Source organism: Pituophis catenifer, unplaced genomic scaffold, assembly GCF_029215685.1.
Source record: "Pituophis catenifer annectens isolate HBS135680 unplaced genomic scaffold, rPitCat1.0.hap2 SCAF_1, whole genome shotgun sequence".
NCBI classification, from domain to species: Eukaryota; Metazoa; Chordata; class Lepidosauria; order Squamata; family Colubridae; genus Pituophis; species Pituophis catenifer.
Window position 1 is genome coordinate 131593372 of NW_027256881.1, and position 72089 is coordinate 131665460.

At 36.8% G+C, this 72089-nt stretch overlaps 1 protein-coding gene across 1 annotated transcript; it reads left to right on the plus strand.

Moving 5' to 3' along the window:
* Positions 1–14333: 14333 nt before the first annotated feature.
* DCDC2C (doublecortin domain containing 2C) lies at positions 14334–56946 on the plus strand. Its single transcript, XM_070955191.1, has 13 exons — positions 14334–14632; positions 22089–22140; positions 23813–23889; positions 25870–26001; positions 28523–28660; positions 33549–33597; positions 36470–36623; positions 41220–41320; positions 42763–42825; positions 43985–44041; positions 45619–45642; positions 48601–48661; positions 56834–56946. The coding sequence occupies exons 1-13, from the start codon at positions 14334–14336 to the stop codon at positions 56926–56928; spliced, it is 1302 nt and encodes a 433-aa protein (XP_070811292.1). The 3' UTR covers positions 56929–56946.
* Positions 56947–72089: the final 15143 nt, after the last annotated feature.

Here is a 72089-nt window from a genome sequence, read left to right on the forward strand (position 1 = left end):
AGTATGGGCCCCTGGCTGAGGGAGACTATCCGGGGGAATCCTCCAGGATTCCCACCAGGTTGGTGAACCAGTCTCCTGGGCCAATGGGGGGGGCCACTAACAGCAACTCTGCCTTCTCCAACAACACCTTTTGAATGACAGCTGGGATGAGGGATAGGGGAGGGAAGGCATATAAAAGCCCCCTGGGCCACGGGGTCCGCAAAGCATCCACCCCCTCCCCTCCCAGGGCAGGAAACCGGGACAGGAACCTGGGAAAGTGAGTGCTCGTTTGGAGAGGCAAAGAGATTGTTCACCAATCAGCTGAACTGGTCTGCGAGTTCTACAAACAGGCTGGGATGGAGCCACCACTCCGATGGATCCACGGTGGCTCGACTCAGCCAATAGGCTCAGAAGTTGGCCGTCCCAGCAATGTGATCTACTGTCAGGGACAAAAGATGGGTCTCTGCCCACCGGCTTAGGGCCTCCAACTCCTTCATAAGGGACCTTGACCAAGTCCCCTTTTGCCGGTTGATATGGGCCATCGTTGTGATATTGTTTGTGAGGAGGAGAACATGGCACTCCCTCACCTGTGGTAGGAAAGTCTGAAGGGTCAGATGAGTTGTCCTGAGCTCCAACCAGTTGATCCGCTGATTGAACTCCAGCTGTGTCCAGCATCCCTGGGCAACCTGAGATCCGCAATGGCTTCCCCAGCCGAACAGGTTGGCGTCTGATGTCACAGTCACTCAGCAAGGCTCCCTGAAAAAAACACCCCTCCTGATGGCTACCAACAGATGCCTGGATGAGCAGATCGTCCAGGTAACATTGGATCCTGATAGGGATCGTCCTGAGGTATGCTGCTAGCACTGCCAGAATCTTTGTGAACGTTCGGGGGCTGAAGCCAGACTGAACAGTAAAGCCACATATTGAAAGTGGCGGCCGGCATAGCAAAACCTCAGGTACTGTTGATGGTCTGGACAATAGGGACATGGAGGTATGCCTCTGTGAGATCTATAGAGGCTAAAAAGTCCCCCTCCCTAATCCCCACCAAGATGGAATGCACATCTTGAACCTCCTGTATACAACGTAGTTGTTGAATCCCTTTAAATCTAGAATTGCCCTCCACCACCACCGCCCCCCCGAGGCCTTTGGGAAGATGAACAAGTTTGAATAGAACCCTCGCCCCCGTTGTTCCAGTGGAACTGGCTGAATGGCCCGAATATCCAGCAAATGCTGGATAGCCGTTTCCATGAGTCCCCGCTTGACTGGGTCTCCAGAAATTGGACAACGGAAGAAAAGCCTCGGAGGAGGGGAAAGAAATTCGAGGGAGAGCCCTGCTCTTATCTTTTCCTGACCCAGACATCCATAGTCAATTCGTCCCAGCGGTCTGCAAACAGACCCAACCTGCCCCCAATGGGAACCTGTGGCCTGCCGTCACTTGGTGTGTCGGGCAACCCTGCCACCTTGACCCCGGAAAGGCCTCCCAGACTGTGGCAGTCTACTCCTGCCCCCAATGCTGGAAGTAGACAAGCCTTGTTAGAGGCCCCCGCCGAGGCCTTGGCAAACTCCTTGTCCAGGGCCTTCTGCCTCACTTGCGCAGTCTTTTCCTCTGCCTTGGAGGAACTGCTGCATGCCCTGGCCTTGGCCCTTATCTTGACCGCTGCAGCCAAACTGGGTGTCCTGGACTTGGTTGGTGCCTTGCCAACCCTGTCAGGTGGTGGGGACCAAGAGCCCTTGGCTGAAAAGGACCCCTGCCAGCCTGTGCCCTCCATATCTAGCCAATTGATAGGCCCTGAAGCCTAAGGAATGCCAATCCTGAGAAACAGTCCTGGAAACCTCTCACCGGGAGTAAAAGGTTCAGTGTTTGCTACTTGAGTTAGTCACTAAGGCAAGTCGGGCCCCACTCCCATGGAAAGAAAAAATAGGGCACAAATACAATGCTTACCTGAGTCCAGTGATGAAAGGCAGATGACAAAATGGCAGACTCCAATTGGTGGTAAGGCAATCTGCCCTCAGGAGCAGGCCCACAGGCCCTGCCATATTAGGCTGCAAAGCGAACCCATAGGCATGGCTGGCCGATGTCCTGGGCTCCGATCCGCAGCCATGGAGAGCCCAAACCAGCCACGTAGCAGTCCAGAAATGATAGCCACTAAAGAAACAGGCCGCTGTTCAAAATGGCCTCCCGATGGGACCACGCCAGGAATGCAAGGCTAGTGCGGTCTGACTGCTCTGCCTCAAGCTCCGCGCCACAGCGCTCCACCCATCCACCAACAAAAGCAGCCCCCCCACAGGCTATAGAAGGCTGGCGCGGCCGTAGAAGCTCCAGAAGCCGCCTGCAGCAAGAGGGCAAATCCGCTGTACAGCTGCCAGGCGGCGATCAAAGGCGGAGCAGGGAAAAGCCACACCAAGGCTGTAAAAGGCTGGCGTGGCTCCTGTGGCTGCAATCCGGCAATCCAGGCAGCCCAGAAACTTGCAGCAGCCCTATCAGATACACTCCCAAACTCAGCGACGAGAGTTGTGGGGAATGGGGAGGGTGGGGATCACCATGCAGGCCACCCCCCAGCTCAAATCTGTTGCCACGGAGAGCCCTCCCCAGCTGCAAGGCAAACAAAGCAAAACAGAAAGCAAAGAAATACCAAGGGAAAGAAAGCAAAACAAAAAAGTAAAAATTTAGGGAATTATTCCAAGCTCAGCTCCTAAACTATGGCACAAAAGAAAATGCATCCATAAATTGAGATTGAGTTAAAAAAACTGAGGAACATCACTAGGGAGGCGGAACCTCAAAAGATTCAATTCAGTCCATAGAGCTAGAGCCTAGAATAACCCAGCCTGGCACCTCCCATTGCCACACTATGGAGAATAGATTATTTTTTGGTAAAGTTTAAATTGGGCTGATACATCAGCAGTAAATCTAGATTTACTTGGAATTTTATTTATTCTTTTAATGTGTCTATTGAATTTGGAGTCAGAGAAAAATAGCAGATTTTCATAGACTATAGTTTTTCCAGTTTCTACCTATCTTTTTCTAGAAAATATCAGCATGGTGATCCATATACAATCACTGAGCTGAGAAAACTATTCCAAATTTTTATTCTCAAAATATAATTTAATTTCTTCATAACACTCCACAAAACATTTGAGAACTTTTCCTTAGCTCAATCACCTCACATTGTTGTACAGCAGCAGTCTGCTGTAAATTGATTCAACTTCCTGCAATAATGCAAAAAATTCTATCTTGTGAGAGGGTTGAGCAGCTATTATAAATTCACTGGTTTTGTTACAATTGTCATTTCATCTTTGTCATTCTGCAAATCCTGCCTTGGGAAACAACCCCCACCCCGGTGGATAATGCAATGAAGTGGCACAACTGGATATCCAAATAGCTTCCAGAAACAATTTCACAAATCTGACCTCCCCCCTCATTGTACTTCTGAAGTAATACACAACGTGTAAAATTGCCCAGTTTTTAAAACATGCTATGAAAAGCGTGGCTTTGCAGTCATTTTAAGTATTCTCTTAATTCTATGTTTAAAAACATCCACACAGCCATCAAAAGTTATAATAGAAACACGCTTAAAAAGAAAGGATAATAGCATAGATGCATAATGCTACCCATTTTTCCCCATAGGATTGCACAAAAGTTCAGTGGCAGAAAACCGAACATTGTTCCACAGACTTTTTTTCCCTATGAAAACCTAGCTCCTAATGAAGAGGTTTTAAGAATGATTGCTGAATTATGGTCACATCTTCAAAGGTATATTTACTTCACTTGGCTCAGCTTTTCTTTTTATTATTTTCCCCATCTGTCCTCCCAAAAGCTGTTTTTATTTTTAGCCATAATTTGGTTATGATGTAAAGAACTTACGTTAATAGGATTTTTCAAACTATGTTTAGCAGCACCCTTGCAAATTATTTCCAGTAATCAATTTCATGATCTACCTGGATGGAAAGATAGATTCAGACATTCCCTCAAGAAGCAAAATGTCTTTGATTGGTAAAGTAAGCCCATATTGCTTTCTCACATTGTCCATGTGGGGTAATTAGTCTTGTTTTGAGTCATTAGAAAAAAGTACAGTAGCAAGAAAAAATTAGCTCAAATACATAGACTGCTGTTGGAATGCCTTAGGCTTAGGGCATTTCTGAAGTTAATGTAGAGTTGGGATGTTACACTTGTTATCTTTGGCACTACTGTATTTGGAAAAACAATTTTTTTTTTGGAAGATATGGATTGGTATACCGTTTTGCTAAAACAGAAGCAGAAGAGGCAGATCTGTAGATGTGCACAAAGTGAAGAGCAAAAGTCTTTAGGGATATCAGGAGGGCATTCCTAATAGAGATTTTGGTCTGGGGATAGTGTTGTTCCTGGACATATGCTGTACGTGGCTCTTTCAAGGCATAATGACTTGTCTTAGGTGCTTCTTTTTAAAAAAAAATCATTTCTGCCAACACTTCTAAAATGTTTATCTAGAGTGGAATTATAATCTATTGGCTGTCCCATATGACCTTGAGCAAGTCAGGTGGTAAAACTGTGCAAAGAGCATGGAAATTAGAGACAAGTGCATTAATCTTTAATGCATTAATTGGTTGGAACATCTATCAAGCCTACTAATTAAATTTCAAACTGCATTTGCTTTTGGCGTTTTATCTATTAGAAGGATGGCAATTTAATTAATGTCTTCTGGTGCTTGATCAAATTCCACTCATAAAAGAATCAGATGGGTATACATATAACCCAGGCCCTCTGGTGAGCAGATGGATGCATGGTTCCATTAGTTTTTGTGACAACATACGTCAGTGGTTGACCAATGTTTCCTTTCAGATGTTTTTTGTCTCCCTAACTCAGCCCAAAGTCCTAGCATTCCCTGGCGATTCCCATCCAAACAGAAATGCAACCACCTACATTGCATTGTCCAAGAGCAGCTGAGAGAGCCTGAAAATGGTTTTAAGTGCTGGAAAGTGATTTTTATTCCCCCTCCTCTTACCCCAGCTCAAGACTTCCTGTTCAGACAATTCATGGCAATTGGAGGAAAAGGCGTTTGGCAACATGGTTGGGGACAATAACCTGCCTGGCTCTAGTTGGTCAGACAGGTATATTATGGATCTATCCCTTCTGTCTGGTCCTGAGGGTTGGCACATGTTCTGCAAGACATGTTGGCTACAACCATCTTGTTCTTTTTAACTATGTTGTTTGATTCCTTCACAGGTGACCTAGAAATGGACTAGCCCATCCCTGATTTAGAAATTGTAATGAAAAAGCAATTGAAAGGAGTCAGCTCTTGCATTTTCATGCATAGTGGGCAATTCTCTTCACAATGGCCCTGACCCCTCATTTCCTTTCCTCAGGTAAGGTTCTTAGGATGGTTAAAACTTCCACATAAATCCCCATAGCACAATGCTTTCTCTAGCTCTAACTCTTCAACAACACTATTTTCTGCAGCTGTATTTTATCTGCAAATATCCAAACGAACACTAGTTGGTAGCCAAGAGATACAAACATCCTTACTGTTAACTACTGTCTACTATGGTCTTCTCTAATTCAGAGCAATCAGACACTGATTGGCAGCCTCAGGATTAGTAAACAATCAACCATCTGAGGGTGACTTAGCTCCTTCCTCTTCAGGTTTGTGAAGTACAAGTCCCAGCATCCCTTACCATTAGCCAGGCTGATGAGCCGTTTGGTGGTCTACTTAAGCAATTTCTAAAAGGCGCAGGTTCCTCACTCCTGAAAGAAAAGAGGTACAATTGTGTTTTGTAAGATAAGTATTTTTTACAATCTACTAAATTACAGAACTGATTGCAAAGAGAGTGAACATCAAGAATTCTACCAATAGTCACAGCTGCTAGAGAGAAATTCCCTGAATTTCTCCAGCAGGAATCCGAAAGCTTGGAAGACAAAACCTCTGGTCCCAGTGACCGACCCAGATTGGATCCTGCAACATTATCCTGAGACACAGATATTCACCTTCATTGGTGAGTCACAGTTGTCTTTGGAATGGTATGCTAGCTACAGCTTATATTCCAAAGAGTGTACCTTAATGTAATTTAATACAATTAGTATGATTATTTCCCATCTACTGTAGTTAACATATTTCTCTGTCTGCCACATTAAAAAAATGCAGTTGAACAGCAATATTTGGAAAGCTTTGGACAATCACAAAATCTGTAGAAAAGTGTTTTTTAAACTTGGCAACTTTAAGATGTGATTGAGGAATTCTGGGAGCTGAAATCCACCCATCTTAAAGTTGCCAAGTTTGAAAAACACTGTTGTAGAGTGTTGTCAGATGTGCACATTCCAGCATTATGCATAAGGCACAATAGCACAGTGCCCAGGACCTACAAAACCTTGGGGGAGGGGGTGTCTATGAAAATGTTTTAAATTAAAAAATGGAAAAGTAAAATCAGGTTTTGAATTCTATAACAATATTTTAAGATATTACTGCTTCTCTTTTTTATCTAATTTTTATGCCGCCCAACTCCCCTACAAGGCAACTCTGGCTTGCATAAATTATTATGTATGATAGAGGATCTACAAGTGATACAGCTGTGGATGTGAAACCCAGGTCTATGTGTTTAAACCATGTTTAGACCTTTGGGAAAATAAAACTAGTAATGAGTGACTGAAGAATGATGTATTTTTGGTGGATTAAAAGCAGCAATGAGGATTTTCTGGGGCCATCATCTACTTTACAAGTAATAACTTTCCCCCCTTCATATCAGAACCTTTAATACCTTATAAAGCAACATATTTGTATGTCTGTGCGCGCGCGCATGCACATGCACATGTATGCCTGTCTTATTGCCTGGACTAGTTCCTGCAGTTTTCATGGCAAGATTTTTGGAAGTAGTTTGTGGTTGCTCTGGGAGTAGCCCAGGGTTACACAATTGGCTTTGTGACAAGGGTAAGAGTAAAATTCAGCATGTCTTGGTTTGTAGCCTGATGCCCTTAATCACTAGACCAAATATATATCACTATAGTAGGAGTAGAACAGTAGAGAGAGAGGGGGAGGAAGAGAGGGGGTGGGGAAGCAAACCAAAGTCAGAAGGAATAGAAAGAAATGTGCATTTTCACATACTTTTTCTAATTACACCTCCAAAGTTTTTCTTTTTGTAGTCTTTTGGCACTGGGGTCAAAGCAAGCGAACTCAAGTTTCACACAAAGTATTCTAGACATAGAAGGCCAATTGGTTTATGCAACTAGTCCATGTGATGGGGTCATTAATAACAGTGTCTCAAATACCAATTGGCCAATTATCTGGAGAAGATCAGTGGCTCAAAATTCAGAAGAGGTTTATCCTTGGCTCATTTTAATTAATGCTTTAACAACAACAGTGTTAAAACAGAACTACAAGAAAATCTATTTTGCCAAACCATGGTGTTCCTATGAAGCAAGCTCAAGAAAACAATTCATGTTTTGTTATGCAGTCAGTTCTATAGGAACATACCGTTGCAGTTGATTTCCCTTTTCCTCTCAAAATTCTCAGGATATTCTCACTTATTTTATCTACATTACCTATTAGACAATAAAGACAATTTGGTGTCCTTAAGTGCCTGTTAAGTTTTGTTATGCAGTGTATAACTTCATTGAATATAACGAAATATAACACATAGAACATCCCAGTGCACATATTCTGGAGAGAGAGAAGTTCCCTAGTAATGGGCTCCAGCACAAGCCCAAAAGTTTGGAACAATAAACCTTTGGTCCTGGTGACCAGTTCAGATTGGATCCTGCAACAATATCCTGGGACATGTATATTTGCCTTCAGTTGCAAGTGTGAATTAATTTATTAATCTATTATGAATTAATTAATCTATTATGAATCTTAATGGTTATGCAAAGCTTAGCTATGGAGGGTTTTTTTTTTTTTTTTTTTTTTACTATAACCATAATACAGTTTAGTTTATCTCAGGATATATGACAATCTAAGCAAGTTTCAAACAAGTTTATTTAAAGATATATTTAATTTCTATAATTACAGAACATTCAGTGTACCTGTCTTGCCACTGCATCCCTGAATTGTAAGAGGAACATGTTAGAAAAAGAAACAAAACTCTTTCTGTCTTTCTAACTATATACCGGAAGGAAATAGAAGAAGATGATGATGATGATGATGATGACCAGCAGCAATGTGGATGGGTTCAGGTACAATGGCTATGAGAGTGCTGTTGGAAGATCTAAAAGGTCAGTTTAAGGACAGACAGCCATGGAGAAAATCTATCAGTTGTGATCACTAGGAGTAAAAAATAATTTGTTGACAAATTATTAATCAAGTGCTAGAATAAACCATTTACTGAAGATTCAACAATCACACAATGTAACTAACTAGTTTCACACACTATACTTATCCAAATGCAAATAATATAATTTAGGGTAATGTGTCAAAAGCAGCCATTCTGTAAAAGAGCTAGGCCAAAATCTTACTATTAATGGCAGGTCTACTCTGCTCCAATTGCTTCTTCTTCGCTCCAGGAACTTACACAACTGGAGTATAAACAAAGAAAAATTAATTTACATGAAGATCTCTAAGCATTATGTATATTTATTTTCCCTTCTTTTTTATGTTGTTTTAAGATCACATTCTGTTGCAAAGCCAATGGGGAAGCTGGATTCATTTAACAACCATGTTACTAATTTAACAACTAGAATGATTCACTTACAACTGTCTTGCTTAGCAATAGAAATTTTGGGCTTAATTGTAGTTGTAAGCTGAGGACTACTTTGGAATTAATCAAATCAGATTCAGACACTGAATCTCTTAATAGGTAAACAGTCTCCAAAATCATATGCACTGTAGTCTTACTTTGCATATTAAGAACATCAATCAATCCATGTCTACTCAAATTTCCCTAATGGGAAACAGATTTTTAAATCAATGCATTTACAAAATTATGCCATTCTTTTTCTGAATGCTCGACTCTTTCACAAAAATTCATCATAAACTAGAGCAATAGATCAAGGAAATACATTCTATTCTATGTGCAACCAGCCAAAAACTAAGTAAGATCAGAACAAAGGTTAAATTTTTGATTTAATTTGAATTAAACTTAGTGAGGTTAATATAACTTCCAACAGGTTTTAATACTTTGTACTGATCTCGTCAGAGGGTATAATGGCTCAGTGGTTAAAGACTCTGAACTTGACAGCCTGGTTTCGACACCTGAGTACTGCACGACGGGATGGACTCCTGTTACTTGTCCCAGCTCCTGCTCAGCTAGCAGTTCAAAAGCATTCAAGTGTGAGTAGATAAATAGGCACTTCAATGGGAAGGTAACAGTGCTCCATGCGTCTCGGCATATAGTCATGCTGGCCATATGACCACCTAAATATTTTTGGACAAAGGTGGCTCCCTTGGCTAAGTAATAGAGATGAGCACCGCCCCTAGAGGTGGACTCAACTGGAAAGGAGAAACTTACTTTTACTGATCTCATATTAAAAATTATAGTTCATGATACACCAGGTTTTATGGATTTTCAGGCTGAATAGTAGTTTATCACTCTATGTAAAATGTAATTTTTAATTTTTAATTATATTAGTGCGGAAGTGGCAATGAAGCAAAGCACAAATTCTTCAATTTTATCACTAACTAACAGAAACCATATGCATATATATGAACACAGCATATATTGTGACTATTAAAATCACTTGCCTAGTTCTAAAGTGAATAATGTGAATAATATAATAATGTGAATAATGTGAATGGTATAGGGTCAGCTATATGAACACTGGAGGACCCTCTTTATTCACATTATTATAAAGAAAGAAATGTGCTTGTTCAGAGACTACACTGTCAGCTAAATTCCATTCTTGGCAACATATCTTTTGAGGGGCCTATCTGTCAAAGATGCAAGGACCATATATAATATATGGTCCTCTGAGGAAGATATCTGTCAAGGATGCAGAGACATCCATCTGAAACAAAAAGTTACTTATTAATCCAAGGCCAGCCATGGATCTATGCATCAGTGATTACAGAAGAGGAGGATGTTTAGCTGAGATTATCTCATGTACTATAAATTAATGTAGGAATTTGGTAATTAAAAAAGTGTCAATTATCATGTAACGGATGTATGTTAACCATATATGGAAAACTGCTGTGCCAGCAAAGTCCTTTGTCTTGGATATGTATAAAAGCAGTTGTATCAGAACTCTTCCTTTGTTCAGAATTGCAGATACAAATCTGGTTCTGAAACTGCGCAATAAACTGACTCTGGCTGACCAAGGAATGTTGTTTGGTCCCATCATTCCACAACAGTTCAGTTCCCTGGGCCCTGACATTGTATATGTATTACTGCATCCTGATTCATCTAAGCGAGGACCTTTTGATTCCATGGGCTACATCTGTTGTGAGATTAGGAGACAGAATGTGTATACAAATGCAAATATTCACATGCTACATAATATGTATGTTAACCTCTCAAGGTGACACACTGGGAGGAAAGAAGGAATGGAATGAGTGATGAATCCAACCTTCCCACCCTATCCAATTCTGCCTCCAGACTTCAGATTTCCCATGGTGGGTGATCCTGATATTGTCATGCCAAGAACAAGCTTCACAGGCAGATGTTTGTAGATCAGTCCTTTCTGGAGGATATAAAATGGAAAGTGGCCAATGAGCAATTACTCGGCCAATGCATATAATGTTCAGGAAAGTAATGACTACTGAAATATAAAGCTACTAGCTGGACGCCTGTGCTTTGCTACGAAACTATGTGCTTGGGCTTGATAAATTGACACTTACATCCTGAAACTTAATGTAGAATGTGTAATTCCGTAGCATCAGTGTGTTAATATAATGCAACTGGCAATTGGAACAGAGGGGGAGGGGGAGTAGAACTCCTTAGCATCAGAGGGCTCCTTGGAAAGTGAAACTATTTGCTGTGTGAGCAAGAAGGAGACAGGAAGGAGGCTGGGCGTGGCTTAGCTTAAGTGTTCTGTATTAAAGCTGCTTCCTGCTGTGAAAGTAAAACTGAAACTCCTCTGCTTGTGTTTTGCATTTGGAACAGATTTCTTTGCGGGTGGGGAGGGGGAGTAGAACTTCTTGGCATCAAGAGCGTGTTAATAATAATATAGGTCATTTTGAAAAATCCTTTCTTAGTGAGCACTACGTGACAAATTTCAAGTTTGTAGGCTTTACGGTTCTGGAGATTTCGTGATTAATGCGTGAGTGGTTTTTGCTTTTATATATATAGATAAGACTTGAACAGCTATAACTATTTGTTTTTATAGGAAAAATAAAAAATTCAGATTATCTCAAGAACTGTTTGTTAGATGAGCTCAGGAACGCAAAACCTAGGTCACATCATTAATAATAGCAAATCTGTAGATACCGTAATAGGTCATTGATATACTGTATAACGGAACAGTGATTATTTATTTTACCTTCTGGGATAGAGTGGATTGTTTACCACCACATTCAATATAAATGCACATATTCAAGTACTTTTTTTTTTCTAGATCTGAATTTATTATTTTGTTTAGCTTCACATGTGCCACTCCAAGAATTATCTCATCCCAACAATTATCTCCTACATAAAAGAACATTTGGAAGTCTGAGGAAAAAATAGCACAAGTCTGCCACCTGGAGTGAGTCTTTTATAAAACCAATATATAACCTTGATTAATGATTTTATATACTGTAATACAATTGATGTACATCATACTTTGCCAAATATAAAAATCCTATGTATGTCCTACAGGCAAAACACAGAAAGACCACTGGATCTTTTCATAGTCCTCGATTTACAACAGTTTGTTTAGTGACTGTTCAAAATTACAACAGCACTGAAAAAAGTTAGTTATAACATTTACAACAGTTGCGGCATCTGCAAGGTCATGTGATCAAAATTCGGATGCTTGGCAACTGGTTCATATTTATGATGGTTGCAGTGTCCTGGGGCCATGTGATCACCTTTTGCAACCTTCTGACAAACAGTCAATGGGGAAGCCAGATTCATTTCACAACCAGGTTATTAACTTAACAACTGCAATTATTCACTTAACAACTCTGACAAAAGTCATAAAATGGAGCAAAACCTATTTAACAAATGTCTCACTTAGCAACATCCTACATTTTGAAAGAAACAACAGAAAGGATGGGAAAAATGAGCGTAACAAGAAAACAGCTATTTTAGTCTTTGTTACATTTTTAGAGGAGGACCTGTTCACCTTACCACTGTATTTGGCATTAATTCTGTTCATCTACTCTAAGAATGCAAAGAGGATTCTGCTTTGATGTTGTCAAAGGGTCTCTCTGTTAACAGAGAATGGTATTCTCTGTTTTTTCCTGTACAAGAACCCAGAGAAAATTTGGGAGGTGTGAGATGAAGAGGCATTCCTTTCTGTGCAAAACAGCCTGTTCTGTATATCCTGGAAAAACAAAGTGCTGCTAGTTTTCCCAAAACTCACATGAGCTTCATAGCATCCTGGCAATGCACTGACAGATTTCAAGTCAGCTCTGGAATTTGCATGAGTTCAGGGCAGCCCAACAAATTAATACAAGGACAGATGGCTTCAGAGATATCTAAATTATAAGGAATATAACACTTCCTTTCCACAGTGACTATAAGAAGCACACTAGTACATGGAGAATGAGGGCAGAGAGATACCAGCTAATGGCTGTTTTTTGCAGGCTCATCTCAGTCTCAGAGTTCTAATCCTGCTTTAGGCATGAAAGCCAGCTGGGTGGCTATGGACCAAGCACTCTCTCTCAGCCCAATCCACCTCACAGGGTAATTAATTGTGGGAAAATAGGAGTAAACTTCATTGAGTATTAGGTATGTTCACCACCTTGAGTTATTATAGAAATAATAAAGATAGGATCCAAATAAATAAATCTTCAATAAACACTGCCTGGAAAAATTCTTGAAGTTACAATGGCTGTCCTTTCTAAAATCATGTTTTCAAATCAAGAACTTCAAAATATTGTACCACTACCTATTCCCTTGGTTTTCTGTAGAGCAAATAGTTTTCATTTTTACATAATCATAACAAACAAAGACATAGTAAAGTATGTAATATAAACCAAAGCTTGATGATGGCTTAGCATACCAAACGTTGAAAATTACTCTGACGCCCTTTAGTTAAGGCAATTCATATTATGAGGAAGTCAAATAATATTTAGCGGTATAAATTCTAAATTGAAGCACAACAGACTCTTTAAAAATATTCAGGAAGATATTTTTGGATATGAACTGAAATATTCTCTTCGAAGTTTTCTGAGACATAGAATTTGTTTTAAATCTATTTTAGCAAGTCATCATTACAGTAGCTGATGGCCGTACACTAAAACTAAGTTTTAACCTAACTAAGGTTACCCATGTAACCTAAGTTTTCTGGATTGTGTAGAATTGAAAAGGATGATCTAAGAATCTGTTGAAATTTCTGTTGTTTTAAATATCTATTTCTTATCTGCTAAGGCATGCAAGCAAAACACATAAAGATTTTTTGTTAAAAAAAAATAACCAAAACCAAAAGGGGTTTTGCAAAATAATAAAAAATATATTCTGGCAGCCCTCCCCCGCTTTTTCCTCCAAGTTACTAACTGTTACTTGCATATTTTTATACTAGTTTGAACATTTTCATCTCCTACCTGCTTGGATAACTTTAATCATCATTACAAGTAAAAGTTTCTTCTGTTCCATTGGGAGTTTCTCTTTTTTTTTTTCTCTAAACAATCCCCCATACTCTAAGCTTGCCTTGCAAGGGTGACCCGCTGTACTTATATAAGGGAACCCTTCCTATCCGAATTTAGCTCAACCTCTGCCGTGTTTATCGATCGTCACTTTCCCTTTGCTGCAAATCCTTTAATTCTCTCTCGTCTCCCCATCCTGGATTGAGGACAAAGTTTCTCTTTTCCAAGGCTGTGCCTGAACAAGGGAAGAACCAACCATTCCCGACACAGCAACGTTTCAAAATCTTTCTTGGAAACTTTCCCGCGGGCCACACACACACACACACACCCCACTTCCCCCAACCTAATAAGGTTTCGAGGCAACCGCAACGCCTTCTCCCTCGCCGGGACACTTGGTGTAATCTGTGAGTCACAATCCTCCCCCTTAGCGTGACGTTCAGCCCGGTGGGTTGAGGTGAAAGGGGGCGAGACAAAGCTGCCCATCTGAGGAGTTGTCGGGGAGGGGGGGGGAGCTTGGGGTGGGGGGGATCAGTGTTGGTGACACTATGAGGTAGGAGGTTGCTGAAGCAGGATCTTTTAAACGGGAGGCTAGACAGACTCTGAAGCTCTTTTTTTGCCCCACATACTTTGTTTTTTTTTTTGGGGGGGGGATGTAGATAGGAATCTTATAGTTGTTTTTGTTTAGATGTATTTTCTACCTTCCCCAACCCTCGATCTAGTAGATTCAGCATGATTGGGACAGCCCGACCTAGGGCGATGTACAGTTTAACAGATTCTACCCCTGCCCGGACAATTTGGGTCTACCGTAACGGGGATCCGTTCTACATGGGGAGGAAATTTATAATCAATCCTCGATACGTGCCCACCTTTGAAGCCTTCATGATCCAGCTGAATGAAAGTGTGCCAACACCCTTTGGGGTGCGGAAGCTCTATACACCCGGACAAGGGCATACTATTACAGACCTCCCGGAATTGCAGCAGGGAGGTAGATATGTGGTTGCTGGCAGGGAGAAGTTTAGGAAACTAAAGTAAGTATGAAGACCGGACTATTGCAGTCCTTTGGATCTTAAAAGTTTTGTTCAAGTTTATCACAATGTGCAAAGTTTCTTCTCTCCTTCCTCCTCGCTTTTATTAGATAACAATCCAGGTAGTATAAATTCCAAAGAAAATCTGCACGCTGCTAATTTTAAACCTTTATTCAGTATTGCCAAAAGAAAAAAAAAGATGCTGATAGCGGAGTTTAGCAAAACACTGAAAATGTTAGTGGGAAATTCAAGTCCTTGTGGCAAAGATTTTTTTTTCTGCATCTTTGTGGTAGGTGAACTACATTTGCCTTTGCAGTATTCATAATCTGCGTTGGAAACTGATTAAATCAGTGGATTTATAGCTTGCTTGATATATATTAGGGATTAAATGCTCTGAATAATGGTTTTAAAATCCCACAAAATAGAAAATGCCTCAAATAGTTAATCTAGAATTTGTATGTAAGAAATATTAACTTCTTTATATTTTTATTTTGCACTGTGTTCTATCTTTCCATAGGCAGTCCATCTTTGGGAGTATATAACTGATCTGCTCCAACACAACCCTATTTGCTAATTTGATATTCCTTATTCCTTCCTCTGCCTTGGATTTATCTAATTATTTAAGGCTTAAGTGCAATATGAAAGTCAGTCTGTTCTCTTTTACTTGCCATTGTCTAACTGGGTAGGGAAGGAGTTGCAAAGAGATAAGAAAAGATGGCTGTATTCATGCAACATCTAGATCCATTACACATTTAGTAGCCACATAAACGTGCTTAATTTTATCTTTAACACTAGCACTAATGATGTTACCTAGTTTGGGTAATGAAACATTTGCAAGAAAACAATCAAGCTCAGAGAGTACCAAGGACCTCTCAGTTTTATTTTTGGCCTGACTTTTTACCATTGATTGTTGTGTGATCCCAAGCCAGATTTGTCAAGCCCAAAGCCCAGGGGCCGGATCTGGCCCAGGGGTGCTCAGATCTGGCCTGCGGGGCTGCCCTGGAAACAGCGAAGAAGTGGCCCATGGTGTCTCTGCCAGCGAAAATGGAGCTTGGGAGCCTGTTTTCACTGGCAGAGTGCATGGGCCATCATAGGTGCCCCTGACACGAGTGATGATCAGCTGGCCATGCTCCTCCTGGCCACGCCCACTCCAGCCCCCCCAAGATCAAACATAACCCTCATGCAGCCTTCAATGAAATCCGAGTTTGACACCCCTGTCCCAAGCTATTGATTTGTTCAGAGAAAAATGGGTAATTCGCTAACCAAGCTGTATGTTTTATGAATATAGCCAATGAGTAGAGTGCTTTACCTACTTCTTTTTGCTGGAGCAAGGAAATAAAGAACAGAGGTATTACAGTATAGGCCAGGGGTGTCAAATTGGTGGCCCATGGGCCGGATGAGTCACGCGCAGGCCACATCCACCCCAGCTCTGTGAAGGGGAAAAACGTCAGCAACATGCGGCGAGTTTGACACCCCTGGTATAGGCCAATAATTAGATCTTTAACTTGATACTTTCTGTTTTTCCTTAAGAAACTGGAGAATGATAAAAATTTTGATTTGGCTTAAATAATAGCTAATTTTGGGGGAGTTGTAGTGATTGGCTTGCCTATAAATTAGTGGCCAGCTGGTAAAATCATTTGCTTACCAGGAATCTATCCATTTAACAATTGCCTATACTGGATTGAAAGGACTAGGAATTATTTTTATGATAATGTTTCATTGTTCAGTTGGTTAAAATATGTTGTTACTATTAAACTGGAAATGACTTCCAATATGCTCTATAATATAAACTTGTACTCAAAGTCTTTTGTTTATATGCAAAATTATTCATAATTCTCACTAGGATAATTGAGACTCACACCTCAATTTACAACAGTTCATTTAGTGACCGTTCAAAGTTACAACAGCATTGAAAAAAGTGACATGACCGTTTTTCACAGTTACCACTTTTGCAGTATCCCCATGATCACGTGATCAAAATTCAGACCCTTGGCAACTGGGTCATATTTATGACAGTTGCAATGTCCTGGGGTCATGTGATTATTTTTTGTGACCTTCAGACAAAGTCAATGGGGAAGCCAGATTCACTTAACTGGGTTACTAACTAATCAACTGCAGTGATTTATTTAACAACTGTGGCAAGAAAAGTTGTAAAATGGAGCAAAACTCACTTAACAAATGTCTCAACATTTGTGGTCGTAAGTCGAGGACTATCTATAAATGAAAACTGGACTGCAGATTTGTTGAACTGTAACTTATTACTGAATTTGCTGAAACTTGGTACCTCTTGGCTGCTTAGTTGATGAGAGCTGGTATTCATATTAAATGAAATAGGCTGCTGCCTGCAATTCCCACTGTAAGATAATGATTTGTTTTGTTTTGTTTTGTTTTGTTTTGTTTTGTTTTGTTTTGTTTTGTTTTGTTTTGTTTTGTTTTGTAGTGACGTACTTACTGTGTGATACCTGGCCAGTCTATTTACAGAGCACAGAAGACATAATTTTAGCCTCTGTTCCTTTATCTTGCAAAAGGAAATAGAATTGTCAAAATGCATTACTATTTTTACTTTAATTTAAAGTTAAAAAAAAATAGAATTAATTCCTGGAGTATTGTAGATTTTGTTGTATGAATTGTGCTGCTTAATGTTTACATAAACTATTGGAGAAAGCTGTGGTTAGGATTTAGTATATGATGTCCTTAATAATGATACCCAATTATAATTCTTTTTATTTTGAAGCCCAAAATGGCATTAGATGCTTAATTTTTTTCCTAGAATCATAATGAACTCAATTATAATAAAATGAAGGTCAGTGTAGATACAGCTAATTTTTAATGAATAGTATGGTTCATCTTGTGGTGTTTGTTCTTTCTTGATGTAGCCTTGTTTTCCATAGAAACAGAGAAGTTTTGAGTAGAGCTATTAGACAAGATGAGAAGATAATGGGTCTAAAAATTAAAAATGAGACCTTTAAATTGGGAACTTTTGATGATGATTTGGTTTTGATTTTACAAGACCCTCTGGAAGGGATTGGATTTTTGATAAAATTTTGATAAAAAGATTTTGGCATTAGCATTTTTAAGATTAATTAACAAAAAACAATCTTGGTAAAAATATGACTACACAAGGTCAAAATGATCTGATGAAAAATATCTGGTTTTAAAATTGAGAAAAAGATGAAATATTTTAGTTTTGTCTTTTTTTTTTTTTTTTTTTTTTTTTAATTTTAATTTGATTTATATGCCGCCCTTCTCCAGAGACTCAGGGCGGCTTACAATGTGCTCAGCAATAGCCTTCATCCTTTTGTATATTTATACAAAGTCAGCTTATTGCCCCCACAAACTGGGTCCTCATTTAACCTACCTTAGAAAGGATGGAAGGCTGAGTCAACCTTGAGCCTTGGAGAGATTCGAACCAGCAGTAAATTGCAGGCAGCTGTGTTAATAACAGGGTGCTTTAAACCACTGTAGTACCAAGGCTCTTGACTAATATGAACTGTATGTTGTCAAAATAACTATGTCAAAGTTTTGAATGAAGTTAGAATATGTTGAGTTGGAAAAAATGCAGTTGGGAAGAATATCTGTGATTAAGATAAATATTTTATCTAGAATGTTATTTTTATTCCAGACTACATTGACGACTGATATAACATTTAAGCAGTGGCAAAAAGATATTTCCAAATTTGTTTGGCAAGGCAAAAAGCCTAGAATTAAATACAAAGTACTGCTGAATACTAAGGAAAGAATAGGATTAGGACTATCAGATTTGAAGCTGTATTTTGCAGCTTGTTTTTTAATATGGATGAAAGAGTGGGTGACTCTAGGAAATAGGCAGGGGTGAAATCTAAATTTTTTTGCTACCGGTTCTGTGGGCGTGGCTTAATTAGTGGGCATGGCTTGGTGGTAAGGTGACTGGGTGGGCGTGGCCAAGACAATGTCACTTCTTTGCCCTTTTTTAACCTACAAAACACAACACAACACAACTGGCTCACCCACAATGTAAAAGCAGCTGTGCTAGACTCAAAATGGCCCCACAACAAGCAGGAACCTCACACAGCCACAAAAAGCCCAAAAAAACAACTTTCACACTTTACACACACACAACACAACCAACACAACACAACACAACTGGCTCACCCACAATGTAAAAGCAGCTGTGCTAGACCCAAAATGGCCCCTGCAACAAGCAGGAACCTCACACAGCCACAAAAAGCCCAAAAAACCAACTTTCACACTTTACACACAAAAAATTCCACATATAGCTTTGTGAGATTTTGTGTGCTTCTGTAGTTAGAGTGAAACACTACAGAAACACACTAAATCTCAGAAAGCTGCACAAATATTATTTTATTTTAATTTATTTTTATATAAAAGCAGCTAAATTTAAAACTTCCTAAACTTTAAATGGCTAGGTCTAAAAAAAGAACAACTAAAAAAAACCCCAATTAACTATTTTTTTTAAAGCTCCCAAAGGGGAAAAAAAACTTACCCAATAGAACAGGGGTCTCCAACCTTGGCAACTTTAAGACTTGTGGACTTCAACTCTCAGAATTCCTCAGCCAGCTTTGCTGGGAGTTGAAGTCCACAAGTCTAGGCAGGAAGGCAGGCAGGCAGAAAGAGCTGCTCACCGATGAGCTTGATTGCAGGCAGGGAGATTCAGTTGCATGCTGATGCATGGATTGCGATCGTCATCATCGTCAGCAGCTAAGGTAAGCAAGCTGGAGGCTGGGGGGGGGAGAAAAAAAGAATTTTTTTTTCTTTTACATGGCTCTGGCGATCCAAGCTGAGTTGCCTGATTAGCAGGCAACTCACCTGGGATGTCAGAGCTTGGCTGGTCAGAGCCATTTAAAAGGAAAAAAAGGCTCTGATGATCGCGGGGCTCAGCTGGGCATGGGGGGCAGGGGCAGGGATTTTTGCTACCGGTTCTCCGAACTGCCCGCCACCATCGCTACCTACTCGCCCGAGCCGGTCCGAACCGGGAGCATTTCACCCCTGGAAATAGGCCAGTGGTGGGTTGCTACCGGTTTGCCCCGGTTTGGGCAAACTGGTAGCAGCAGCAGCGAGAGGCTCTGCCCACTCGCCTGGACATCATCAAATATGATCTGAGCATGCGCAGAAGTGGCGCGTGCGTGAGTGAAGTGTGCGTGCGCGCGTAAGCGAACCAGTAGCAAAGGTAAGTGAAACCCATCCCTGAAATAGGCAGTTTTTGGAATTGGAAAGACATAATTTAAGATTTGGTTGATACAGCTATTTGTGGTACAATAAAGTTAAGGTTAATATAGATAGATGTGCCATATTGAGAATTTAGAATAGATATAAGGCAAAATGTCTCCTAAAATCCATTTATGTTTGTCACACCAAGATCTTTTGAGAAGGGAAATGGTATTTAAACAAAAATGGTTAACATGTTGATCTGCTGATCTGTTGGAAGGTTTTACATGTCATTGGTTTCCCTATGCTTAGTTAAGAAGAAGATTTAAGCTTGATAAGAATTATGAATTTGAACATGGTAAGACTAAATTTGATGTGGAGTTGTGTATAAATGATGATCATTTTATTGCTAAGATGTATAAACTTTTATTGAAAAAGAAACAGGATGAACAAATTAAAATCTGTGTGATAAAACGGGCAATTTTTAAAAATATAATATACATTTGCATCAATGGAAGAGTATGTGGAAGAGGGGGTTGAATTTAAGATTATAATTCAGTATAAAATTATTCAAGAGAATTTTTATAAAATGATGTACTGCTGGTATATGACACCAGATAAGCTACCATAAATATACAGGGATTTTCTAATATTCATTGAAAATGTAATCAAACTGAGGGTACACTTTTTCATCTTTGATGGACATGCAAGAAAGCTAGGAAATATTGGGATCAAGCATAAATTCTGATGCAGAAGATTTTAAAAGTTAATGTGCTTTGAAACCAGAGATTTTTCTTTTGGGTTTAATGGAAACGCAAATGGAAATCATCTTATGGAACATCACTTTTATATATGATAACAGCAGTGAGATTTTTATATGCTACAAAGGTGGAAAGACTTACAAATATCTATAATGGAAGAATGGATAGTGAAGCTGATGGAACTGATGGAGATGATGAAATTGACTGCTTTGACTAAAGAAAACACTGACTTAATTTAATTCTACTTGGAAACCACTTTTGGAACTTTGTGAGACATTGAAAGAAATGAAATGTTAATTTTGGGATCTGCTGATTAGAATTATACAGTATTATAAGAATAATATGGATGGGTGGGTGGGTGGATGGATGGGAAGGGAAGGGAAGAAGGAAAGGAAGAACCTCAGACCTCTTGCAAATTTTCAGAATTTGCTGGTGAATTCCCAGATACCAAATGATCAGAGTTCCTTTTCCATTGTAATTAATTATGTCTGCTGTGTCTATTTCAGCAAAAAGAGATTAATCTCCATTGCACTATGCAATTCCCATGTCATGTTTTTAACTTGATAAGCGAGTGAAGGTTTCATGTGTCCTGAGAATAACAAAGAGTCTGTTGACGAGTGTCCTTAAGGAAGTTGGATTTAGCACAGAATTGACCCAGGTGAAAAGGAAACAGGATGAACAAATTAAAATCTGTATGATAAAATGGGCAATTTTTAAAAATACAATTATATTTGCATCAATGGGAGAGTATGTGGAAGAGGGGGTTGAATTTTGAAGTTTGATTTAAGCACAAAATTGACCCAGGTGTAATTCCCCATAGATATCTAACTCCCTTCAAGTCATGCAGACTATTTATCTGAGAGTTAATTTCAGAGTTTCTGCTGGGACCTCAATTCTTGGGTTGTATGTTCCTCTGTGTACCTCCTGTCTCCTCCGCAGAGGGTCACCAAAAATAGAAAGCTTTGTTAGAGACATATGTAAAGAGTGATCAATAATAAAAACTGATCCTGTAAAATAGACATAAGTGAGAGTTTATTATCTGTTTAGCTCTTAGATCAAATACATTTCTCCTGCTTATACTGTTCATCATTTTGGGGGGTAATTAAATAATATTGAAATTCTGTGGGTTATACATTTTTAAATGTATGTAAAGATATGAGCAGTGATATTGTTTTTGTTGAACTAACATTTGTAAATGATGACATTTAAAGTAAACCAACACTTCAGCACAAGTTGCTTACTGATGTGATATTGTTGCTTTAGCTTTTTTTTTTTTTTTGCTGCAGAGGTATTTTCTATGAAATATCTATTGTGAGAACTCCAGTAGTATCTCCCTATTAAACCTATTCTTCTAATGTTCATCATTACATACATTTTCTCCCTAGTAATGACATAATTTACTGTAGTTTTGCCATTTGATTGAAGAGAAACTGGGTACATTAAGCTTCTACATAAGACAAGACTGCTCTATTGGACCAGATTTCTCCTTTGGACCCTATTTTCAAATTGGTTGACAAATTAATGACAATGTGATATATTATACTTTTCCGCAGTTACTCTGATATAGGGGCAAAGAAACCTGAAAGAAAGAAGAGAGATGAGGTGGTGAGTATCTCATCAATGCATATTCAATAATTTTCTGAAGAAAACAGTTACTCCATTTTATCAATTTATCATGTACTAACTTAATTTAATTCAGTATGTTATGGTTTAGTAAAATATAGAAATCCTTTGCCATAGAGAGTTCATATATTTATCCTACATTTGATTACCACACAGCCTATTAAAAAGCTATAATTGGTTGATAACCCATAATATATGAAATACACACACACACATATATGTTTATCAACCAATTGTAGCATTTTACTGGGCTGCGTTGTAATCAAATGTAGATTAAGTATATGATACCCCCCCTCTCTCTCTCTCTCTGATATATATATCAGTGGTGAAATGTAAAATTTGTTACTACTGGTTCTGTGGGCATGCTGGGTGGGGTGGGGGTGGGGGTAATGTGACTGGGTTGGCGTGGCCAACTTTTTTTAAAAAAAATTTTAAAACCATTTTTTCTACAACCTCAGCCAAAGAGGTTGTAAAAAAAATGCTTTTAAAAGCCTCTGACGATCAGGCAACTCAGCTGGGATCGTCAGAGGCTTTTTAAAGGATTTTTTCTACAACCTCTTCGGCCGAAGAGTTTGTAGAAAAAATGCTTTTAAATTTTTTTTAAAAAGCCTCTGATGATTGTGTGGCTCAGCTGGGCATGGGCAGGGCGCAGGGATGTTTGCTACCGGTTCTCCGAACCACCCACCGCCATTGCTACCGGATCGAATGATCCGGTCCGAACCGGGAGCACTTCATCCCTGATATATAGATAGAAAGAGAGAGAGAAGTGGAAGGAAAAAGTAAACATATCAAAAGTCGCAGTCATTGGAAGAAGCAAATAATTTGATCCTTTAACTACAAAGCCAATGTATACAATTGATTGATTTGTAAAATTATGAAAAACATGCTTCACAGTAATTGTAGGCCTATTAATAGTTTATATATTCCATGCTATATAATGGAAAACCTCCTCCTCCTCCTCCATTATCATCTCTGAAGGCCAAAGAAAGAATATGACAGTAACATTCTAGAGGTGCACATTAGACTGTCATGTGACAAAGTCTATTGTAAGATCCTAAACATTGCATTTTACTGAATAATTCAAGAATATTCAATCTGTGGCTTAGGGTAATGTACAAAATCAATCATACAATTGTGGAATTGGAAATATCCATATCAGCATCTTACATGAAGCTGGTGAATGTACAAAACTTATTCAGAAGTTTCCAGTGAAGCAAACATTGCAATGAATTCAACATTCCCTGTGGAATACAATTCAAAATATTTCTAACCTTTTAAAATAAAAATAGTAGGGGGGAAAACATATCCCTTGCTTGCTCCCTTGTTTTTCACAAGGGAGCAAGAATGGAACTCTGGTTTCTGATGGAAAAGAATGTTTTAAAAATTGAAAGTAATTGCAATTTATAAAACAACAAGTTGTGGGACTTTATGTGTAAGAACTATGAGTGCCGTTCAGTCTGTACAATCAAAGCAAAATCTTGGATAAGATTTCTTAAATTCTAAAGGAATTTTTTTTTGCAATACATTCTGGTCAGAATTTGAATAATTAAAAAGGTACTTGGATTTCAAATCTGGTGTTGTCTACAGCTGTGCAGATATGTGGGGCAAACATGATCTGACCTTTAAGATTCTGGAGTCTTTCTGTTTCTTGCAGATTCGACCAGTAGTCCATAGTAATATAAAAGTTCCTTCCAAATGGCAATCAATTTATAATAAACCAAGAAATATTAAGTGAGTATTTATTTTTAAATTTGTTAAGACTGTAAGTTTGTAAGAGTTCTTACATTGCCATTTATGTCCAACTGAAAAAGTATATATGAAGATGGCTTGAGGGTTGGGCTAGAATTCAGATCCCTGGTTCAATATAGAATAATAAGATGGATAAAAATGCCAAATTCATTATAAACATCTGGATGACTATATGACCAATCATAATACCTTTATTAATTTTTTGGGCAATCCAACTCTAAAGTGACTCTGGGTGGCTCACAACAGTCAAAAAAGTAAGTTTGGGCCTAATTATGCTTCTTTCTTACTTGCCTCACAGGGCTTTTCTGGGGATAGGGGAAGACAATTTTGCATGCTGCTCTGGACTCTGGAGTAGATGTGGGATCAAACAAAAAAATAAAAAATAAAATCATAAACCAAGTTTCTCCAATCTGGTATCTTCCAGGCATATTTGTTTATCTGATGGGCAAAGGCTTGCAAGCAAATAAAAGAGGTCAGTTTGGTTTATGTAGGAGCATCCAGATTCCAGACATTAGTTTTACTTGTTTTTTGTTGCAACAAGACTCCAATTGGAGCACTTTAGCAAACAGCAAATTCTTTTTTATATAGAAGATCCTGAGAAATTCATATATTATGTTTTTAGTACTGACCTCTGAGTAATTTATCCATCTCATTTCCTTGAAATTACAAGGATGAAGCTACATTGATAAAGTTAGCACTAATATCAATCTTAGTTTTTCAAACTTTTGGGATATATAAAAAGGAAAAAGAAGGGACAATGTTTTACAATGTTTACAAATGGCTTGACTATGCCTTTATTTTGATCAGATAATGAATCTTTCCTTAAATGTATTTAAGTGCCACTAAAATTTATTTCAACAAAGAAACTTTAATATGTGTATAATGACAGTTCCACTAGATGGCCCCAAATATCTTATAAATGCAACTTCCATTGCTTTAGAATCCTGTTTTAAAGAATCAGTCAGACATAAATATTTGGCCTGAAACCAGATTTACATAATTGATTTAGATGGTTAGTGAATACATTGTGATTTTGGTATGTTGCTGTACTAAGAACGATATTGGAATGTTTTTCCTAGATAATATGCAACAGTTTTAATAATACTTAGAGCAACAATCTACAGTTGCTGCAAATAGTTTCAATGATATATTGCTATAGATAAAGAAGTAGGATGTGAAACTAAAAAGTAGATTAATTTTCCAGAACTATATTGTACATTGGTATCACAGTATTCTTCAACCCTTGAGGTTGAGTTATATTTTATACTTTTTCATGTAATGGAACAGATACACACTTAAGTAAAATGCTTACACACATGTATGATTTTTAAAAGAAAAAGTGGAAGAATGGAAACATATATATATATATATATATATATATATATATATGTATGTATGTATGTATATTCCCATCTGTCTGTCTGTCTGTCTGTCTACCTATCTATCTGATAAATTATCCAAATTCACTCTTTTTAAACAAAGATTTTTGTATCCACATCTCAATCATAGTTTCTTAGGAGCATAAGTCTCATTGATTTCATTTTAACCATATCTGGATTAGCATGCTTAAGTCCCATAATAATTCCATATGTAGTTATAGGTTGAGGAAGAAACATTCTCTAATACAGGCCTCAGTAGAAAAACCAATTGATTTTATTAGCTTTTTAAAAGAATTGCACTTTATTTCCTCTGGGAATTGTTGAGGGCATCTTCAGTTGCTATAGAGAGAAAATAATTAAAATTTCAAAAGCCAAACCTTGAGTTCTTCAACTAGACATATTTATATTTTTGAAATATGAACATTTACAACCTAAGGAGTTTAGAATTCATTCAATAAATTAAGATTTAAAATGTATTGCTGGATGTGGCTGGATCCTTAATGAAACATCATCAAAATGATTTGCTTACGTATTTTCAATAATTCCTATTAAAATTAGGTTTATATATTTTTGTTTTTGACAGTGTTTTCACAAATGGAGATCTCTTGATACCGCCCATGAAAATCCTTATACCTAGATTTACACTAAATTATTGGAATAGTGTCCTTGCACTTGTAAATGAAAAAGTAATTCCTCGCTCTGGGGGTATTCGTAGGTAAGTTAGTCTTATAGTAACCTTCTATTAGAAGAATGAAAAATGCGATTAAGATAGGTGACTTTTAATAACCACAACCAAACAGATCACACAGATCCAACAAAACCACTTCCAGGAATGCAATTGCCTCCCCGCCCCCCGGCAACCCGCAACACCCCCCCCCCAAATATGGAGCCACCTGAATACAATCAGGACAGGCCATGCCATGCCATGCCAGAACTAAAGCAAAGCTCTTTAAGTGGGGAACAAACTATAACACATATAGTTCAAAAATGCCTCGTCAGGAAATTTCAAAGCACGTGGGATGATCTCATTGCAACCACACCAGAAGCAGTTAGATGATTAGCTTCCTTAGATATTGAATTATAACATCTATCCTATTGGAATTCTATGGCTCCATATTATGGTAATGTTATTATGGTTTTACCTTAATTTAACATTTTATCTCCTATATTGTATTGTCCACATATCGTTTATGTGCATATGTATGTGTATGTATATGCTGATGCTTTACTTAAACTAAATCTGTATATCGGTGATAGCATGACCTCTGATGCCATATGCTAAATAATAATAAATAGTAACCTCCTTATAAGAATGGACTTAATATATTATTTTTGGCCCTTCCTAAAAGTACAGTTAAATTAGAACTTTTAAGGAAACTATAATAATCAAAATAATAGATTTTGCAGGAATTTAAGACAGGGTTGACAGTCTGTTATTTATTAAAGTGAGCTGCTTTTTGCAGGCTTCCATGTGAGCTTAAAAAGAAAGATAAAGTAACATGATTAATGAAACTCTTAAAACAGAATTATCTTTGTCTCAGGCTTACACACAATCCGTGCTTGTGCTTACACAAGTTCTGAAGTAGTTTTAAATTGTTTTTGAAGCCCTAATCTCTACCACCAAAGGTACTAATACTTTAGAAGAACATTGCTGCTGAATCAAATGTAATAAAATGCTTTGCGAGTGGCTAAATACTAAACACTCTATCAAGATATGAGGACAATAATTCTCACATCCTGTTGTTGGTACTAGTGGTGGTAAATATCATATTTCTTAAATTTTCATCCTTTGCCCAGATTACTACCAAATTGACATCCACTGCTGGGAATCCTCTCTCTCCCTAAACTATACTTTAATTTAGGACTTACAAAGTAAACATGATTTATAGTGAAACATGTATGCTTGAGTTAAAAGTTCAAACTGTTGTTATTGTTGACAAAGGAAGAAAGAAAAAGTAAGGTTCTACATTTAGGCAAGAAAAATCAAATGTACAGATAGGTGGTACGTGGCTCAATAGTAGTACTTGTGAGAGGGCTCTTGGAGTCCTAGTGGACAATCATTTAAATATGAGCCAGCAGTTTGCTGCAGCTGCCAAAAAAGCCAACACAGTCCTAGACTGCATTAATGGAGGGATAGAATCAAGATCACGTGAAGTGTTAATACCACAATGTAAAAAAGATGTTGAGACTCAAGAAAGAATACAGAGAAGAGCAACAAAGATGATTAGGGGACTAGAGGCTAAAACATACAAAGAATGGTTGCTGGAATTGGGTATGTCTAGTGTAATGAAAAGAAGGACTAGGGGGTTACATGATAGCAGTGTTCCAATATCTCAGGGTTGCCGTAAAGAAGTGGGAGTCTACAAAGCACCTAAGATAGGACAAGAAGGTATGGATGGAAATTAATCAAGGAGAGAAGCAACCTAAAACTAAGGAGAAATGTCCTGATAGAACAATTAATTATTGGAATGGCTTGTGGATGCTACAACACTGGATGTTTTTAACAAGAGATTGGACAGCGATTTGTCTGAAGTGGTATAGGGTTTCCTGCCTGAGCAGGGAGTTAGACTTGAAGACTTCTAAGCTTCATTCCAACTCTGTTATTCTGAGGATCTTTTTGGTTTTGTAAACCATCGTTTGGAAGAATCCATTGTCTAATTTGTTTTTGCTCTTGAATATTTAAAACTCTTGTCAGTTTGCATGCAAGTTGAAGGAACATGAGATTTCTACATGCATCTGGGGTGCATGATTTGGCTTACAACTTAAGTAACCACATTTCTTTGCAGCATTGCCAATGGATAGCACTGCAAGCTTCAGGTAAGCTGTTTTTTTCTGTACTTGCCTTTAACTTGCAGTAAAGATCTAATCTTGATTTACACTGAAAGGTATTTTAATGCGTATTGCTTTTTTCCACCCAGCCTAAAATTTGGAGTTGAATGCAATGTTTACCAATTTTCTCAATATTAGAACCAGAAAATTATCTCTCCACTTTGGTCATTGTTTCTATATATTTTTATAGTTATTGTTTCTTAATTCTCTTTTTATAATAATTCCATTCTGTTCCTTCTTGGATCTGGAGGTCCCTCAAGTTTACAGTACTTCTCTCTGTTTTGGTTTTACATAATTGAAGACCAAAGATAGAATTCAAAATATAAAAACAAACATTTCATGGTGAGTAAAGTTTATAATGTCACTTAGGTATACTTATACCCATATTAATTTCCTCTTCTTTGTAGATTGTTTACTTTAAATGGTCAGCCTATACATGGACCTGATAAATTAGAAGATAACCAATTTTATGTTGCATGTGGCAAAGAAAGATTTCAGCGTTTGCCATACTGGCAACATCCTAAGGTTCCAGAAAATATTCGTCGGTAAGCTGGGACTTATCTAAACTGATCTTTTGTAGCTAGTTGCTGAAAACCAGCTCTAGCTGAGCCAAAAACCTTATTTTTCCTAGAGTTAAGATAAAGATTTATGATTACTTGGATTGCATGTATTTTGCAGGAGTTATTTTTTTAAAAATTTTTTTGGCTGAAATGAAAAATATGAAGTTGATCTGCAGATTTAACTGTTTAAATCTTCCTTTAACCCAAAGCTTTTTAAATACACTCATTTGTCTCTATTACTTCTAAATTGTTTAATATTAGTTTGCTGGAATAATAAAGTACTTGTTTAATATATATAATATGATAGCTTAATTGTTAATATGTCAATAATATTGAGTTAAAACATTCAAAGTTTTTTTAAAACAATGGTATCTATCTCATTGTTGCTGTTCCTTTATTTTTTAATTATTGAAGGCATGCTTCTAATTAATATATTAGTCACTGATTTTATTATTTTGTTCCATATATGCGATATGTAAAATATTATAAAGCAAGCTCTAATTCCCCTGCCATTCCATAATGTACAGATACCATTTTTTAAAATTTAATACATTCCATAATGTATAGATTTGGAGATGATTCCTATAGGGAATTCAAAAAACACCACTCTTGTATTCTAAATAATATATTTCTTTTAAGTGGATAGCAGGGAGTTCTTCTATTGTCTTTAAGACGTTCTTTGTCTTCCATGAAAAACCTAGATTGAATCTACTAGCTAACAATAGAGACAGTACTCTAAATAGAGTTGAACAGCCTTTAAAAATGTGGAAATCCAAACTAAGTTAGGTTTATTTTAATCAATTTTTTTTTTTGTAATATTTCTAATGGTGTCTCTTTTTTTTAACCTTCTGTTTTATCTCATGGAATTGAACCATCTCTGCTGGATTCTTCCTTTCTAGGATCAAGATCAAGTCATGTTGATTTGATAAGCTGTAGTAAACTTCAGATCTAGTGAGGGGGAAAAAAAACACTTTGTAATCCACTCAAAATTATCCAGAGATTCACAGCTAGCTATTTTCAGTGCATTCAGTTCAGTTCATTGCTGGAGATTCAGCTTCAAAAACATCTATTCTTTATCATGATTTTTATGATTCACAGAGCTGCATTAGGAACTTTCCAGAGCTTGGTGAGGGCATGTTAGTCCTTGATCTCTTTGTTTTGTTAACAGTTATTATATAGTTTATTGCCATACAGAACCTGTTTTGCTAAGTGTCAACATTGCAAAAGTAAACTTAGGAAAAATAAAACACAAACTGAGTTTCTTTTTTTTTTTTAATTTGATTTATATGCCGCCCTTCTCCAGGGACTCAGGGCGGCTTACAAAGCGTTAAGCTATAATGCATTGTAAGCTGCTTCACTGAAGCAAATAACTTTGCTTCAGTGAAGATCATGCAGTACAATCTTGTAATTATTCTTCACACTTGTTTTTATTTATTTTATTTATTTTGTCACACATGTACGAGATAACAGGTATAAGTATAAACATGGACAAGAACATAGGAAACGAGTATAAATAAATGGGGACAGTAAGACAGGGACAGTAGGCATGCTGGTGTGCTTATGCACGCCCCCTTTACGGACCTCTTAGGAATGGGGTGAGGTCCACAGTAGACAGTTTAAGGTTGAAGCTGTGGAGGTTTGAGGATGTAACAACGGAGTCAGGTAGAGCAGTCCAGACGTTGACCACTCTGTTGCTGAATTCTTATTTTCTGCAATCGAGTTTGGAGCAGTTTACCTAGAGTTTGTATCTATTGTTTGCCCATGTATTATTGAGGTTGAAGCTGAAGTAGTCATTGACAGGCAGGACACTGTAGCAGACAATTTTGGGTACTATGCTTAGATCAGACCATAGGCGAGGTAATTCCAGATTGTCCAGGCCAAAAATTTCGAGCCTGGTGGCATAAGGGATTCTATTGTGAGCAGAGGAATGGAGTATAAAATAAAATAAATAAAATAAAATAAAATAAAATAAAATAAAATAAATAAAATAAAATAAAATAAAATAAAATAAAATAAAATAAAATAAAATAAAATAAAATAAAATAAAATAAAATAAAATAAAATAAAATAATAAAATAAAATAAAATAAAATAAAATAAAATAAATAAAATAAATAAACTTAGGATGAGCACAAACTGAGTTTCTTTGCTTCAGTGAAGATCATGCAGTGCAGTCTTGTAGTTATTCTTCCCGCTTGTTTCTCCCACTTTGGCCATTTTGGGTAGTAAATTCAAAAGCAATAGACTCGAAAACCATTGTAGTGCTCTGATTTAACCACCAATGAATGCCCCCCCACACACACACACACTTCAGTACATAATCTTTGATGTTTGCAGCAAACTAAAAATCACCCAAATTGTTCCATACTACATACCATATTCAGTATGCACTTTCAAATGGAAGGAGAGCCCCATCTATTAAGTTTTGAAAGAGCAAGTAATAAGAAGCAGAAGAGATTACATAACAGGCAACAATCTAGTTTTTTTTTAAAAAAACAACAACAATGCACCAAAGTTTATTATTTTTTGTGGGGAAAAAATTCACAGATTTGTCATTTGCAATTCTGCTGCAGTTGGTAAAACATACCTGCAATAGGAAACCACCATAAAATATGGAGTTGTATAAGATGATCCTTATGAGGTAAAAGCCCATGAAATGTAAGTTTATGGTTTTTATGGAGTTGTATAAGATGATCCTTATGAGGTAAAAGCCCATGAAATGTAAGTTTATGGTTTTTATAATGTTACAAGATTCTTTGTTGTTTAGCTACTACCTAATGTCTCCCTAAAATTTATTTTCTTCAGATGAAGAATATTTGCCCACTAAAAAAAACACAGCATAAAAAGTATGCAAGCATGTTTTCTTCTAGGGGGCCTCCTTAACATCACTATATAGATAACATTATGAAATAGTGGAAATTGTTTAAGAAATTAGCAGCCTATATAAGTGACTGTTTGAATATCAAGTGACATTTGTAACTTGAGGAAAGAATATGGGAAGTGGGTATTTCTTTATAAGCTGGTGATTACACAAATATTTTCATGCTTCTCAGTATCATCATATTTTTCCTAGAAGAATGAAGTTGATAAAAGTAGCCAAACAAATACAAAGTTTAAGTGTTAGTTTATAGTCTAGAAATGTGTGCACATTGATGGATTGAAATCAAGAGGGTTGGAGATAAGGCTATAGTTACTTAATGAGGTAGTTAGAAAGCTGTTAGGAAGACTAAATTACAAGTATATCCAGCCTAAAATATTTTAATTGGTTTGACTCAGCATTTTTCAAGTATAGACTAGGATGCACAAACATAAAATATCAATAAGATGAACTAATTTCACAAGATATTTTCTGCATTCTCACTGAAACTTTTATGGGGCTGAAATACATAGCTGTAAATTAACATGAGATCAGTAAATGATATTTTTACTCCACACCATGCCAATTTGTTTATTTATTAAAAGAAACTTTTTAAAAAATCAGACAAAGACAATGAAGGGCAACAAAGAAAGTATCTAGCGAAAATTGTGCCTATAGGCCATATGAAGACAAATTCCAAAAATAAAGTTATGGATGTACTGTAATAATAATACTGGGGCGTGTTAAATTTAGTAATTCAGCAATGAATGGCTTCAGAACATACCAGAATGTTCCATTCTGTTCCAGACATTACCAGAGTTCTCTAGAACATGGTGTTTTGTGGGTGACTTGGCAATTTCTCAAAGTAATTGCCAAACTATTATCTGGAGCTTATTTGCAAAGTCCTGAGAGTGGTCTAGCTCTGAAACATGCCTGTTTCATTCAGAACTTTGTGGGATCTGAAATGTTCCATTCCCTTATCTCTATGTACTGCCCATCCTGAACAGTTTAGGTTGCAAGCAGTCTGAATTGTTTCACATCAGAAAGGAAAAACAGGAATGAAGTGCTTTCAGGACAGTATCTAGCAGTAAATAAATTTCATTTACCTGAAAGATAAAATCTAGGAAGAAATGTTAGGTACGAAAACTAGATCATGCCCTTAAATTAGGAGTGAACAATGTCTAGTATTGAAATGTTTAGGGTACAGCTCTAGAATTCTGCCAAAAGATGTCAGCATATTAAAAGTTTTAGTGTGACCTACTGATAAATGTCTAGGGAATATGTGATGAATAATTATACTATATTAATTAAATTAAATTAAATTAAATTAAACTAAATTTGAACACATTTAGTTTTTATCCAGGGTGCCGTCGGTCAGGCAATGTCGGCTGGTGGCCCCCAGGGGGAGATCCTTCTCTGTGGGGGCACCCGCCCTGTGGAATGAGCTGCCTCCTGGAATACGATTGATCCCGGACCTCTGGACCTTCCGTAAAGCCCTGAAGACGTTTTTATTCCACCAAGCCGGCCTAGCCTAAATGGTTTTTAATTGGGATTTTAAATTTTATGGATTTGGGGGTTTTAAATTGGGAAGCTAATGATTTAATTCTTTTTTAATTATCTTAACTTTTGTATTTGTATGTTTTTTAATTTTGGCTGTTCACCGCCCTGTCCCCTCTGGGAGAAGGGTGGTATACAAATTAAATTAATAAATAATAAATAAATAAATAAATCCTAGCTTGATTTGATTTTTTTCCCTTTAGCCCAGGCTCATAAAAGATTGTATACAACTGCAAATTCTTAAATCCCAAGATGTCTGTGAAAAGTTTTCTATTCTATCACCTTTCTACTTCTTTAAAAAATTGTTCTCATGCTTACTACTGAGATTATAGTAGTTTGTGATCAACTAATCTGAAAGTTATTTATGAATCTGAATGGTAGTTCTTAACTCTATTAAATAATATGATTTACAGCTACATTTATAAATAATTATTTAGGTAAATTGTCCTTTGCATTTTAGGAATTTTTTGAATTCACCAGAACCTTCAGAAAAACTCCCTCTGAAAAAGGTAAGAATTTGTTTTAAAATACTATGAAATATGCAGTGCATATATAACATTAACTCTGAATACTGCTTGAGCTCCATTAAGTCTTGCCGTTGAGCTAAATTTATATGGACAAACACTCAGTCTAAATGATTTTTAGTTACTACTTTACTATTTTTGCATATCATTTATTACAAAATATAATACCTTAGCATCACAGCACAAATGTTATTCTTGCCTTGTGGCAATGCAAAAAGCAAAATCTTGGTAAACCCAAAAATATAATAGTCAAATACATCAGCTCACTAGCAACCAGTTTGTTATAAGTGCAGTTTATACAAGAAAGAGGATCATTCTTGAATTTGGCTGTTTGTCCAAATCTAATGGCACTAATTCTTCAGCATCATATAACCAATTGACTACGATGGGTAATAGGGTGTAAATATGGAGTTAAGGATTTACTCTGTGTCCACTCTTAGTTTGCTGATGTAACATCCTACCTTTCTTCCTTATCATACATACAGAATACAGGATTTGGGGCTCTCCTGCTCATCACCGTATTAAGCTAGGTGCTGGCAGATGCAGGATAGCAGGGGCTGCAGAGTGCAAGGAAACAGAACAGAATAACCAAGTTGGAAGAGAAAAGGGACCTTGGAGGTCTTCTAGTCCAGAGGTCACCAACTGGTGGTCCGCAGTGCACCCGGGTGAATCAGGTGTTTCGGGATGACCAATGGGCCAGTCCTGTGACTAGAGCTCTGGAATATGGGACCAGCCAGGCAGCTTGTGGTGGGGCTAGAAATCTCTGCCATAGAGGGTAGTATGTGCAACTTGTAACTTTGCTGGTGGTGCAACATGCAAGGAGTAGTGCAGCCCTCGCCGACCGGAACGAGGTAAAGATGCTGTTGCGGCAAGGGGTGGTGGTGGCAGTGCAGGCGGGCTGAAGCAGCAGGTGTCGGCAACCTGCAGCTCTTTCATCCCCCTGCTGTGGATCTCTTTTGGCTGAACCCACCTGTGGCTGGCCCCGCCCCTCGCCCTCCCCTCCCAATCACTCCTCGCCTGGCCTGAGAAGGTAAGGGTGTTGGCGGCGGATGGAGACTTGTTCAATATTCCAGAGTGGGAGTGAAGCGCCCCTGTAGTTTCTTCATCTCTTGCTGGGTCTTGCGGGCGCTTCTTCCGGCCCTTTTTGGTGCTGCATGCACCTCAGTTGCTCGGGGAGACACATGACTTCCTCTCAGCCTTGAGACACTGGCTCGGCCCAGCCGTTTCTCTCTGCCATTGCTGTTGGTTCCTCCATTGCCTGCCCACTGCTCTTGCAGCACCTTGCACAGCACAGTTAAATGTAGCACACTTCACAATGGGGGCGATGGCATCCCCTACTCCTCCTGGAGCCCATTACGATGCAGAGCATCGCCTGCAGCCTGGTCGGGTGAGTGTCTTAGGGCGGAGAGCAGGTCATGCGTCTCCCCGAGCGACCGAGGTGCGTCCAGCATCAACAAAGGTTGAAGAAGCACCTTTGAGACCGAGAGAGTGCCGGAGAATCAGAATGAGAGAGAGAGATGCGAGAGAGAGAGAGACATGAGAGAGACATGAGAGAGACAGAGAGACAGATAAGAGACAGACAGACAGACAGAGACAGAGAGACAGAGAGATGAGAGAGAGAGACAAGAGAAAGACAGAGAGAGATGACAGAGAAAGACAGAAAAAGACAAAAAGCGATACAGAGAGAAAGAGACAGACAGATAGAGAGACAGAGTACGAAAGAGAGACAGAGAGAGATGAGAAGAGAGATACCTGTGTCCCGTAGAAAAGAAGGCATCAGGAGCCACAAAACCTGGGTAGACATGGCTGGGAGGGAGGGTCATGTAACTGGGTGGGAGTTGAGTTGGCCATGCCCACCCAGGTTTTGTAGCTTCTGGTGTATTGTTTTCTGTGGGAAATGGGTCAAATGCGCTGGATTCATATTAGTGGTCCACGGGATTTAAAATTATGAATTTAGTGATCTCTGAAGTCCAAAAGGTTGGTGACCCCTGTTCTAGTCCAAACCCTTGCTCAAGCAGGAAACCCTGTACAATTTCAGACAAATGGTTGGTCCAATCTCTTCTTGTAAATTTTCAGTATTGGAATATTCACAACTTCTGGAGCAAGTTGTTCCACTGATTAATTGTTCTAACTGTCAGTAAATTTCTCCTTAGTTCTATGTTGATTCTCTCCTTGATTAGTTTCCATCCATTTCTTCTTGTCCTGCCTTCGGGTGCTTTGAAGAATAAATTGACCCCTCTTCTTTGTGGCAGCACCTTAGAAGGGGTTGGAGGTCATGTTAACTCTGCGCTACAATAACAGCCCAAAGTTTGAGGACAGGTTATAAAAATCATTGAGCCCCTTGTACCTTTGAACAATTGCTGAAGAAATGGTCATTAAAAATGGATATTTTCTAACAAAGGAAAGAAGTGTGCCATATGTTCTCATTCTCCAGTCCATTTCTCTTTGTTATCACTGGACCGTGAGTTGATGTAGTATATGGCTGTACTTTTTTTCCTTTTTACTCTTCTTTTTACTTATTTTATTTTTTATTTTACTTATTTTGCCTTCAAGTCAGTATTGACTCTTGGTGATTGCCTTGACTAGTCCCTGCATTTTCTTGGCAAGGTTTTGGAAGTGGTTTGCCCTTGTCTCCTTTGTAGGGCGAGAGTGATTGGCCCAATGTCACCCAGTTTACTTCGTACCCAAGGCAGGACCCCTGTGCCTAAGAGAGAACTAATGTTGGGTCTTCCCACTTGCAATCCAACACCATAACCTCTATGCCACACTGGCACTCCAGAGCAGAGAGAGGGAGAGAGAGAGAGTTCTGAACCCCAAAGAAATAAATCCATCATTTTGGGATTTGTATTTGTTGCAGCCTCCTATAGAAGGACCTAAGCAAAGAGATCGCATTGTGACTCCCATAGAAGTATCACGACAAGGAGGAGGAGATAGGATCTCCGTTTATTATGCCAAATCTGACAAAGCAAGGCAAGAAAGACAGGCTCCTAGACCTGTGTCTCCCAATGATGGTAACATGACATAATGTAGCTGGTGCCTAAGATTTCAGAATGACATTGGGTCTTTTCCTACTTGCACTTAATTATGGCACAGATTTGATTTGGGAGTTAAGTCATCCTTCACTATACTAGCATTAAAGTCATGTTTTTCCCTTACTCCAGCTTCAAGATGTATAAAATCTATTAAGCTTTGTCACCTTTACTTTGGAGCAGTGTTTGTCAACCACAGTAGCTTTAAACTGTGTGGATTTCAACTCCCAGAATCCTTCAGCCAGCATGGTTGGCTGAAGAATTCTGGGTATTGGTCCAGAGAGATCCATCCCTCGGCTGCTATTTTGTGATGTGCTGCAGAGCTCAATATTTTCTCCACTCCTTTTCAACATCTGTATGAAATCACTGGGCAACATCATCCGTCACCAAAGGTTGAGGTATTTACAGTATGCCTCTACTCTTGGTGATCCAAGTGATGCTATGGCTGCTCTCTCACGGTGCCTGGAGGCTGTGGGAGCCTGGATGGAGGAAAAACAGGCTTTGGCTGAATATCTTTGGGTACCCGGAGCTCCAGGATCTGGGACTTTGTCATCTTTGACTCTGGATGGGGTGGCACTGCCTCAATCAGTTCTGGACTGCAACTTGGGGGTTCTCTTGGACTTGTGACGCCTGCTCGAGGAGCAGGTAGCTATCACAGCTAGGAGAGCCTTTGTACAACTTTGTGTTGTGCACTAGTTGTGGCCTTTCCTGGATCAGGATTCCCTGCGCTCAGTTCCTAGTCATCTCATGGTTGAACTATTGTAATGAGCTCTACATAGGGCTACCCTTGAAGAGCATTCAGAGACAACAGCCGGTGCAGAGTGCACTGGTAAAGGCAGTTTTGGGGGCCCCAAGAATAGCCTCTATAACACCACTGCTCCACAAACTGCATTGGTTGCTGGTCTGCTTCTGGGTGTAATTCAAGATGTTAGTGATGACCTTTAAAGCCCTTCATGACATGGGTCCAGTTTGCTTGAGGGAGCATCTCACCACACTGGGATTGACCCATCCCACTCATGCTGGCAGAGGAGGTATGCTGTGGGTCCCTTCAGCCCGATTATTCTGGCTGGCAGGGTCTGGGATGAGGGCCTTCTCTGCTGTTCCTTTTGCCCTCTGAAATATCTTGTTCCTCTCCTAAGTGAGGTTGGCCCCAACCCTCCTATCCTTTCCTAAGGGCCTTTCGTAAGGGCCTAAAGACCTGGCCCTGCCAGTTGGCTTGGAGCCCCAATGTGGGAACAGCATAGTTGATTGATTAGTGATTGATCGAGTAACAACAGATTCCACCTTTCCCCATTCCACCCCTGTCCTTCCCACCTGTCCTTGATTTTAAACTTGATTTTAATTTATTCTTGTTTTAAGGTAGATATATTTTTTATTATTCTTACAGTAAGAGTTATCTTATGGTAAGAGAGGTGGCCAATAAAATTTATAAATAAATAAATAAACTATAAATAAATAGAAGTCCACATACTTTAACATTGCTGAGGTTGAGAAACACTGCTTTGGAGAGAAGTAAAAGGTCGGCAATGATTAGGAACAGAGACAATAGATATAAGATAAGGACTGCCAGTGAAAACAGCAACTTTCACACAATATTCTTTCTGAAGGGATGGATGGACAGCAGTGGGAAAAGGCCCTTTGTAATTGTACTCATGTATTCTTCTTGTGCTTGAGAAATGAATATAATTGGTGCTTACATCAAACTATTTTGGTTAATTATTTGTCACAGTAATTGCAAACAATGGTCTCCAAATTCAAGTTTCGTTTTAAATACTTCATAGTTAGTTCTATAAGCTCAACAGAAGAATTTGCTCTTCAAGAATATTAATTCTTGTTCATACCTCTTTAAATTATTTGCCTTAAAATCAGTTGTGCAAAGAAAAAGCCTCAAAATTTACATTTAGCATAGGCACCTCTTGAGCTTAAGCGACTACTTAGAGCTACAAGATTGATTTACCGTAGTTATACTTTAATTCTCAAAATATGTAATATCATTGTTCTTTAAGAATTGTGTAGCAAAAAATTCTCATTATATTTTGCACAATCTTGGTAGCCCCTTCAGACCCTGCTCATTTGCCATTGAAATTTCGCCGTAAAACCCATTGCCAAATTTCACTTGTTAATGGCTTAGATCCCATATTCAGTTACTTCAAAGCTCAGGTTAGGAACTGGAAGTTGACAAATGAAAAATATTCATTTTAAGATTCAAAGATGAATTACATTAAAATTTCAGATACATTTTGGAATTGTTTGTATTTTAAAATGCTCTCATTTCTTTTCTGGGATAAACCTATCCGATGTTTATGTATTTGTGCTTAATGTACAATTATATGAAACAGTATATATTCTTTTCTGGATTTTTGCATATCTCTGCTGCTGTTTTTATCAAAATTACACATGAAAATGGAATTTGAGTGAAGAAATCACCCAAAGGTTTCAAATTTGTTTCATTTTTTTTATAAACAGAGTCATCTGACATGTAATTTGTCAGAGTGAAAAAGTTAATCCCTCTCCTAATTTGGTTGATATAGTTAAAGAGTTAATTAGGACAACAAGTACTTCAGTAAATTGTCAGCTGATTTGATCCAGCTTTATATATCTTATACAAACTTTGATTTTTCCTAGTGGCACATTGTGCCCTACTCAAAAGAAATTTCTGAAGATCTCCATAGAAATAACATTGATATCTGCCTCTCTGGAAGAAATTACAAAATCTTATATGAAGCTTTGGGATCCACCCATCTATAGTCGGAGATATGGTTTTAAAATGAAAAGATTTGGAACAATAGGGAACAGTTATCTGTCAAAATCTCTCCAAGAGCACAGCATAAAATTGTTCAGAAAGTTACAAAGGACCCCAGAACAATATCTAGAGACTTGCAGTCTTCTCTAACCTTTGTTAAAATAAGTTTATAGGACTCCAACATCAAGAAAAGAAAATAAACTGAGAAAACATGAAATTCATGGGAGAATAGCAAGACAGAAGTCATGGCTCATAAAAGAACATTAATCCTCATCTCAAGTTTGGAAGAAAAATATCTGGATGACTCTCCAGACTTGTGAAGCAATGTTCTGTGGACAGATGAATCAAAAGTACAACTTTTCAAGCTACATGAGGTTATGGCATGACAATCATACCACTTGTCAATCATAGAGATGGTAGTGTCATAGTTTAGGGACACTTTGCTGCTTCAGAATCTGGATGTGCTACTATTTAAAGGAAAAGGAATTCTGTTTGTTTTGTAACATTTCCCAGAAGAATATTAGATCTTTTGTCTCCTAAATGAAGTGGAAACCATGAGGTAGTGATCCCAAATATACAAGTAAGTCTCCAAGAACATGGATAAAGAAAAACAAACTAATTATTTTGGAATGAAAAAATATCAAACTCATAAGCACCAGACAAATGTTACAGCAGACACTGAAGTGTATGGGTCACACTAGAAAACCTTCAAATTCTACTGAAATGAATCAGTTTGCCTTGGAGAATTGGCTAACATTCCTACTTAGTGATGTGAAGGACTGAACATTTGGATGCAGTTATCAAAGATAAGAGTGGTACAACTAATAACTGAAACTAAGGGGGCAGTGATTCTCTCACACTGGTACATCACATGTCAGATGACGTTGATGCATTCATTCTCTTTATGTCTTAGTAGAGCCACATGAAGAGACCCAGTTTGGTTAAGGCATCAGGCTAGCATTAGGGAGACCATGAGCTCTTCCCACTTGAGGCACAAACTCAGCTGAGTAGCCTTGGGCCCTATCTTTCTCAGACCTGGAAAAGAGGCAGTGGCAAACCACTTCTGAAAAAACGTTGCCAAGAAAACGGCAGGGATTATTCTTCAGATTTAAAGGCACCAAAAAATAAATGTAGCTGTAATGGAATAACAAAGTGGATAATGCTGAAGTATTTTTCCTTAAAAGTGTAAGATGATGTCCCCTAAAATACTGTATTATACTAATATTATTGTAGAATTGCAATATTGAAAAATTAATAACGGTTTAAAACACAGTATGTACTTTTCTAATAGGAGCCTTCTTATTGCAATGAACAAATGCACGTTCACTGATGTGTGTACTTTTGTTGCTTTTTTATTATACTCATTTTGGTTCTTTGTTTTAGAAAAGAGTTACAAAAATTCAAGACTTACAGTAGTTCCTTTTTTGTGCATTTGGGTTTTAGGCAGCCCATATTGGATCAATTTGCCTTGAAATACTAATTGAACCCACACATATAAAATAAAGCTGAATAGCTTGTAGCAGAAGGCTAAACATTTAGGAATTTAAATATTTCTATTATTTATCAATTCATGTTTCTGAAGCTGAATAATATCTCCTTTTGCTTACTCATTTACTAATAAGGATGATTCTTAATGTAAAAAATACTAACCTTAATTATTATTTTTAAACAACTGTTGCTTAAAAATGAGGTTTAAATATCTGTTAGCTACAAATAACGCTTAGCAAAAACAATGTAACTGCAGTTTTCATTTATAGATATTTATGTGTACACTGTTTATGTTAGTAGTTCCATAGAGTAAGATAAACATTTCTTTTAAATTAATTTATTTTCAGAGCATAGTGTCTATATAGCTCATAAATCCCCGACAGAAATTGAAGAGGCTCGTGAGATTCAAGAAGACAAAGATGTTAAAGTGGAAATACCCATTGATCAGGTGAGTTTAAAATAGATTTTTTCTGAATGAATTTTATTAGAATTTTGATTCCCAACTGCCTTTGTTTGTTTTTCTTTTAGGACTACTAATAAAGTAAAGGACCTATCATCTTGCCAACTAGATCTCCATTTCAGATTTTAAGTAGCAGACAACGTAACTTTTTTTTTTGAGGGAGGGAGTGTTCTTTTTAAGTGAACATAAATTATGAGAAAATACAGCCACCAGTATTAATATGTATATTCAAAAATAGTCTATGCTATATCTTCAGAAATAAAATACTATGGAAGTGAAAATCTTAGGACGTCTCTGACTTTGTAGATTCATATCCGGCTTTGGCTTTATTAGGTACCTATTGGCCAAGTTCCACTTCAAGACTCTTGAACATTGACTTATATAATGAGAAAATACTCAAAGTCATGCCTTGTTTAGTTAAGATGATTTCCAGATGAATGACTTCCCTTACTAGTCTAAAGATGCTATGTAACTATTCCATCTTCAAAGAGGGATGTTCATATTTTTGCTGCCGTCTACTGGCCAGGTATGGTTGTGCCCCATATTTCAAAGAAACAACAGTATACATTTTATGATCATTTTTAAAAATTCTACAGGTTGTCTATTCCCTGGATTTTAATATTCCATCATTAAACAGAGAGAATTAAAAAAAAAAAACTTTTTCCTGACCAAACGCAATCATTAGTAAGAACTGGCTTTTTGATTTGCTGGTACAAAGTAGAGAAATCAGTTTTTAAAATCTAAATAGAACATGGCTTATTTTCTGATTGTGATAAAGTTATGCCAGAAAGCTTATGTTTTGTTTTTTTTCTGGTCATGTAAATCATAACTGTATTTTATTCTAATAAAGTCTGTAGCTGAACAAGGAAATTTATTTGTATCCTGGGATTACAATAAAATGTATTAGTTTTCTTACTGGTTTTTCAACACTGGAGAGTAATGCAAGGTGTTTAAACTCCAGTGCTTAAATCACTATTTGTCTTTTTTTCCTTATTTGTGATAAAATAATATAGGGTAAATTTTATTTTACTGAATTCTGTTCATGCAAATCTTAAATAGACTTTATTTCTAAGCAAAGCTGTAGCGCAGAGTATTCAAAATTAGAAAAGATATTTGCATCCTGGAATTAGAAAAGAACAGGTTACTTTTTGTTAATTGTTTTTACAGCGTTTGAATTGATATTGGTTATTTCAAATGAAATCTCAGGTATAAATCCTTTTTTATCAGTTTATTTAAAAAAATATGACATTTGCCACAGGTTTTGTGTTTATATTACTCGAAAGAAGTGAGTCTGAGGTTTGTTACATAGACAGTGTATTCCTCAAAAAGGAAAATAGCTGGCTGCTTTTTTCCTAATCTGTAATTGTAAAAAGCTGAAAGTTGTTTACTTTTGTTTATATAAATCTGAATTGGAATTTATGTTATCCAAGGTTCCGGCTGAGATCATCCAGGATGAGGAGATTTATGCAGATCCTGGGAGTATAAAAGAGCAGGTTTGTTTTGTTTTTGTTTTTGTTTTTTGTTGTTGTTTTAAGCAATAGTTTAGTTCAGTTTACCTTATTGACATTGCAAAATTAAATGCCATCTTCAATGTACATCATACATAAGAAAAATATAAAAATAAAACAAACACACATCCTTCACATTCTATACAATTAAATTGAAAACCCCTGATACTTCATTAATATTACACTATACAGTAGAATTCAATATAGTTACTGCTCTGGGAGAGAACCTGTTTTACAGCCAATTTGTCCTTGTTTTTATTATCCTGTACCGTCTGCCAGATGGTAATGTTCAAAAAAAGGGTTGCCAGGATGAGATGGATCTTTAAGAATGTTTTGAACTTTCTTAAAACAGCGGGAGGTATAAAGCTCTTCCAAGGAGGGGAGAGGGCAACCAATGATCCTCTAGGCAATGATGTTAACCCTCTGCAGCGCTGTCCTATCTGCCACTGTGCAATTGGCAAACCATACGCAGGTGCAGTAAGTTAAAATTCTCTCTATAGTGCAGCGGTAGAAGGTCACCAGCAGTTTTTCATTCAGTTGTTGTTTCCTGAGAAGTCTCAGGTAGTAAAATTTCTGCTAGGCCCTTTTGACCAGTGCTGCAATTTGAGTGCCTCAGATCAGGTCCTGTTATGATGATACCCAAAACCTTAAAACTGGGCACTTGCTCCACTTGTCTCCATTGATAACCAAGGGCTGGATGTCTGATCTATTCCTTCTATAGTCCACTATAAACTCCTTGGTCTTATTGGTATTAAGGACCAAATTATTGTCTCGACGCCATGAAAGCAACTGGTCCACCTCATCTCAATAGGCAGACTGATTCCCTCAGAGATGAGTCCCACCACTGGGACTATAGGGAATAATATTAGATATGTAAAAAGAAACCCGGATTATAATTTAACGTTTTTTTCATTTTAAAACCAAAAATAATCTTAGCAACTAAAATCATTTAGGATATTTGTCATTTGCATTTACTGTTCATAAGAAGCGGCCTTCAGGGTTGCTAACAAAGGGCAAAAGGTATAAAGGGTTTTTTAAAAAAATAGCAGAAAGAAGTTACTTTTCTTTAATTCATGATAATATAGGAAAACTTTGATTTATTTCCATCTTTTATGCAAATATAACTAGAATTTATCTTACCAAGGCACCAGCTGAGATTGTTCAGGATGAGACAATTGATGCTAAGAATATAGAGGAACAGGTCAGTTTGACTTTTGTTTTTTTTATAATACCAGAAAGCAAACTTAGATATATAACATGGAATCTCAGTTTTGAGTGCTTGCTTCCTAGTTTGTTAAAAAGAAATGAACGTAAAATAACCAAAACTATTGGTGATAATTGATCTGATTAACAGCTGAAAAAAAAATCAGCATAGCCATTTTTCCAATCACCTCAGCTGAAGGATAGCATAGCTTCAGGAATATTGAAATCTATGTGCTTAATAATTAACTGTTCAATGGTTTAGGCATATGTTGCAAGTGGGCACAATAATATGATTTCTATTTGATTTTCTTTTTGTGTTTAACATAAAAATATATAGTATACATATATAATTTCAATTTTATTTCTACCTTACTCAAGATAGTCGCTGCTTTACACACACACACACACACACACACACACACATACACACACGCACGCAAGAAGCTGTTGAATCTATGGAGATTCCCAATCATCCAGGTCAAGGTTGTCCCAAAGGTGCTTTTTCAAAAGGCAACTGGACTTCCTTGTTTTTTTTCTTTGAAAATGTTTTGTTTCTCATCCAAGAACTGAAGAAACTTCTTGGATAAGAGGATAAACGTTTTCAAATAAAAAAACCAAGAAGGTCCAATTGGCCTTTGGAAAAGCATTTTTGGGACAAGCTGTTGAATCATAATGTCAAAAATAGTATAGCCCCCCCCCCCCCCGCCCCCCAGTTTCATCCATTTGGGACATGCATGCAACATCATATGGAACCAGGGATAGGGTTCACAACATTACAACACTGCTTTGACTAAGTTGCCTCTCCTTATATGGGTACACAAGGCTACATAATTCAGCCCTGGCAGATGGTCATCCACTGAGGACAGAAGCAATGTCTTTATGGAGAGCAAAAACATTATGCTTACCCTCCAAATGATTTTATCCATAGCAATTTTGACCATTGTCTCTCTGACTTTGCTCAAGTATCATGGAAGGTAGGGGAGGGTGGACAGTCTTCCTTGTCACGTGACCATGGGGATGCTGCAAAGATCATAAGTGTAAAATAACCTATGGTCATAAGTTTGAAATAAGTCATAAATCTGAAAAACCTAGAGTCATGTCACTTTTTTTTTAAATGGCCATTGCAACTTTGAATGGTCGCTGAATGAACATTTATAAGTCAAGGACTATCTGTATTTGGAGCAAATGATTGCAGGCTCCAAGCACATGAGACTTTCAAGGTTATAACCAGCAGTAATAAACCAGCAACCAAAGCACCATCCATAGGACTGATGTTACATGTCTGCTTTGGGCCGTAATGCATGAGCACTAGTGCTTAAGACACAAGATTGTTTCGGCTTTTATACAGGCTTCATCTAGCCTGCTATTCTAGTGTACCTCTAGGTACTATTCATTTTTATTGCAAGATACTTTTTAAATAACAGTAACCCAGAATGTTGTTTATTGTAGAACCTACAATAAAATAAAAAACTCTACTCGGCTATAATGGATGTGGATAAGATGTAGCAAATGTACCTCTTAGCTTTAAAGACTAAAAAGTGGGAAAGGTTAATTGTTACTGCTTTTTTCCTGTAGGCAAAAGAAGGTGAGCAATTGCAGGTCAGTGTTAAATATATATATTTTCAGTTGTTAAAACTTACAAAATAGCAAAATCTGAAATTCTTGAGTTGGGAAATTTTGCTTTTTGCTTTATTGTCTCTTTATAGTGGCCAAACTGGCATGGAAGCTAATTAGGGTCATCTCTGATTAGTACATGAATAGGAGATTACCTTGAAATCCCTGGCTATAAATTTAGGTTGGAAATAAAAATAAATCTAGAAGAAAACTCATTATTCCCTTCCAAATTACATGGATATGTCATTAGGAGTCTAGCTCAACTCCAAGGAGACATTAATTTTCTTTGTTTACAGTAAGAATTTCTTCAGTTAGTTTATTACATCAGAAAGTAAAACTCCATCTTTCATATTGCTTCCACCACAGAACAGAGAGAATGCATCTCACTTTTCCATATATTCAGTTGTGATGTTAGATTAATTTCATAGGGAAAAAGTGGCTATAGAAGAGCTAAATTACAATCTTGTCTGTCAATTACAATTGATATATCAGATTAGGGAAAGCGTTGACAGGATATTGAGGAAGTAGTCTGCCAATTTTAGCTCCTACTGTGAAATCCTCCTTTTTCGTATCAAATATTTATAATGTATCAAATTGAAATTAGTACTGTGATACAAATAAAAGGAAGTTTTTTCCATGGTTCTTTAAAAATTATAATTTTTACACAGCTTCAGGTTTGGTCATTCCTTCAGGATATTTGGAATAAACAATAACATATTTTTCATAGTTTTGAATAAGCAGAAGGTTTCTTTTAAAATCCTAACTCAATGATCCTGTCTAAAAGACTAAAGATTTCATTCTCTAGTAAAATTATTTTTCTTCTGTTCAGATTCAGTTTTCAAATAAGAAACTATTAAGTACTTTTAGATATAGGACTTTTCAATGAGTTCTAGGTGCCTAAATTTTCTTACATTATCTATAAAATATATCTGTAAAACATTTGCTTTGGCAAAGTTACAAAACATTTGCTTCTTTTGGATTAAGCAGGGAATGTGGTTTAAATACTTGCTAAAATCCATAGGAATAATTTATTACTATTGATTACTTCAGCAATCCACTATCAGTGAAAGAGTACCTTTTAATTAATAATGCCAAATCTGCCAATAAAGTGCATATTGCTTGATGAAGCATTTTGTCTCCTACTGAAATTGTGTGACTTTAAAAAATTAAATCTATATTGATTTTCTAATTGGTTTTCCATGCACTACCCACAAATCCTTTTAAGTGAATATCTTTGTTTATATTCGGAACACAACTTAGTGCCTACAGTTACATATTTTAGAATTGCCACCAAAGATTATCTGATATTAATTCACAGGAATTGCTATGTATCACCTGAAACCTGAAGAGATGTGTAGAACTAATTTGCAATTAAAGTTTTTAATCTAGGCTTCAACTTTGCATGCAGTGAGAATTTTGGCGCAATTCTACACATGCCCATTACTGGAATAATTTTATGTAGAATATTGTAGCATCATAAATAGCAAATATGCTTGAGAAATATTTATGCTGAATATAAACTATGTCTAGATATACTGGTAAATATTCCCAAAGATTTTAGAGTAAGATTTTTAGTGTACATGATCCAAAGACAATTGGTTGAATCTTACATTTAATTCTGCTGGATGAAGAAAAATGTAATTAATACATTTTTAAAAAAGTTTCTATTTTCTTGGTTTTAAAGAATATCATGCATTCTCTTAGTCTACATTTAATGTACAACTTATTATTGTTCTCAAAAAATCACATTCTGCATCCCTAGTCAGTCTCTTGAAATCCCACTCAATATATTTCAATTTTTTGCATTTGTCATTTGGTTTTGAAGAATATAGACTATTATATAAAAAGTCTATGCTATGTGACATAAGAAGTCCTTGGTAAATTTAGCACAATTATAAATCAAAATTATTTTGCACTTAAATTTCTGACTCAAAACTTTTGAGTTCAAAATGGTACAAATTCAAACTATTTTCTACATTATTGGAAAGGCTGGGCTCTATGTGAAGTGAAAGAAAAATCATATGTTTATTACCAGTTGACTTAGAACTCCTTACTTAGTCTTTTGGAAAATCTGCCATTTCTCAGGGACAGTGGTTGCAGAAGTTTCAACAAGAAAAAAAAGAGGGAAGAGCCAGGAAAGCGAATACAACTGTGCGTGCTTGTTTGACTGTGTGTATTTGTGTGTGTGTATGAATATTTATATATTTATATGGCATTATATAATATTAATGACAAATTTTATATAATATATCACATTAACTCATAATCTTAATACAATAATTGTAATATATTTCCATAGTATTTTAATAGTGTGTGTATATGTGTGTGTAGAGGGCATGATAGCTCAATGGTTAAAGACATTGAACTTGTCAGCTGCAAAGCTGACTGCCCAGGTTCAAGACATGAGCACCATGTAACGGGATGAACTTTCATCCTTGCCCCAACTCTTGCTCACCTAGCAGTTTGAAAGCATGCAAATGTGAGTAGATAAATAGTACCACTTCGGTGGAAAAGTAATAGTGTTCTGTGAGCCTCAGCGTATGGCCACATGACCACAGGAAGTGTCTTTGGACAATGCTGGCTTCCAGAAATGAGCACCGCGCCCTAGAGTCAGACATATCTGTAGAGGGAAACTTTTACCTTTACCATTATGTGTGTGTGTGTGTGCATATACTATATATGTCTGTGTACACACATACACACGCTTTATTTAAAAAAATTATATGCTGCCCATCTCACTGATAAAGTGATTCTGGGCAACTTACAATATACTAAAAAGATATAAAAGATAATATAAAGTGATTAAAATCAAGAGGATTAAATAAGATTATATATAGTCAAACACACAGAGACATATGTATACTATATATGTATATTATCTATAAAAAAATCTTGCTATTCGACAGGACTTTCATGATCTCTAATGACTGATTTCTGTTACAGGAGAAAAAAGGTGCTTTCAAAAGAATGTTTGGATTCTTTTTCAGTAGATCAAGGAAAAAAGGTATGTCGTATATACGATTTTAACTTCGTAAAAATGCCTTCAGATATACAACTTCACCTACAGCTGATCAAGTATTATTACTGCATTTTTAACCTCAACAATCAATAATTTGATAGATGCTCAGGAAAATTTCACTGATAGGAAAAATGTTACATTCTCTTGGCTAATTTCAAAATCAAGTGTTTTGAGATTCCGGACAGATTCAGTGCTTTTTGATATAGCACAGGAATTTACTGCTTAAAAATTTAGTGATGGCCAAAACTCTGTATGGACTTAACTGGAAGTAGACATACTGAAAGAGAGCCAAGCTATCAGTCATTGATCTCATTCGCTCCCTTTGTGGGACAGTATATTTTGTGTACTACTTGCAGTGTGTGAGATGCCTGATCAGCAATGTGCTGCTGTTTTCTTATCCTGCTCATAGGCTGTTCAACAGGTAGAACAGAATTGTGGATTAGCTAGGCCCGTGGTCTGATCCATACAGCTTTTCACATCATAGCTCTTGGCTGTTATAATTAGTAAGAGGTTTATACCTGTAGTCATCTTGGCATTATTTGATCAGTCCTGACTTGTGGATATTTTGTAAGATGAGGCAGATCAATGTGGCCTTCAATGTACCACCTGACACTTACTTTGAAAATTTTTATGAAATATGTTTTTCTTATTCCCTTCTAATATTCTGCTATGTCACATCTTCTGTAGGGTCCTGGCATGCCTTAGCAGTAAGTTTAAGATCTTTGATATGTGTACATGTGTATTTATTACATTAATTCTTTATATTTTTGTGGATGCAGTTAACATTTTCTTAGGTTTGCACCGAAAAGTGAATAGTATGAAATGGAGAAGAGTTGTGTACTGCCTCCTGTGGTAGCTTGCGCAAATGCTGATTTGAGCCATAGGTAAAAAGTCCATCCAAAAAATGGCCTCCTGGTCATCCAGTTGCAGAAGGTGGGGTAAATCTTGTATCTTTGAAAAAGCAGCTAGGAGAGGCACATAATCCCAGAATTTAAATATACCATAAAGAACAACGGAGTGATCATATGGATGCTATCAGTCACTGCTGTGTGAATTAAGCAAAACATTTATGTATGAATCTTTCGACACATGCAGCAAATAGTTTGGGGTTCTAAAACACGTGAGTTTAGATGTTTTGCTCCAGATGGGGATCAAAATGCAGTTCTGGATAGAAAAGTTTCACATCTTTTGTTTTAGTTGTTGTTGTGATTGGAAGTAACCTTACTTCTTCTCTTGTCTAGTAAAGAGCATAGTAAAGCCGTAATAAAGAGAGCATTCATGTTCATCTTACTATTTACATAGGTTGGTTTAGGGGGTTGATCTAAGTTGAGTCTTGGGGTAAGTCATTTGGGAGGGAGTTATTGTGGCTCTGTCTCTGGAGTCTGATTGGAGAATGAGCCACACAGAGGAAGAAATTACTGCGAGGGACCATTGGATCCAGCACTGGAATGGTACTTCTGCTCGAGGGGTAGTGACTGGAGGTAAGTATCTGGTTGCCCGCCTGCCTGCCTCTAAGGCAACCTCCACCACCTTAATTTAGTTTACAGGTAGTCCTTGACTTATGACCACAATTGAGCCCCATTTTATGACCTTTCTTGTCACAGTTGTCAAGTGAATCACTGCAGTTGTTAAGTTAGTAACACAGTTATTAAGTGAATCTGGCTTCCTCATTGACTTTGCTTGTCAGAAGGTCACAAAAGGGGATCACATGACCCCAGGACACTGCAACCATCACAAATACATAGCAGTTGCCTAGCGCCTAAATTTTGATCATGTGACCGCGGGAATGCTGCAATGGTTGTAAATGTGAAAAACAGCCGTAAGTCAGTTTTTTTCAGTGCTGTTGTAACCAAACGGTCACTAAACAAATGGCTGTAAGTCGAGGACTACTTGTATATATTTTTTGCTTCAGTTTTGATTCAATGTCATGTGATGGTGAGAGAGGGAGGGGGAGAGAGAGAGAGGGATTTCTTTTACTTTGTCCCATTTCACTCTGCAAGAGATCAAAAACACAGAACTTCGCATTCTTGCCTCATTCCTTTCTATTAAAATATTTATATCTTCAAGGAACATGTTACTCTGAATTCAGGGAAAGATAGGGCAATGCTAAGGATATTGTAATGCATTGTTGCACATTAAGAAGCATAATCTTTAAAGTGATCTGGAATCCCAGTGTGGTTGATATCTTTCTTGTTCTTTATCAAGTTTTATGAATATTGTTATCACAGATTTTAAAAATTAAGTTCATACATGATTCGAGTCATATACAGAATATTACTGTTAGTCCATTCCTATCCATAGCTATTCATATTTAGATATGGTCTATACAGTCAAAAGTCAATAAACAAAAATAGACATCTTTTTGGAAGTCTTTTTGCATTTTCCATTATTCATTGAATATTAGCATTGAGTTTTCAGTGGCCCTGCCTCTTCTGAATCCAATTGATATGTATCACAGTTTTCATTTTATGTATTGTTGAAGTCTGGATTGTAAAATCTTGAGTATTACCATGCTACTGTATAATGTGATACCAATTCAATTGTCATTAGAATGTTCTTTAGCACTTTTTTTAAAGTCCTGGAATAAAATAAATGCTGTCCAGTTTTATGGCCTCTGCTGTGTTTTCTGTACCTCCTTAAAATCCACATGTATCACTTCAACTGTATCATTTTGTAAGATTTTAAACAGTTTTGCTGTATTTCATCAATTTCTGCAGGTTTGTTGATTGCAGTATTTTCTCGTTGATGGTAATTTTGTTAAAGATTAGAAGTTACAACAGTAAAAACTAAAACTAAAAAAAAATAAAAGGTGTAGGAAAGAAGAGCAAAATAGAAAGAAAAATAGAAAAGAAAGAAAAATAGGAATATAATAAAGAAAAAGAAATTTACTTTTCTACCAAGTATATATATATATATATATATATATATATATATATATATATATATATATATATATATATTTAGTAACTTATCACCTTCTCTTAAAATACAAGGAATGAACTATATATCTACAGTCAACTACAAACAAATCCATATAACCGTTTTTAGCGGCTTCCCCAGAGTCCTCATGCTTCGTTTTGCACAATGAAAGCAAATTCTCAGTTTATTTCATACGTTGTTTTACCTCCAACTTTAGCATTTTTGGTGTTGTATTGAAAAAAGTTGAACTTTCAACATCAGTTTATCCTGAATTTATGCTTGGAGCATAATCACAGAGCGCCCCCAGTCTGAAAGATTTACCTTTAATTCAAATTGAGATCATTCTGTTATTTTGGGGTTGCACCCAAGCACTAATATTGCTGACTGCTCAATTTCATCTGTGACTTTCTTGTTTGACATAGAAGTGCTCTGTTAATATTATTCATTTATACAATGTATAGTGCCCAATTCCCAATGACTCTGTGTGGCTTACAGTTAAAAAGTAAGAAAAAAAATAACAAAAAAATGATAGCCCAAAAGTAACATATAACTAGAACCCCCTTCCAACAGGGCTCATCCTTCACTCTGCCTCAAAGCCAAGGAGAATAGCCTGGTCTTTAATAGCTTCCTGAACATGATCAGGGTGGGAGGCATCCAGATCTCTGATATGAAGTGACCCACTTAGATCAATTAATTTGCTAACCAGAATATCAATATTTAGCTAATGCTTAGTCTGACATTTCAGGTCTGCCATCAAGCTTGCCTTTGTTTATGATTGTGATAAGTTCCAGTGAGAGAGGGAGAGAGAGAGTGTGTGTATGCAGCACAGACCACAGATTTGCCCCCTCGCATTCTATTCAGAGTTTATGATCATTCCAGAGTTATAGCAAAGAGAAAACTAGGCATGAACATTAAGTAGTAAAGAGCCTTAAATAATTCAGTTAATGATTCAAAGAAGTTTTTTTTCTCTGTGAAACAGGCAAAACCCTTGCAGCATCAATCCTCCTGTTCTGTAATTCAAGAACTTCAAAGCTTTTTTTCCCCCACCAATGGACGTGGCTTTATGAACCAATCTCTGTTATGAATGAGGCTCTGTTTTAGACAATATTGTTTTTTATTCCTTCTGAAATAGTTTCCAATATTAAGTGTATATTGTAATCTAATCTACATATTGCTTACATCAGCTGTTTCATTTCTTTTCGAGAATTATTATCTTTGTTCCTATCATGGCTATTAAAATTGTTTTTAATTTAATTTAATTTAATTTAATTTCCAATTTATATACCGCCCTTCTCCCTGAGGACTCAGGGCGGTGTACAGCCAAGATAAAAAACATAGAATACAAATATTAAAAAACATTTAAAAATATATATAAATTTTGGCCCAAAAGTTAAGAAATCACAGACTGATTAAAAGAATTTAAAAATTTCTTCTTAAGCCAACCCGGCTTGCTGGAAAAGATGGGTTTTAAGGGAACGACGGAAGGCATTGAGGTCATGGATTCTCCTTATCTCCGGGGGCAACTGATTCCAGAGGGTGGGAGCCCCCACCGAGAAGGCCCTCCCCCTGGGGGTCACCAGCCTACATTGTTTGGCTGATGGCACCCTGAGGAGGCCCTCTCTGTGGGAGCGCACGGGTCGATGGGAGGTCGTCGGTAGCAGCAGGCGGTCTCGCAGATAGCTAGGCCCTAAGCCATGGAGCGCTTTAAAGGTGATAACCAACACCTTGAAGCGCACCCGGAAGACCACCGGGAGCCAGTGCAGCTCGCGCAGGAGCGGTGTTACATGGGAGAGGCTAAATAGGGTTCCCCTTTTTAAAAAAGTCATAAATGTCTTACTGTTAAATTCAATAACTAGTATTATGATTATGCTGCTGCAAATTTCCAGTTGCAAAAGATTAATAAGATTATCTAAGAAATGATAGAAGTTGAGAACATAGATTTTACAAGTACATAGCTTTTAACCATAGAATTTAATGCAGGAGTGTTTTTATCATAGGTCTTAATTCCTTTTGGAATATAAGTTTATGTGTAACTTATATATCAAAGACAAAACTCTTAAAGCAAAAATGTCAGAGAAAGATGACATATGTAAGAGACTAAAATGCTAACAGTAAAAAAGAAATCAAAAAATTAAATAAAATTAATAGCAAAAGGTAAAAAGGAAACTTTTTCTACCCATATAAATTAAAAGTATGGAAAATTACTCTTGACCAGTACAAGTATTCTATGTCAAATTTTTGCATATGGTTGAATATCTATAAAGTTTTGTTTCTTCTTTTTCACTTCTTTCCTGTTTAATTAGGTATGTGTTTATATATTCATTTTATATTTTATTTTCTTCAATAAAAAATAAGAGTTTTGTTCTGCATATCAAGTTCATGAAGTCGACAAGTATTACTAAACATATAATGTTTACTTTTTATTATTTCTTTTTCAATTTTTATTCTGCCTTTGGGAAGAATTTATAATTCTGTACATTGTAAAATAATTAGTTTATTTGATCAAACTCAATGAGAAAGTTAATATTGCCTAGTTCTAGAATGCTGGCAACAGTAATAACTTATTTGATAGCAAATACAGTATATATAACATTCCCATTTGCAATCTACTATTTAATTGGATGAAAGTAAAATAAATATATATCAGTTTCATGTACACCATATATATGTTTTTCCTGCTTTCCATATAAAGTCTTCTAACCTTCTTTCCCCCTTAATTCATTGTTTGAAATCTCTCCACATTAGATCCCTAAATTCAGAGGCACAGATATTAAAATACCCTACAGTTAATTTTATGATATTCAGGACTTTATGTTAAAATTCATATAGTAACAACAACAGCCTGTTTACTCTTCCTTTCACATAAGGCTTCATTTCTTGGTTGATTAGGTTTAGGTAAATAACTGAGGATCATAAATGTAATGAGAAAAATATTTTGTACTCTCAATTACTTTTCTTGGTGAAAAGATATAATTATAGACACTTAGTCCTGAGTATTATTATTTCATTTCCATTGCAGATGTAGTAGTACATTGTGTCAATGTAATTGCCTAACACTACAGATTAAAATATCCTGTTTTTATTTCCATTGCCATATTGTGGAAACATTTCACATTTCCCTCCGGCTGCAAATATTCAGCGATTAATGGGCATGCCATTTCCAGGGAAGTGATAATATGTGAAATCTCATTTGTCTTGATAGGCAAATGCCTTCTTTTATGTAGATTTAAGACTTCTGTATACTGGATCAGGTTCGTTAATTGATTTCATTTAATTTCCTGTTCTGTGCAATCCACAGAATGAGGATTTCTGCAGTTTTTATAAAGAGAATTTTATTATATCCTGCTTATTGTGCCAATGTATACAAAAGGTGTATACTTACTGGACAATAAACCCAAAATTCTAAAATATGTGGTATTTGGCTATGAAGAAACCTTATTTAGAAATCATAATGTCTTATTTGTAAGCATAAATTGGTACTAGAAATGCATGCCGTCTTTAAAGGGTTACATATGTTCTTGCTCTATGTGTGGTAAAAATGTATTTAATTATGGTATCACATGTTTGCCTATGCTGTATGGAGCGCTGAGATATTCAGCAAAATATGGAAATGAGAGCCTGGGAATAAAATAGAGTTTTATCATGAGCTGTCAGATGTAGGATTCTGCCTTGTTTGCTGATCTTGGTAGAAAGTTTATAGGAAATGAAGAAGGAGACTGCGGTCAGAAAGACTTCTGCTACATGTAAGTCAGTGATAATGAAATCATGCAGAACTGTATTAAAATGTTTCTTCTAAAGCTATTTTGGTAGTCAGTCTAGAAAATTGGCGGCAGAAATCCAGGCTTTTTCGTTTAGTCATGAAGGCCTTAAAATGCAGTGGTGTGTTATCTTCTGCCATGATACACAGTTCAGCTTAGCCAGTGCCTCAGTATCCGTATACAGGTGGTTCTCGATTTACAACAGTTCGCTTAGTGACCGTTCAAAGTTACAACGGCACTGAAAAAAGTGACTTATGAAAATTTTTCACACTTAACGCCCATTGCAATCATCCCCATGGTCAGATGATTTATATTCAGATGTTTGACAACTGACTCATATCTATGACAGTTTCAATGTCCTGGAATCATGTGATCACTTTTTGCAACTTTCTGCTAAGCAAAGTCAATGGGGAAGTCGGATTCACTTAACAACAATGTTAAATTGTTGTAGTAACATTAGTACTACAACATTAGTAACATTAGTGTTACTAATTTAACAACTGCAGTGATTCACTTAACAAATGTGGCACAAGAAAAGTCGTAAAATGGGGCAAAAAGTCATTTAACAAATGTTTCATTTAGCAACAGAAATTTTGGGCTCAACTGCGGTCGTAAGTTGAGGACTACTTATAGAGAGTTTTTTTTTTTTCATCTGCTAACACTAGCTAATAAGCAAAGAAGGGGTGGGAATCTTGTAATGTCATAGTAGAAAGTAGGTACTATTAGACATTAAAGAGAGAACCAGGCAGGCAACTGATATTTCTGGCAGTAGACTTTCTCTCACAAAGCCTGGTCATTCTGCTTGAAACATTAATTCTAATCTTAGTGATGATTTTAAACCTGGAAACGTTTCCTATCTACCAGAAGTTTAAAGTGGGATAATTCCACATTCAGTTCCATTAACTTTCTTGGAAGAAGGGCAGGCAATCTTGAGATTATTGAATAAATAAACATCACAGAATGGGTATACAATATAGGATGCTTATATTTATTTCATGTTTATTTCATGGGGATTTTGACTTCCCATAGGTTTGATTTTCTTGCAACATTGAATATTCCTAAATCTAGATATTGAAATCGTATTGATTATTTATTATTGTCTATTAAATACCCTCAGCATTTTTTTCCACTACCCCCCATAGTTTTCTACAATTTTTAAGTAAGTTTCTCTGAAATGGGAGTGATAATATTTACATCCAGTGATTCCGTTATAAAAGATTCTGAAAAAAATCCCAAGGTTCTGTGTACATCTAACAGATAGTGCTATTTCATGAAATGATGATGTGCTTTTACTGAGAGGTATTGTGCCATATTCTACTTTTTTACTCTTACTGATAAATGTAAAACGTGAATACATTTTAACAACAATGACCATTTCACAATTGTGCTAATTACTTCTTCACATAAGAGAAACAGTTTCTTGCCGTAGAAATAAATAGAATTTGTTTTACCATTGGAATAACGTGCACACAATTTTTAGATATAAAGGAAAATGATGAAGAACAAGATAGAAAGAAACAAATGAACGATTACCCACCAGAAAATGAATACTGGGATGCCTATGGGTATGACTGAAGGAACTATTTTAAACATCTTGCCACCTGTTTTTATAAAGGTATAATATAAAAGTTTGATATTTCAAACATATTTTCTCATGTACTAAGACTGCCAGATCTGCCTTCAGGACTCTTGATTATTAATAGAAAGTAGCAATGACAGGTGGAAAATTCTACTGCTATATTTTTATCAACAGACTTTTTGCAACTCAAATCTTGTACCCCTATCATACATCTTAGCACATATCTGACAAAATTATCTAGATAAAACTTCAACCTTCAATAAAAATAGAAATTAGGTTTGATATTAGTACAGTAATAGGCAGTACATTCCTAGAAATTTATATTGCGTTGTACTGTAGTGTACTATACTATACGATATATTTATTATATTTTTAAAGTTTCATGGGACTTACTGCAAGTTAAGAGCCTTGATGGCGCAGCAGACTAAAGTGCTATTAAGTAACACGAGCTGCCTGCAATTACTGCAAGTTCAAATCTCACCAGGCTCAAGGCTGATTCAGCCTTCCATCCTTTCGAGATAGGTAAAATGATGACCCGGATTGTGGGGGCAATAAGCTGACTTTGTATAAAAAAAGAACACCACTTGTGGGGGCCGAAAGCCCTACTAAGCAGCAGTGGTGGGTTCCTCCCAGTTCGGTCCAGTTCAGCCGAGCTGATAGCGGTGACGATATGACGTCACCGAACCGGTTCTCCCCCCCCATTATTCTTACTTTTTATTTGGTCCCACCCCCAATCTATTGCTGCCTCCTGAGTCCCAGCTGATGACTAGAGGGGAAAAAACTGTTTAAACTCTTGCCGCGGGGCTTCAAAGGGCCGTCCTAGAGCTGATCAGTGTTAAAAGCAAACAAATGAGTCAGGTCGTAAGTGCGAGGACTGGTCGTAAGTGTGGACCTTCCAGAAATGACTGATCAGCTAGCCACGCCCACCTAGTCACATGACCTCCAAGCCACACCCACAAAATAAGCCACGCCCACAGAACCGGTAGTAAAAATATTTAGAACCCACCCCTGCTAAGCAGGTATATACAAAAGTATGAAGGCTATTGCTTAACGCATTGTAAGCCGCCCTGAATCTCCGGAGAAGGGCGGCATATAAATCGAACCAATAAATAAATAAATAAATAGCTGTAGAATTAGAGAGCTGTAATACTAAGCTAGAATAGACACATTTCATGAATGAATGAATGATTTATTCTGAAATAGTGGCATATAAGATTATCCTGTTGGTATTAAAAGGTAGAACAATATTTTTAACGTTGATTAGTTTGCATATTCTTTTAGGTTAAAATTATTATTGCATTATTCAGAATTAACCTGATCATTCTTGCCACTGAAGTATATTTGTTAGGCTGTAAATAATAAATATTACAGGAAATACTACATGATAGTTAACTTCATATTTACAATCACAATATTATGAACTAATAATAATTCATTCTTTTCTTTTTTAGGTTTCTAATCTTACAACCCTTGAAAATCATGTTTATTGATGATATATTCTATGCCTTCATTTAAAAGTTTTAATTATTTCATCTTTCAAGCACAATTAAAAATGTAAACTTCAGCAATGGGTTGTCTGATTTATATTTTTGGGTGCATTTCTCCACAAAGGTTTGGTAAGAATGGGCATGTAAAATACTTGAACAAAACTGCATCATACAGTGATTTTCACTATACAAGTTGTTGATGATTAATTCTTTTGTAATTTCCTGATGAACTATCTTTCTATGTCTCCATAATCAGCAAGCCTGCTGTGTAATATAATTGCACTTGAAAGAGAATCACCACCTCATGAAATGAATAAACTTCATTATTAAATCTGATAGACTGAAGAAAAAACATTGAAATATCCAAACAGAATAGCATCTTTTCCTGTGCTTTGAGGATAAAACACACCAATGTTTTAGGCATTTTGATGCAATTTATAACATCTGAATTTTTAGAAACTATAATTCTTATAGAAAAATAAATACATTTCACATCAGTTAAATTAATAAAACCAATCTTGAAAGGGGGCTAAGAAAACATTCACAGAATGTTAAGAAACAAAATACTCACAGATCTCATAAGGAAAGATACGCTGTTAAATCTAATTCCAAAATTGTATCTCAAAAATAATTATACCCTGTCAATTCATATCAGCAAAAAACTATATAAATAATTATTGTATCTAGAATCATCTCTTTTCCTTCCTTCCTTCCTTCCTTCCTTCCTTCCTTCCTTCCTTCCTTCCTTCCTTCCTTCCTTCCTTCCTTCCTTCCTTCCTTCCTTCCTGATCTTAATCACAGTTTTTTTTTCAGTGATAGCTGTTGGTATTTTTCTTTCTACTGCATTTTAGCATATTACATTGTTTTTTGAACCCATAACCATTCTCTCATAAATTACAAATACTTATAGAACCAGCCAAATCCAATTAAGCCATCTTAAGTTAGAGACATGGACAGCTTTTGGAGCTATTCATTGTTATAATATTTTTGAAAACATTTCTTATCCTTATTAAATAAATATTTATTCATTTTTATTCTATTTGCATCCTGCCTTTATTATTTTTACAAGTAACTCAAGAATGTGAGTTACTTGTAAAACACACTTTCCTCTGCCCGTTTTTCCCAGTTTATAGATATAGAATTTAAACCACAGTTGAATCTACTTTTTCATGTATATTATGACTATGGGAGGAACAATTATTACTGCCAAAGCCAAGAAATTTAAGGGAGGAGTATGAGGAGGATCTCATGTTCTTTCTGTACCCCTGTGACGGTTTGAGGAAAAACACTTTTTACATATACTTTGTACTGCCCATGTAGGCTTATTTGACCATTTTCTCCAACAAAATTAAAAAATTGTCTGAGAAATTTGGAATAGTATAGAATGATTAATGACTGAACATCATCTTTTTTCAGAAATATCACACATGAAACCTTGTCAAGTTGCTTTATTTAACCTATGTCTATACTCTTTTTCCAGTGGGTTTTTTTTTTTTTTGTGCCATCCCTAAATATATTTGTGTTTGAAGACTCCAAACTTCTCATGTATGGTATATGAGGCCCAAAAACAAGACTAAGTCCCAAAAACCTGAGCACGTGTGGAGGGAGTGGCTTTTTTGATAACCAAGATGAAAAGATTGGACATGAAGTTATCATATTGGATGGTAAAACGGATGGGTAGGTGGATGGATTAGGTTTATATCCTATCTTTCAAGAATTCAAGGTGGCACACATGGAACTACTTCCTCCTAGGTTGATCTGTAATAACAGTCCTGTGATTTGCACTCTGCTGAGAGAGTGACAGAAATTAGTAAATTTCTGTAAGCGTCTTTGTCTGGGGCAGGCTTGAATCTGAATGTCTGTCATGTAATCTCTGTTCTTCACAGGAATTCCAATTATAGCAGTGCTTTAAAGCTGGCTAGTGAATGAAAAACACTGAATTGAAGCATTCCAGTCCTTCCACTCAGTGATTGTGTGTTCTTCCTTTAAACAAATTTGATGAAAAGAAACAGCTACCTATTTGTGTAAATGTTTCTACTAGAGACAGAAATAAGGCATAGAGCTGTTTATGAACGGGGAAGAAATTCTGAGTTAAAACTACAATGGTGAAAAATAATAAAAGACTTGAAATTTTCTGCTCCATAAATATCCCATAAACCTTTATAGCTCTCCTTTCATGTATCATCTTTCATTGATCTGTCAGCTTTTCCAGTTGCATCAAAATTTCTATTTCCTTATCAGGTATTGCATATGGCAACCTGTGAAAAGATTAAGGATGGAATCATACAGATATATATTACAAAGTACAGGATAGCTTCTGCCATGCTGTGTTGATATCCCTTATTCCCCCTGACTGTTGAAAATATATTTAGCAATAAGCGAGCAATCTTTTGTCTAGCCTGATGCTTTTTTGCTTTGCCGAGGTAACTGCTGACAGATCCAGAGAAACAGGACAAGGACATCTGGTTTCTGAGGAATGACGATCAAGATAGCTCCCAGTCATTTCTGAAATGGATTTTTGAAATTATGGTTCACCGGCAAATTAAAGCATTTTGAAATATTGATATGTGTAAAACTGAGCTGTAATGAAAGGTCAATGTGCTTTCTTTCAAAGAAGAAGATAGAATATATGTGAATGAGAGACAGGCTGATCTAATTTTTTTCTAACTTTGCTGATGACCTGTTAACGTATTTGGGAATTTCTAATGTTCTACCAATCTGCCACTGTTTTTCAGCAGCCCAACCTTTTGAAGCATTGTTATACCTGTCAAAAATAACAGTAAGAATAACTTTAGGAAGATCACTAATCAATAAAGAGATATTTCTTTCAGCTCCCTTATCACTCACATCAATGTCACCGCCCTTTTCTTTTAAATGCATTATCCTTTTTTTAAATCTCTCATACCTTTTCTAACAGAACTAATACTGTCTTTTAGACTTTAAAGTGGATTATTTATTATTTGTACACTGCCTTTGATCAAAATAAATTTCTGGCACCAATTGTTGAATTACAAGCCTTGTAGAAGGAGAGCCATGTTAGTCTTATGGTAGCCAAAATCAGGAGTCTGGTAGAACCTTTTCAGACTCAAACATTTTATCAAAAGATTTAAGCATTCATGACTGCAGCTCACTTTATCAGATGCAAGCTGAAAAATGCAAGATGAAGTTAATAATAGAGTTGAAAGTTCAATCTTTCAATCAATCAATCAATCAGAATAGAGCTGGAAGGGACTTTGGAGGTCTTCTAGTCCAACCCCCTGTTCAAGCAGGAGACCCTTTACCATTTCAGATAAGTGGCTGTCTAATCTCTTCTTAAAAACTTCCAATGATGAAGCGTCCACAACTCCTGAAGGCAAGCTGTTCCACTGGTTAAGTGGAACATTCTAAGGAAGTTTCTCTTCAATTCCAGGTTGCTTCTGTCCTTGATTAGTTTCCATCCATTATTTCTCGTCTTGCCTTCTGGTGCTTTGGAAAATAAGTTGACCCCTTCCTCTTTGTGGTAGCCCTTCAAATACTGCTATCCTGTCACCCACTAGTGCTTCTTTTCTCTAGACTAGCCTGGACTATTTGGTCTGATGAAGTAAATTGCAAATCATGACCCTTATGCTTTTTTATAAAATGTGTTAATTTGAAAAGGTGCTACCAGGCTGTTGGTTTTTGTGCTACAAGCAGCAACCCCAGGTCTCTTTAGCAATAGGAGGCCATCTTTTCTGCCATATGCATTCAGTGCCCATGGGTTGAAGACTCTGCATTAATACATGCTTACACTGAATGTACTCCTGTACCATACAGCTCCAAGCAGCTGCTAGCATTCCAGAGGCTTGAGAGATGCACTAAGCACTGTATTAGGAACGGTGTGGGCAAGATAAGAAAGACTGATTGGCAGTTTCACAGGCTGCAAAAACATACATTAAAATTTCCTTGCAATCTCCCATTCGGAGGTTGATGCTCTATCTCAGGAATTCAAAATGTGTTTTCCTTGATCCTTTTAGCAGCCCTCCCCCAGGCTGTCTCAGAATGATTTGGGGGGGGAAGCAAATTCCAAAGTTTGGGCCCTCCTTTAGTGACAAATTAAATGCCTTAGCTTTTTTTCTCATGTATTCTGAATGGTACTTTCCCAGTGAGTCTTCATGTTCTTGATTTAGCGAGTCCATTTTGTGTTGTGATTCTTGAAGAGAAAGATTGAAATGGTGGTGTTTTTTTTTTTTTTTTGCAACTTCTGGAACTTCCCTTGAGAAGATGTGATAAAACAGAGCATTGCTCATATCTATTGTGTAAGTCCTACATTCAGATAATATTAGTGAGGGGGAAAATAAACGTATGAGTCACCAATTACTCAGTAGGAATACTCATGTGATAGTAGAAAGGGACGCAGGATCTATTTTCTTTTTTTTTATTATTGCACCTCCAGCAAATGGTCAATTAGTCTTGATGATGATAAAACTGCTAAAGTGTAAGGCATAACGATTCTTGCTCAATGAGGTGTGTGTCTTTCACTCCTGTCCAGTTCAAACACTGGCTGCTGGGTGACTGATAACACTGTCAGTTTGTGATTAATACCAGTTACATCATCACATACTTCATGACAAGTCATCTAGCTCCCTTCCAGACAAAACAAACATTTTGGATAAGCCTAAACCAAAATGTTATCTACAGAGAAAAGAAATAAACAGGAGGATATTGCTAAAAATAAAATGTTACAAATGTTACGACTTGCTTGGTGAGTGGTTTCTGGGTTTTGCCAAATGTGCTAAGAATTTACTTGCTCAGTGATAGGGAAATTTCAAAAACTAACCCTTTTTTTTTTAAAGGATGGTGTCAGGTGAAATAATACACCAGAAAAACAATCCTCCCTTGAGAAATACAGAAATAATGCATTTTATGTACATAAAACATGAAGCATTATTTCTACGGAAGGATAATTTTTAGGGTGGAGATCTTCTGAGTTGCATTCAGAAGGGAAACAAGTCTAGGTACATCAACAAATGTATGCTTTAGTTTGGAGACAGATTATTAATTATACAGCATTCACAAATAGAAATGACATTAGTGCATGCACTGGAGCAGGGGTCTCCAACCTTGGCAACTTTAAGACTTGTGGACTTCAACTCCCAGAATTCCTCAGCCAAAAAAGCTGAAGAACTCTTGGATTTGAAGTCCACAAGTCTTAAAGTTGCCAAGGTTGGAGACCCCTGCACTAGTGGATCTGTCTTAACTGAGTTTTCTTTTTCTTCTAGCCAGATAGCTCAGCTTTTCTCTCCATTGATTTTTTTTTTAATCAAAGTTTGGTGTTAATTCATTTCTAGTTTTCAAGGAACTGTTCTGCTTTTAATTATGATTTTGCCATTGGAGTTTGCAGAGGAAAAATTAGCCTACTGACAGATAGTGTAACCCACTAGAATATACAAGGCCAAATATACGCTCTCTCCTGCTGATCAAATGTTCTTTTACTTTGAGGCAGATTTTATAGACTTATATACACATCTTGGAATTACAGGCACACAAACAGATACACTTTGAGAATATTTTCTACAAAGCATCTGGGAGGACAAAAGTGTTTCCCACCCACCCCCCTCTCCAAAGAATGACAGCTATAAGAAAGCTTCTTTAGTGTGATAATTGAGCCATTGACATGATATTAACCCTGAAAGGTCAGGATTTTGCTGATAAAGAAATATGCAAAGATTACCCTGCATATCTCACTGATTTCAATAAGACAGTGAAGAACAGTCTTTAAACTCTTCCACTAAAATCATTGACCTGTCATTAAAGTGTGCTCAGCTTTCGCTGGACCCTATATTTGTTATCTATAATGGAACACCTGGGATCAAAACAGAAGTTTTCGGTAACTCCCAAGAACACCCTTGAAGAATTGTCTCGTGCGAAACGCCTGTTAAAGTCAGACCTGCCAAATGCATTTGCCACCCTGATGTATGAAATAGCAGCAGGCTTTGCACCTGTAGCTAAAATATTTCACTTTGATTGTGAATTATTGGGATTAAGGTCGTCAATTGCAAATATAAATAATCTCTAAGAAAAGTGACTCACCTGCACTGCACCAGTATTGTATCACTGGTTTTCTTTGATGTAGATCAGTGTTTCCTAAACTGGGCAATTTTGTGATACATAAACTTCAGTTCTCAAAATGCCCCCAGCCAATATGAGCATAGTTAAGAAGAATTTTTCTGGGAGTTGAAGTCCACACATCTAAGGCTACCTTCTCTGCTTCCCTTCCATGGACTAAATTCTTCCTCAACCAGATCTGGAGGCATCTGAACATTTCACTCAGAGTATGCATTCTGTTGAGGAATGAGATTCAGCTGGATATTTCCTATTGTGCTGGCCCAATAGGGAATTAAGAATTGATAATACGATCGGTACAAAAGTCAAATAATATGTTTCACAAGATGAAATATTCTACAGCATAATTATTGTCTGAATAGATTATTCTAACCAGAGAAGTAAAACTGAAAAGCATTCTGTGTTAAATACATATAGGCACAATCTTGCTGAAGTTAAGCTCTGTTAAATTTTATTGATTTTTGCAGTGATAAAGTAAGTGAAGTTTAATTCACCGCTAAAATCTAAATGATATAAAAGTGCTGGATTTTTCCATGCACAAACATACAGATCCTCAGGTTTTAATTTTAATTTCATTTGAACTATTTGCTTTGGCTCTTAGAAGCAGTTAATTAGTCTATCGTACCCGACTACGGTGATTAAGATAGATAAAAAAAAAATGGTGTGAACATTTAAGTGAAACTAAATGTAAAATAAAAACCATTTTAACAAGTTTAAATTGTGAATAAGTCCAAATTGTCCAAAATCAACCTAGGTTCATCTTCACTTCTACTTATCTCAAAATGCTGAAAGTATCACGTCCCAATCAATGCTCACCTACAGCTGACAAACCAAAGACTCCAATCTTATCCTCTTAACCCCTTATCTTGTGGAAGTCAAAGAACCATCAGTCTCCTGCGACTTCCATGCTGAATACAAAGTAAACACAAACCTTCTGAAATTTCTCCTTGTTTAGAAATGACCAACTTCAACTATAGGTAGTCCTCAGTTTTCAACCACAATTGAGCCCAAACTTTCTGTTGCTAAACAAGGCATTGGTTACGTGAATGTTGCCTACTTTTTTTGCCACTGTTGTTAAGCGAGTCACTGCAATTGTTAAGTGAATCAAGTGGTCATTAAGGAAATCTGGCTTTCTCCTGTGACTTTCCTTGTGGGAAGCTAGCTGGAAATGAAGATCACATGATCCCAGGACAGTGCAACTCTCATAAATACCTGTCAGTCGCCAAGTGCCCAAATTTCGATCACATGACTATGGGGACGTTGCAATGGTCGTAAGTGTGAAAAATGGTCATAAGCCACTCTTTTCAGTGCCATTGTAACTTGAATGGTCACTAAATGCGTGGTTGTAAGTCAAGGACTACCTGTATTCTGTTTTCTCCATAGTAAAGAGGAGGTAAAAACGGGCATCTCAAGAACTCCTGCATTCACTGAGAAGTGTCTGCAGCCTGGTGATTTTTCCAGGTTATGGTTCTCTTGATAATACATCTTTGGGGGGCGGGGGATGTGCTTGACCTTAGAAAACATTTACCGGTAGAAGGTTACCAAGGAAAGACCAAACAGCTCTTACCAGTCTGAACTGCTAATTTAGAGAGAGCTCTTGATATTAGTCTGAAGACCCCAGGAAATGAGAGCAAGGACCAAAATTACCCTTCTCTGTATTAGAATATCTCAGTCCATTATGGGAACCTTCATTTTCATAGTGTTAGTGATGTAACAAAGGCACATGACATTGCAAGAGAGACGGCGCGAGATACTTAGTTGGTGATTCTTTTATTTTATATGCCTAGTTCAGGAAATGCTTCTTTGTTTTGCTGTCCAAGTCAAGGTTTTTTTCTCCCATACCTTAAGGATCAATCAATTAATACAAATGTTGACCTTTTCGGGTAGGGATTGACTGATCAATCACTGGCAAAAGAGTTCCCTGGCAAAGGAGGAGCTTTTTTAAAAAGAAAGATCTGGTTTCTATTGTTTGAAGGAGCAAATTAAAAAGTCACATTAATACTTTCACATTATTCGGATTGACTGAGAAATGCCGTGATGACTAATGTTCCTTCTCATGCCATTCAGTCCCCTTGACTCCTAGAAATCAATTTCTGTCTTCATTTTCCCCATTCCCAGTGAGTTCATAAACCATAAGACACTGAGGCCATTTCCACAGCCATGATTTATAGAGTCTTATAGCGTCATCCGGCCATCGCTGTGGCGATATATCAGTAACGAAGACAGGATTTCTATTAACACAGCAATGGCTGGATGATGTTGTAAGATGCTATAAATCAGGAACGCAGAAAGGGCCCGAGGCCTTTTTTGCATGAATGTCTCCAAGCACTGCCCTGGCTTTCTGTAGTAGATAAAAAACACCACAGCTTGCTAGATGAGCTGTCTGTACGATCACCATCATAGAATCCGTCTCACTTTGTTTCTTTGATCCAGATCTGTAGGTAGATCCCACCAGGACCGACTATATACCAGCCTTCCCTCTGCAGATCGCTCCTCCTGTTTTTTGTTTAAGGTAAAAATATGTGCTGGTACATCCAATTCTTAGCTAAGAAAGTCCGTTGGAAAAGGTTTGGCAGCGAGTGAGGACACTATGCCTTTACAATCATCCTTTTGGCAGAAAGAAATTAAAAGCCTCTTCCCCTCCCCTTCTGCTTCTTGTAAATACATTATAAATCTTGGGTAATCAGAGTAACCAGGATTGGTGGGAGGAAAGGGCATAAGCCCTGTTTTACTAGTTTTACAGCTGATCTTTGCAAGGTGAAGAGGGAATGAAATAAGACCACCTTTCTGGAAGAATGGAAGCTTGCCTGGCTGCCCAGCATGGAGAATTAAATCAGTGAAGGGTGGAAATGAAGCCCAGGGCTTGTAAAAAGCTGTACAGGGAGTTAAGAGTATTGCGAAAAGCTCCTTCTACATTTCTAACACAGGAACTGACTCCCAGGTATGGAAAAGCCTTTAGGGGTATGTGATCCCTTGGCGCTTTTCTAATAGAGATCAGTTTGCTGGGAGGAATATTTTTTTTTTTAAGTGTGCAACAAATGCAACAGAGAAGCCATAAAGATGGCTTGTGCATAATTTGGGACACTATGTTTAACATCTAAATTAATGAGGCACTCCAGATCATTGTAACCCATTTATATAGAGACCTTTTTCTTCTAGAACAAGCTTGCTACAGATAATAAGAGATATTGTAGAATTATGCTCCATTGATCAAGGCTGTAACAGCAGATTTTGAAAACCTGACAATGCTTCCCCTTCTCTCCCTCTTAAACCAAAAAAAGTCAGGATGAGTCAGTCTTGAGTTTCTTTCTCACACTTTTTTTGCCTTCCTAGACTGGGCTCATGTTTTACTAACAGTCTCTGCTAGGTCCAAGGTCATCTCTGTGCTCCTTGACACCTATGAAACAATTCAAGGTAACTGCATCACTGATTAATTTAGCTTTATTGTTCTTATTGAGCTTTTGTTAGGATACACTTCAAGAAAAAAAAAATTCTGATTGTCAGTATCAGGATAAACCAAATCAATCTTCTATTTTCTTAAAAGACTTGATGACCTATAAATAATTTTTGGGATCCAATACCAACCTCTGGGGGTAGCACTTTCCTCAGGAGAATGGTCATTGCTGAAAGGCAGACGTCTCTTTTTCTTTTGCTGTAGAATACAAAGGGAAAGAACAAGCATCAGAGTGGCTTTGTAAATCCAAATCTTTTGGAACCTTTATCCACTGGGCTCCATGTCATGAAATTCATTTGCAACGCCAATGCATTCAGAGAACTGAAAGGGCAGAAGTTACGATTTCTCTTCCACTAGATTTCACCCTCAGTCATGTGATCCCAATCCAAGCTAACCCAAAATCTCTTTACTGAAAAGTAACGAGGCAGAGACTTCCAAAAAGTTGCTAAGGTGAAGCAAAGATACACCTTATCATTACTTCACCTTATGATACAACTACATTCTCTCACATGGTCACCTTCTTTCTGTAGATGAACGAAAGGGCAGGCACATTGTGATAGATTTCCTCCTTCAGTTTTCTAGGAAGTCGGTTTTCTTGGGCAAGCACGCACACTTCCAAACAATCATAATGAGCTGCAGTTTCCCAAGTACAATTTTTGTTTTCTAAAACCTCATCCTGTGTAAATGTGAAATTCAAAAGCATTCTTGGGAGTAGGATTATTTTTTAGCGTACTCCTGTTTTCTATCTATTTCATTCTTAACCATAGGAATCTAAATAATAATAATAATAGTAATAATAGTAGTAATAATAAATGAGAAGGTGAAGATCTTGTGGGAATACAGATGGATCATCATTTGGAACACAACACACCAGATATCACAGTTGTCGAAAACCGAAACGTACAATTTATTGACATCGCGGTACCAGGAGATACCAGAGTCGAAGAAAAAGTACTGGAAAAAAATGACGAACTATCGCGACCTGGCCATCGAAACTATGCGATTATGGATGAAGCATGTAACAATGATACTCATTGTCATCGGGGCACTTGGTACCATGTCCAAGAATTTTATAAGATATATCAACAAATTGCAGCTTCCTGCAATAACACTAGCGGAACTGCAAAAAACTGTGCTACTTGGAACATCGTACATCTTAAGAAAGTACTTGGTTGATACCTAGGACACTGGCAGCAACCCTCATCTACCATTATCACCAGTCAATGGTATTTGTGATGCATTTTTGAATGTTCAGTTGACTGAGTTTCATGTTTAATGAATAAAGAATATAATAATAATAATAATAATAATAATAATAATAATAATAATAATAATAATAATAATAATAAAAAATTAGGCTGGACTTAGTGGATGCCAAGAAGGTATCGTAGGCTGCCAAGCTGGGGAGTCTGTTTTGTTTCAAAAATGTGATTCCCCAAAAAGTCTCTAAATTCCAGTTTTTCTTTTTGAGTTTGGCTGCAAACCATCAGTAATTTTGACCCTTGGGAGAAGAGGAGGCCTGAGATGATGATGATGAAGAAATTGTGCATAGGGCTTAGAAACTTGAAACCCTTTTGCAGGTTCCAGTGTCAGATTCACAAAGCTCATCTCTTTTAGCTGTCTTTCAGCATCTGACACTAAATTAATATTGGGTTTTACTGTTAACATATGACAATGATTTGTGTTTGTTGCAACTAATATTTTTCCTTATATTTCAGGCTTGAATTTGGAACAGAATTTATTTAGAAGAGCTAGTATCCATTTGAATGAAATAAACATTACCTGCTGCCAACAAGTCTTAATTTTTCTTGAAAGTGTTACTGAAATTTTTCCAACTCATTAAGTAGTTGTTCCTAACTATCATTGCTTTTGAACATGCACACTGCACATTTTATTTTCTGAATGCCTTCGTGATACTAATTAAGCCTCAAATGTTGCCATTATTGAGTTGGTAATGTGCCAACAATCACAAAACCCCTTAAGAAGCAACTTCTAAACATGTGCATTTTTTTTTTAAAAAAAAGAAAACCATCAAACAAGGAAGCAGATAAAAGGCTGTGTCTGAAGTAAAAGTTGTATTAAGAGTGTTATTACAAAAACATCATTTTCACACTCTCTGTGTAGAAGGAAATTAAAATTCAGTAGTTTACTTGCAAAAGATGTGGCCCACGGTGTGATATAACTGTTTGAAGGAGCTAGACTTCCCTCAGGGTAGGCCTTACTCTAAACTTAAGTTAGCAAACATTTAATGTATACATGCTAAATTTATACTGGATTGGCAATCCGCTACAGCAAATTTTGATATCACAAATCCTTATTTAAAATTTCATTGCTCTCATTACTTCTATGGCATGTTGGCCAGTTACCCTATTTGTGTTAAGGCACCAGGCTAGAAAGCAAAAGACTGTGAGTTCAAGTCCTTAGCCATGAAAACCTGCTGGGTGACTCAGCCCAGTCTTCCTCACAGGATTGTTGTTGTGGGGAACATAGGAGTAGGAAGATATGTTGGAAATGTTTGCAGCCTTGGATTGTTTGTAAGAATAATAAATAAATAAGTAAATAAATAAATAAGTAAAAGTATTTTGAGTGGGTGGAAGAAGCAAGTATACTAAACTGCGATTGTTTACATTTTGTGGGTATAATTTCTCTCATTTACTCCAGGTTGGGAGCTGCTGGATCTACGGACATGACAGAGTGGCATCTTGCAATTTTACCTGTGAATCTGAAAGAAGGACCATAGTTTTTGGTAATCACAGTTACACCTTCACACTCTTACTCCACCCGGGTTAGGGAAAGCTCAGAGTCACTGGTCAGCATTGACAAAATAATCCATTACTTGCAAGAGTTCCTTGGGTTGCCATTGTGTGTTCCAAGTGCTGGTTCCAAGTGCTGGTTGTTATCTTTAAATTTAAAAGCCCTACATTTATTAGAGCCTGGATATCAAAGAGAGAACCTTTTCTAGATTCATTCTGCCTAGATAACCCAGGTGGGCCTACTTAAGAGTTAGGGAGAAAGGGCAGGAGAAGGAACCATTAACATGGGCCTCTGGAAGGTTTTTTGGACAGACAGTGAAATCCTATACTTGATATAATAATTTCAATGTCAGTGTATATCTTTATCTTACATATTTTTAATATTTGTAAGATGCCTAGAATCCATTAGGGTTGAGGCCAGGATAAATTTCACAAATAAATAAATATTGACATATTACTACATTTGGTGGCAGGGTTTATTTAGCTACTAAATTTTGTTATTTTGTGAAGGAATTTGAAAAATTGGCAACACATTGTAATCTTGGTAATTAATTTTATTGCTAGTTTTATTGTCCATTTTCCCAAAGACTTATAAAAGGGTCCAATATAAAAAATATAATTCAACATAGTGTCATAGAAGCATTTGTAATACATAAAGAAACTAACAGTTGCCAGATTTACTATTTACTAAAATACTACAAACCTAAAATACATCTGGGAAATCAAATTTTGAAGTCTTGAAGAATCCTTTAGTTATGGATTATTTTGTCAATGTTTGATCGTTGTTTCGTAGTTATATTCATAAAGTAATGACAGGCAGAATACTTCTATCTAGACAAAAGTGTTTTTAAGAGGACAGAAATATTGACTGGATATTTACATTATATTTATTTTTTTAGGATTAGAGATATACTAAAACATGTAGATTTGTTTTTTAATTGCTATCCAATCTTTGTTTTGTTCATTATTATTATTACAATAATACAATAGCAACATTTTGTGGGTTTTGTTGATATATATTATTATTATATATATTATTACAATGTCAAAATGGCTAATGTGAAATATTCCAGATACCCTGGAGCTGCATTTGCTAAAATTCCCAGTCAATATGAATATGAGTAAATATAAATATATTATAAATTCACCAAAGGTAGGACCGCATCTGTAAGGAACATTTTTGAAGCAAAAATGAAATTGAGCAACTAGGTGGAGCTGTACAAAATACTGAGAAACTAAATGTCAGTCCTGGAATCCATCTTTTATTTTGGATCTTCAGGGCTGCCACATTTAGTGCTGTGGGAAACTGGGAGGGGGGATTGTATGGAGTGGAGAGAGATCTAGCAAAATAACATTCTTTTCTTTGAGAGTCAAGGACATTC

Bases quoted from the DNA above. Each gene is read 5' to 3' on its own strand.
- DCDC2C (XM_070955191.1), top strand. From the start codon at position 14,334: ATGATTGGGACAGCCCGACCTAGGGCGATGTACAGTTTAACAGATTCT. The intron at 14,633-22,088 runs GTAAGTATGAAG...ACTTTTCCGCAG, and splicing joins GAGAAGTTTAGGAAACTAAA to TTACTCTGATATAGGGGCAA. The intron at 44,042-45,618 runs GTCAGTTTGACT...TTTTTCCTGTAG, and splicing joins CTAAGAATATAGAGGAACAG to GCAAAAGAAGGTGAGCAATT.